A 62,902-nucleotide genomic window follows, 5' to 3' on the forward strand; every position below is an offset into this window, starting at 1 on the left:
TGACTAGATGTTATGTATATGATCCCCAATTATTTATTTTTAATTATACAGTATAACTGGAAGTTATACTAAACAATATTATAGCCAAAAGCTATGAAATAAATAAATGTTCATAACCTGAAGTTATGCACAAATCTACTCAATGAATAGTTCATAACCTGAAGCTATACACAAATTTATATAAAAAATAGTTCATAGCCTGAATCTATGTACAAATTTAAATATTTTCTTGTTCTAATAAAATAATCATAGCCTGAAGCTATGAAATATATTAACTTTTAATTTCTTTGATTTCTTTTAATTATATTGTGTAACTAGAAGTTATACATAAATAGTTCATAGCCTGAAGTTATATATAAATTTGAATATTTTATTGTTTTGACAAAATTATCATAATTCAAAGTTATGAAAAATATTGACTTTTAATTTTTATTTTGTACTCACTTATTTTTCACAATAGAAATTATGGAAAACAATTTTTATTAACAATAATTTCATAGCTAGAAGCTATGCATACAATTAATATTGTTCACAATGGGGAAGAATTCATTAATGAAATGAGAGAAATGAACAAAGTTCACCATATTAATATTGTTTGCTTAGTTGGTTTTAGTGCTGATGGGTTTTGCCGTGCCCTTGTTTATGAGTTCTTACCTAATGGATCTTTAGAGAATTTTATATTTTTAACAACTATTAAAAAATGCTCACTTGGTTGGGAGAAACTTTAAGATATTGCTCTAGGCATGACCAAAGGTATTGAGTATTTCCACCAAGGTTGTGATCAAAGAAGCATCCATTTTGATATCAAGTCTCATCATATTTTAGTGGATTATAACTTCAATCCAAAGATATCCAATTTTGGCCTAGCAAAATTATATTCTAAGGGGGAAATTGCAGTTTTTATGAATGCAGCTAGAGGGATTGTGGGTTATATTGCACTGGAAGTATCATCTAGAAATTTGGAGAATGTTTCCTACAAGTTAGATGTTTATAGTTTTGGAATGTTGTTGCTTGAAATTGTAGGAGGAAAAAAAAATGTTGATGTGACAATGAAAAACACTAGCCAAAGTATACTTTCTAGAATGGATCTAAAATCGTTTGAATAGAGGAGAAGAGTTGTAGATTTGGGTTGAGGAAGATGAAGATGCTAAAATAGCAAAGAAATTAACAATTGTGGGACTTTGGTGTATTCAATGGTATCTAGTGAATCTTCCTACTATTAAACTTGTGGTTCAAATGTTAGAATAGGAAGGTAGGAGACAATTTAGCCATGTTGCCTAATCTTTTCACCTACATGAATCCAATGAGAACAAATGCAAGCTAGCCTAGAAAATCTCTTCAACAAGAACTAACAATGATCTTAGAACTAGAGTGAAAAAAACCTAGTATTTTTTATTTTGTATAGTGTAGGATACGATGGAACAACACAATCTTTTAAGTTTCTTCATTTCTTTTTTATATTTTCTAGCCCATTTCTCCATTTTGTGCTAATTTATATTCTCCTTGTTTCTTTTTTGGACTACTTCCTATTCTAGATTTTTTCCCCTTTCATTTTCTATTTCCCAAATTTGGATGGCAAAAACAATGTCATTTTGTATCTCAAATTTTCACCACTTTCTGGTTTTACCTTTGAGAAGGTCCCTTCATTAAAGACAAGAGTGCCAGATTGAAATACTTTGTGTCTTGTCTCTTTGAAAAAAATGATTAAGGAGTCTTGACATACATACAATATGAAATAATATTGAGATATGTGTTAGGACAAGGAGTCTACATTGTAAGTTAATAATTTTGTTTCATTTGGCTTATGAAATTTTTTTAGTAGTGACTTACTCTTTATTGAAGATTCAAGATTGTTATTCGCTTAATTGAAAAGTCACATGCAAGTTTAAAAAGATAGGTGTTTAAAGATTTAAATTTGATTGATATATTTTTTGTGAATTAAAATGCTTAATTATTATTTTGGAAAAATAGGAGACACTCGAGTGCTGGAAACAACACTCAAGCATTGAAACTACTTAAGCGCTTATCCAACACTCAAGTGCCCAAGTCACTTGAGCGGCGGGTAAGTACACTAGCTCGATCATCCCGAATTTTCCAGAATATGATAAAATATTTTTTTGGAAATTCACAAATATTGCATTTGAAAAACTTGGGATATTGATCTCCTAAGGCCTAGAGGCCTATATAAACCCTTTTAGGGTTGGACACTTACAAAAGAATTAAACCTAACTTGCCTAACCATTTCCAATCTCTCATGGAAGATTCAAAGTATTGAATTTAGAGTTGTTAGAAGACCTGCATCATTTCAATGAGGTTGAGAAGAATTCACAAGAGCAATTGGAAATTGTTGCGTCGCAGACGTGGATAAAGTTGTAGGTTTTGGAGAGTAAATCTTTAGAGTAAACTAGTTAGATAATTTCGTATGACTTGATCTCATATAGTGGATTTAGATTCAAGGTTTTAAACTCCGTGGTTTTTTATTTTCATAGTTAGTGTGGGGGTTTTCCATGCAAAAAATTCATACGTCCCTTACATATTGATTTGATTTTGGATATTTTGTTTATATAAAAGTTTATATTTTTTTTTTTCCCCACAAAAATTTATTACTTTCTTGGATTACATCAACAACCATATCTAGCTAAATGTAGATCTTGACAACAAAGGAATTAAGTCATTAAGGAATTGTTTAGATATGCTTGCTATTTTTTTTTTTTTTTGAAACAAAAAATGATAGTAGTTGATGATTTTAAAAAATTAAGATATTAAAAAAATTTTAATATCTCAAATTTTAAAAATTCTAAAAATAATTTTTAAAGATATAAGGTAAGTTTATACTTTTTATATAAAAGTTACTACATTTATTCCTATTTTTAAAAGTAGATTATGGAAAATGTTTCCAAATAAGCACTAAGTTATTAATTTAATCCAACATGAACTCTCATCCTTCTAAAAAATAAGGCCTTATAAATTTTATTCAAAATCTTAAATTGCTAAGTAATGAATTAGTAATATAAATTATGTAGACTGAATTGAATTTTCAACACATCCTCTAATTTGGATTCTTAACACAAATCCTTCAAATAGGACAACTTTGTTGAACCTTGTCCCGATATTTAGTCCTTGAAGAATGATAAGGTAACTAGTACTTTTCATGAACTTTGCCATTAGTCAAGAACCCATTTTCCTTCACAATGGTTACATTATTTTCATTGTTTTCTCTTGAAAATTTTATCTATTTATGAGTGCAAGTCATATCATGACAAATCCTCATTAGCTAAAGGAAATGGACAAAGAAATAGAGGCATTGAACAACAGTTAAACATATGAGGGATCTTTCCATGTTACCTCCTAGAAAATTTATAGTGGGTTGTAAATGAGATTACAAAGGACGAACTCAATTAGATGGGTCCATTGAGAGGTATAAGGCCAACCTAGTGATAAAGGGATTTACATAGAAATATGGAGTGGATTACGATGAAACTGTTGGAATCTCTAGGTTGCTCCATACCAAACCCTAGACTATTGAAGTGCACGCAAAACTAATCCTTCGACTCAACTGATGTTTCTTTGATATGTCTCAAGAGGACCCCAAGACTATCCTTATTTATAAAAGTAGTTTTAAACATAAAAAAAACTAGAAGAAAAAGTGAGAAAGCCGAGCATATACAAGGTAGCATATAATTGACTAGTTGGGGAGCACTTTTAATGCTAATATCAAGTTTAAGATTTGTGATATTTACATTTATTATCATGCAATATATAACCAATGTTTTCAGAACCAGATTGGTCATTGAATCGGAAAAGTTACCGGTTCACAGTTCACTGGTTGGACCGACGGTCGAGCCGATGACGTCATAAATAATTAAATATATAACTTATAAATTATTAAAATTTAAAATAATTATAAAAATAAAAATAATAATTTATATATTATTTAAAAATAAAAATTTTATTTGAAAATCAGAAAATTGGTTTCAAATTAGAAATAAATCAAATTATAATAAAAAAAACACATTAAATATAAAACATAAAAAATTTCACCTTCCAGCTACTACCACTGCTCGGAGTGGGTATTACACGGGGGAAATTTATGGTGGGTTGGGAGAAGGGGAGGATGGGTGTTTTTGACAGTTGGGGGAGGGTGGGCGAGGGGGCCTTACACAGGGGGTGGTCATGGCGGGAGGAAGGAGATTTACAGCTACCGACCGAAGGAGGAGCTTCCAACCGGTATTGCCGGGGGGAGCTAGTGTCGCAGCGGGGGAGGCTCACAATTGGTGTCGAGGCACGAGGGGCGTGACGGTGGCTTCACACTGAAAGAGGGATGGATTGAAGGTTGAAGATGGGAGAAGCATCAAAAAGACGTCGTTTTAACATTGAAAAAAAATAAAAATTGAACCGTCCGATTTGTCTGGTTAGCTGGTTGAACCACCGGTTTAACCAGTCCGATTCTGGTTTAACATCTTTTCGAGCCAATTGACCAAATTGGACTGGAATCATGACTGGCCGACGGTCGGACCAGTAGGCTCGGTCTGGTTTTTAAAACCATGTATATAACATTAATCATCAACTGAAACAGTAGATGAGTTTAATTATTACATATTTTACTTACAATGAAAGTATATATGTTTTGTGATAAAAAATGACTTTCATCATTAAAAAAAAGAAGATATTTTCCATGATAATAATTTCTTAGCACAGAAGATTAATGTTGTGATCAAATTATTTCATCATTAAATTATCACAAAAATATCAGAATAGGAAAAAAAATTTTGAACATCATGCCTAACAAGCAAAGCAATGAAGAAAAATCAAACATTATCAAGTAGTTGATGTATTTAGACATCCATATGTTTTAGTACAAATTATAGCAACATTGTTTGGATGTGTCAAGAAAACTCTCCAAAAAGTAATGAGTTGCATGCATAATACTTGGAATTAAATGATTTTGATTTTGATTTTTATTGGCTTCTCCATAAAGCATGATTGCTTTTTCTTGTTGAGTTTATTTAAGCACAAGGAATTAATAAGCTTCTTTCAGCAGCTTATTACTAACAATTAAGGAAAGTACTTGTGTAAGAATAAAGAAAGTTGGTGATGTGAACCTCAGCAACCCTTCAAACATAATTAATGTAAATTTAGCCTCAAAGTACCTTATTGTACAAATATGAGAATGAAGGACAATAGTAAATAAAAGTATACATTAATGAAATATTGATTATGACATGATTGACAACCAAAATACAATAATAGCAATAAAGGAAGTAGACAATTTTTTTTTTATTTTACTCTAACTCCGAAATAACTATCAACTCTTGTTGGAGAGATGTTCTTCGTCGTCTAACATTTGTTCTAGTTGGACCTGAAGAGGCAAAAGGATTGGGAGGCAGGGTTATATTGTCTTCTCCTTCCAACATTTTTAGCACAATTTTCATGGAAGGGCGATCTATTGGGTGCCATTGAATGCACCAAAGACCCACAATGCTTAGCCTTTTTGCTATTTTAGTGTCTTCCTCTTTCTCAATTCGGATATGTATCTCTCCATTCTGTTCTAAATGATTATAGAGCCATTCTGGAAAATACATTTGGCTAGTGTTCTCCATTATAGCATCACTATTCTTCCTTCCTCCTACCATTTCAAGTAACAACATTCCAAAACTATAAACATCTGATTTATAGGATACATTTCCAAAATTCCTAGACAACACTTCTGGTGCAATATAGCCCATGGTCCCCCTTGCTGCTGTCATAGAAACAACACTTTGTTCCTTAGAACATAATTTTGCTAAACCAAAATCAGAGATTTTGGGGTTAAAATTTTGATCTAGCAAAATATTATGAGGTTTAATATCAAAATGAAGGATTCGTTGATCACAACCTTGGTGAAGATATTCAATTCCTTTAGCTATACCTAGAGCGATATCATGAAGCTTTTGCCAACCAAGTGATTGGTTCTTAAATATAAACTTCTCGAGAGACTCATTTGGTAAGAATTCATAAATCAAAGCTCGTTTATAACCATCAGCACAAAATCCAACTAAGCGAACCACATTAATGTGATGGATTCTACCCATTGTTCTTACTTCATTAATAAACTCTTCACCATTTTCTTTGGAATCATTAAGGATTTTTACTGCAACAAAAACTTCATTTGAAAGTTTTCCTTTATAAATGGTTCCATAACCTCCTTCACCCAATTTATCCTTGAACAGATTTGTTATCTTCTTAATATCGGCATAGGAGTACCTTGATGGGTTGAGAGCTCTATAATCTTCCAAAAACTTTTGAAGCTTTTTGCTGTGCTCTTTTTTTGATTTATCAGTGGTATAGACATTATAGCAAATAATGACTACTAGCAAGAGAAGAAAGAAACCAAGAATTACTCCTGCGTAGAGGGGAAAAAAAGGGTTTTTGAGTAAATATATTAAAAAAATATAAAGGTAGAAATCCAGAAAAGGTTTTAGAGCAAATGAAGAAATTAAAAAAAGGAATTTGAGAATCCTCATGTCTTCCTCATAGTTGATTAAAAAAAAGTATGCGGTAATAGAAAATTACCTGTAATCGTCCACTCTTTTGATACATCTGAAAGAGATATATAATAAATTTATTAGCTTCTTGTACTTTTGAAATTAATAAAATCATAATATGTTATAAGAAGATTTTGATGTTGGCTTAATTTTAGTTAGTGCTATTGGTTTTCAAATGAACTTAGGCCTATTGTTCCTTCAGTTTCCATAGGTTAATATTTTTTTAGCTAAACCTAAGTGTGTGGGTAAGTCCACTTGTAGCCAGCTTTTAGTAAAGAAATAACATTGCCCTTCTCATTCCTATCATGTGGAAATACTATAGTAGTTTTGGTTAAGAGATAACTTATGAATTAAGTTACATTCACCATAGAGTCATCGTAGTGATTCAATCCAATTTGGTGATAAAGAATACAAAAATATAAGTTTGAGTGGAAAAATATTCTTGCTAGCTTGATTTAATTTTTCCTCAATTTTGAACACTTTTGAAACATAAAAAAAAAAGAATTTAAAGATGTATAATTTTCATTAGTTTCTAATTATATGTTGTTTCCATTTTCTTTTATTTGTTTTTTTTTTCTCTTGCCTTGATATTTCTAATGTACAAAGAGAGGATGCCTCAATCTATTACTTGCATATGATATACTTATAAGAGACATATATATAAAACCCTAAAACAAATAATTTGATCAGGGTCTGGGTTATTAGAAAGGAATATCCTTTGCAGTATATCGAGTTATATATTCTTTTCAAAATAAAACAACCAGTTATAAAGATCATGTTTGGTTCCTAAAAAGTATTAAGGAAAGAAAAAACTGTTAAGAAAAATGATTTTTTTTTTTTTTTTTTTTTTGTGTTTGATTATACAATGGAATATATTAAAGAAAATCAAATATGATTAAAATTATTCAAAGTCTTATATACTTTTAAATTATTTAATTTTTTGAGAGTTAAAATAAGTGAAGTTTTGAGTAATATATATAAAACTAATTTATTAACTCTAAATTTATTTTTTATTTTCCTTTTATTTTTTTCCTAATATTTTCCCACAAATTTTTGGGCAATCAAATATAGCCTAAAATTAAATAACCATAGTAGAAGTTATGTAAACCCCTAGAATAAATAATTTGATCAAGATCTAGGTTAGCAAAAAGGAATATCCCTAATAGTATACCAAGTTATATATTCTTTTCAAAATAAAATAACTAGTTATTGAGGTCATCTTTGGTTCATAAAAAGTATTAAAGAAAGAAAAAAAGTTAAAAAAAAATGATTTTTTTTTCATATTTGGTTATACCATAAAAAAATATTTTTTTTAAATCAAATATGATTAAAATTATTCAAAGTATTATGTGTTTTTGAATTATTTAATCTTTATATCTAAGAGATAGAATAAGTGAAATGAGTTTAAAAAATAATGTATAAAAATAATTTATTAACTTTAAATTTAATTTTTATTTTTTTTATTTTGGGTGTCTTTATATTTTTTCTCATTTTTTTTATATATATTTTCCCTCAACTTTTTTGATAACCAAACATAGCTTAAAATTAAGTAACCATAATAGAAGTTATGTAACGAGTGTTGCACAGAAGTACGTACCTTTTGGTGGTTGATCCACACATTCGATTTCAGGTTCCTTGATATTACTCTCCTGCAATCTGCATCTCTTTCCTTTTGCTTCGCAGTCTCCACACGATGGTCTTGACCAATTCATGACAACATTATATTCACTATAGTCCCCAAGGTCTACAGACCAAGATGGGATTGAAAAATAGTAGATCATGGAGCACGAGGATAAGTCCAAGTGACTGAGACTAGCCTCGGGACTCACACTGTAAACTAGGTTATTGGGGAGAAAACTGCAATGGGTAGGATTAAGATTTTTATATGGATCTGCTTTGCTCTCTGAACAACTGAAGATTATGTAGTCAGATCGGTACGCACTCATGAACTGGAATGGAGAGGCAGATAAATTAAAGTTTTTGCAAAAATCCCGTCCAGAGACCCAAATTTCCTGGGAAGTGTAATTTATTTTCTGCACCGAGAGTTTTACTGAATAGGGCAGCTCTAGCATGGTCCGCTTCTCTTCTGAGCAAGAGATCTCGAACCCAGGATATCCACACTGGTTTGGCTGGTGTTTTAGCCGGAAAGGAAATCGGATGACTGGGCCATGGGCACTGCACCTCGACTCCTTGCACCCATCTTGCCTCCCTCCAATTTCTGCAAACAATCTCATAAAAAAGAAGAGGAATAAAGTCACGACCATTTTTAACCAACTGCTCGTGGATCGATCTCTATAGTTTTTGCAATCAAGTCAGAAACAGCTTTGTTGGTTTCAAAGCAGCTGCGTTTGACAAAAAAAATGGACTGGCTGCTATCAAAATCAAGTAGTAAGTTTCTTCTAAGGCGACTATGAGAAGGATTGACAAGAAAGCTATGGATGTAGACAAATCAAGCCTAAGAATCTCATCTTCAATGGGGATAAGTAGTAAAATTTTTCAACAACATTTATTGAAAGGATTATCTAGCTCTTTTTTCAAGAAAAAAGGTCAAGTAGTGGGTTTTTCCAAATTTGTGAGACGGAATCTAAAAAGAAGACTAGATTTTTCTATGCCTAAAAGTTGAAAATGGTTGCAATGTGACTAATGAAAACTCTATGAATGACTCCAAATATTTATATGCAATTCCTTAACCCTATCATCTATTAGATTAGATTAGCTAAATTTTCTAATAGGTGAATGACCAGCTGCTTTATTTGACTCTAATAAATTAAGGTACCATTGACCAGCCACTTTAATCAAGGGATCATGTTCCATGAAAAATATAATACTAAATTTTTCCAAGACTTTTATGGGAAGGATTATGGAGTAATTAATTAATTAATTTATTCAAGTATTAATGTTCGACCTATATATCCATACAAGTTATAAAATAAAAATGATGATTTTTGGTATGAAAGAAGACTAGACTTTTCTTCCAACCCAAAAACATCCATACAAGTTATAAAATAAAAATGATGACTTTTCATCGGAGGGAAGACTAGACTTTTCTAGCAACCCAAAAACATTCATACAAGTTATAAAATAAAAATGATGATTTTTCATCGAAAGAAAGACTAGACTTTTCTAGCAACCCAAAAACATTCATACAAGTTATAAAATAAAAATGATGATTTTCATCGGAAGGAAGACTAAACTTGTCTAGCAACCCAAAAACATTCATACAAGTTATAAAATAAAAATGATGATTTTTCATTGGAAGGAAGACTAGACTTTTCTAGCAACCCAAAAACATCCATACAAGTTATAAAATAAAAATGATGATTTTTGGTTTGAAAGAAGACTTGACTTTTCTAGCAACCCAAAAACATTCATACAAGTTATAAAATAAAAATGATGATTTTTGGTATGAAAGAAGACTAGACTTTTCTAGCAACCCAAAAACATCCATACAAGTTATAAAATAAAAATGACAATTTTTCATCGAAAGGAAGACTAGACTTTTCTAGTAACCCAAAAACATCCATACAAGTTATAAAATAAAAATGATGATTTTTCATCGGAAGGAAGACTAGACTTTTCTAGCAACCCAAAAACATCCATACAAGTTATACAAGTTATAAAATAAAAATGATGATTTTTGGTATGAAAGAAGACTAGACTTTTCTAGCAACCCAAAAACATCCATACAAGTTATAAAATAAAAATGATAATTTTTCATCGAAAGGAAGACTAGACTTTTCTAGCAACCCAAAAACATTCATACAAGTTATAAAATAAAAATGATGATTTTTCATCTGAAGGAAGACTAGACTTTTCTAGCAACCCAAAAACATCCATACAAGTTATACAAGTTATAAAATAAAAATGATGATTTTTCATCGGAAGGAAGACTAGACTTTTCTAGAAACCCAAAAACATTCATACAAGTTATAAAATAAAAATGATGATTTTCATCGGAAGGAAGACTAAACTTGTCTAGCAACCCAAAAACATTCATACAAGTTATAAAATAAAAATGATGATTTTTCATTGGAAGGAAGACTAGACTTTTCTAGCAACCCAAAAACATCCATACAAGTTATAAAATAAAAATGATGATTTTTGGTTTGAAAGAAGACTTGACTTTTCTAGCAACCCAAAAACATCCATACAAGTTATAAAATAAAAATGATGATTTTTCATCGGAAGGAAGACTAGACTTTTCTAGTAACCCAAAAACATTCATACAGTTATAAAATAAACATGATGATTTTTCATCGGAAGGAAGACTAGACTTTTCTAGCAACCCTAAAACATTCATACAAGTTATAAAATAAACATGATAATTTTTCATCGGAAGGAAGACTAGACTTTTCAAGAAACCCAAAAACATTCATACAAGTTATAAAATAAAAATGATGATTTTTCATCGAAAGAAAGACTAGACTTTTCTAACAACCCAAAAACATCCATACAAGTTATAAAATAAAATGATGATTTTTGGTCTGAAAGAAGATTAGACTTTTCTTGCAACCCAACAACATCTATAAATAAAAATGATGATTTTTGGTCAGAAAGAAGACTGGACTTTTCTTGCAACCCAAAAACACAGAAACTTACAACCCCAAACACAGAATCCCTCGTAATTTTAATAACTCTCTACGAAACTAACAACCCCAAAATACAGCATCTCTCTTTCAAAGTCGATGATGTTGAGGGAGGCGCAAGTTTTGGAAATAGGCCTGCTAACACTACTCTGCGCCTGCTTCCTTTCTATTTGTGTTGCTAATGATCAACAGCAGCACCAGACATGCAAGCCATCTTCATGCGGAGGTATTCGGAACATCACCTACCCTTTCCGATTGCAAGGTGACCCTTCAGGCTGTGGTGACCCAAAGTATGAATTGATTTGTGAGAACAATCTGACCGTGTTCAAGCAGGGCGGTAAGAAATACTTTGTGGCTGAGATCAACTACCACAACTATACCATTCGGATGCTGGATCCTGGCCAAAAGAAGGGAGACTGTTTCTCCACTCCTCTCTATTCCTCCTTCTCCATGCCGTCCTGTTGGTCCTTCTCGAATATGCTACATAATTTCGATCCATATCCAGATTATAAAGATCCATATTATTGCCCTGATGAATGGGAACGCAATACAATAGTTTTGTTGAGCTGTGAAAGGCCAATCAGTGATCAAAACTACATTCCCATTATTCTTTGCAACAGATCCGAAGACAACATTTCCTCTTCCTCACGGACATATGCTTATGTGCTAGCAGGAAAGTCTCTGGAGGCGGGACTTATTCGGGAATCATGCACCATCGCCTTGACTTTTGTTGCTCAATCAGAGCTCAGCAGTTATTCAATCTCAGATTTGCAAGAAAAGCTACTTATAGGGATTGAGCTTTCATTTTTGCATCGCCTCTGCATTTCAGAATGCAGTGTGAAAGGGCTAGCCTGCGATGTAGACTTCAATAATAATTCCATACGATGCTACAGATCAGGGAAATGCCTCTACTGGGGCACTTGGTGCTCGGACACAAACTGTGAGTATGAATTTATACGATGAGAGCTTTAATTCCAATTTGAGTTCTCTATTAAGAGTCCTTTTAACAATTTTAGAAAACCTCTTCAACTTTTCTAACACTGAAAATTTTATTTTCAAGTAAAAAACTTCTTAAAATCATTGTCAAATACACTCTAACTCTTTCTTTCATCATCGAATAGATATTTTTAGAAAAAATTACTTGAAAATCCAATTATGTTGTACTTCATTTCATAGGTCCTCAACTCAATTAATTTTACTCTTTTGGTTTATTCATGCAGGGTTTAAGAAGTATTTGTATCCTTTTTTTGGTAGGACTTCGGGAATTTCTGTTATCATATATATTTTTTTATGTGGTGTTTGTTTTTTTCTGACTTAATTCAAAATAAAATTTAAGATTAAATAATATTTAATAGTGTTAAGTATTAAATTATTTATTTTTAAATATTTTATTTTTATTAAGTATTAAAAAATAAAAAAAATAAATGACATTTGTTTTATGAGTACATATTATTTTTAACATTCATAAAATGTTAAATATTTTGATATTTTTTTATTTAGTAAAAAAATTTAAGAAATAAGTAATAAGTTAATATAAAATAAAAAACAAATCGTCTGAAATATGAAAAGAAGTCACAATTAAAACCACCATTTTGTTTAATTTTTTTAATATAAATTACAAAAACTGCTACTTTCACTTTTATTTTTTGGGGAGTATGAACCCTATGCCATGCACAAATGTTTAATAACCTCTTCTACTAGGATTTTTCTTAAAAAATGGATGGGGAAGACCACATGAAGCCTTGTAAGATGATTTTTATTGGTTAATTTTCTAGAATACCTGCATGTAATGTCCAAGTGCTTGCTTATCATTTCATTTACTTTTAAGAAATACTATTCATGTCCTTTCCTGTTAACAGGTTTTCTACTCGATCCGACTACCCTTCCATTTAAAGGTAATTAAAATTACAAATTTCAACTGTTAATTTCTTATAAGAATAAATACATACTCCAAATCCTAGTTCAGTTAATAACTAGGATAGAGTAAACTCTTCAAATTTTCTTCCTTCCAAGATTTATGATGACTAAAATTTCTTTAATACATGTACAGCATTGAAAGAAGGACTTGGCAATTATTGCGCTTACAATTATTATTGCAACATCAGCATGATTGGTAAGGCTCTCTTCACTCAAATCTGTCTGTTTTTTAGTTGTGTTTATGTCGCTCACTTATGTCGGACCACATTTTTTTGATCCAATTTATATTCCTTTCTTATTAGGAGCATGGATATTGCGAATTATCAGTAAGGCTTTCAAATTCCTACTATTAATTTTGTGGAAGAATAATATAATGAGAATTTCATATGAAAATTCATGAAAAGTATTTACAATGATCGTATTCCTTTTTCTAAAACCTTTATTCATTTCACTTTTGATTTATATTCAGTCATAGGAAGATTTGTGCCGGGGATATTGTGCCTATTTGCCTATTTAGTCTACAAGTTTCGACGAAGACATTTATCGTTCGATGATGATGTTGAAGAATTTTTACAGAGCCATAAAAATCTTCAGCTAGTCAAGTACTCATATTCAGATATAAAGAAGATGACTAACAAATTTAGTAATAAATTAGGACAAGGAGGCTTTGGCTTTGTATATAAAGGAAAACTTCAAAGCGGTCAAATTGTAGCGGTAAAAGTTTTGGTTATGCATAAAGCTAATGGACAAGATTTTATCAATGAAGTAGTCACCATTGGAAGGATTCACCATGTTAATATAGTGCGACTTGTTGGATTTTGTGCAGAGGGATTAAAATGGGCTTTGGTATATGAATATATGCCTAATGGGTCCCTTGATAAGTTTCTTTTTTCTAAACTTGAAAACAACATTCTTTTGAGTTGGGAAAGATTATATAAGATTGCACTTGGTGTGGGTCGTGGGATTGAATACTTACATCAAGGTTGTGACATGCAAATTCTGCATTTTGATATCAAGCCACACAACATTCTTCTTGATGCAAACTTTATCCCAAAAGTTTCTGATTTTGGCCTTACAAAATTACATTCAATAGAAGAAAGCATTGTGTCTCTAACTGCTGCTCGAGGAACATTAGGATATATTGCTCCAGAATTATTCTACAAGAACATTGGAGGTGTCTCATATAAAGCTGATGTGTATAGTTTTGGAATGTTATTAATGGAAATGGTGGGCAAAAGGAAGCATGCAAATACATGTCTAGAGCAAAGCCAAACATACTTCCCGTCATGGATTTATGATCGAATAGATCAAGGAGAAGACATGGAAATTGGAGATGCCACTGAGGACGAACACAAGTATATAAGGAAGATAGTCATAGTTGCATTATGGTGTGTACAGATGAATCCCACGGATCGTCCTTCAATGAGCAAGGCATTGGAGATGCTAGAAGGTGAAGTTGAACTCCTGCAAATGCCCCCCAGGCCTACTCTATACTCCAGGGAGATGTCAGTTGAGGATCATATGAACAATCCAGTCGGGGTACCAATTTCTTCACGACATGCGACAATGACGATCAGCTTGGAGGGAAGGTAGTGCCTCGCAATAGCTATTCTCATTCTCTGTCCTGTAATACTTTGTGGTTGATTGGTTTAGATGCAAGGGTTAGTGCTTCTGTAAGATCCATATATGTACCAAGGTAATGTTTCAGCCAGAGGCAGTTCCTTGGCACCCTTGGACCGAGGGTAGTCTTCTGTATTCACCTTGAATTATCTAATAAATTTCTCCATTTCCCTTAAAGCATGTTTATAAGGATCAGAAAGGTTTCCACATGCCTTGAGAACACTTGAAAATGAGAAATGATTAGGCTGTACACGGCCAGATATCATCTTGCAGAAAAGTTCAATAGCTTCCTTATCACACTCTCCAATTTGCACATATGCTGTGATAATTGCGGTCCAAGACATAACATTATGCTCAGGCATCCGATCAAATACCTTCCTCAAATCATCCACGGACCCATCTGCTGTACACTTTGCATACATGTCCACCAAGCTACAACCAACACAAACATCTGAAGCCAATCCCAAAAGTATAACTTGGGAATGCAATTGCTTCCCTAGTGCTAACAATCCTGACTCTGTACTAGCAGAAAGGACACTACAATATGTAAACCGATCCAGTGCATGACCACTCAATTCCATATCCAAAAACAATTCAATTGCATTGCGCAAATCTAGTTATCATCAAAGTCCAAGTACCCAAATTTCTCTCTGTCATTTTCTCGAACACCTTATAACCTGAGCCCAAGTCACCACTACCCTTCACGAACATATCAATCAATTCACACCCAACACACACATCAGACTCAAAATACCCGGTTTTCACCACAAACCCATAAATTATCTCCCCAACTCATTGAACAAGCCCGAATCACGGCCACAAAGCAATACTCATTTGGGTAAAAACCCAATTCGAGAAAATAAAAAAATGTCCAAATTGCTTGCAACTCCATACTGTTACTCGCAAAACATAAGACCATCGCACTCCATGAAACCAAATCTCTCTTATTTTCCATTCCCTCAAAAATCAACCTAGCGGTTGCGGTGTCGCCACATTTGGAGTACAAGCTGATCAGAGTGTTCAACACAACCGAGTCGAGCTCAAGTCCAGACCGAATTAGCTTCCGGTGGACGAGTTTCCGGAGTTGGAAGTTGCGGAATCGGATGCAGGACTTGAGGAGGATGGAGTAGGTGTGAGGTCTGGTGGGACGTTTTGCAGGGTCATGAGATCAAGGGAGGAGAGTGCATGGTTGAGGTGGCCCACGTCGAGTTGGCGGATCCGACGGTTCTTGAGGGGCTCGAAGTTGGGGTTTTTGTGAGAGTGCGGGTTGGGGATAATGTTTTGGCGGGGAGGGCTTAGGGTTTTGAAAGAAGATGGGAGGAGGGGTTTTTGGGCTGGAGAGGGAAGATAGACAGTTATCACGGTCTTCCCCAACGGCTAGTTTGAGAGAAATGATGTTGTGGAAGGCTTCAAGCTCATAAAAGCGGGAGAGCTGCCCAAAAATGATTTTTGAGTATTGTTGGATTACTATTTTAGGAGGGGTTGCAAATTTAATTTTGGTTGGCTTCTTCTAGTTACCATGGTAAGCCCCAAAATTTCAAATTTATGGTAATTTATAAGAAAATAAGAGCGCATTTGATGTGTGATTTAAAAATAGAAATAATTTTTAAAAATTCATAACTGTTATAAAATATGAGATTTTGTACCATTATGGTAACTTGTGGATGATCATCCATAAATATCTTTTGCAACTCCTTATAAAAGGGAGAGACTCCTAATGAAAATTTAATAGAGTTTTTCTATGCATTCTATTATCTTCTTACATTCTAATTTTTCTTTCTTGTTTTCTTCTCCTTTCACTTTATAATTTTACAACACGTTATCAGCACGACTAGTCTCTACAAAAGAAATAGAAATATTTTTCTCTATTTAGAGAAATAGAAAGGTGTTCTCATTTTCAGAGAAATAGAAAGACTCTTTTATTTTCTTTCTTACAAAAAGGTATGTGATAAACTTATATTATGATTTTCTACTTTATTACCTTTGATTCTCTATTTTTACTTATTTTATTCGAATGCATAAATAAGTACAATCCCTATAACCAGAAGTTATGGGATAAATTATAAATTATAGAGTAAATTCATAACCAGAAGTTATGAAAATATGTATAATCCCTATAACTAGAAGTTATGGGATAAATTATAAATTATAAGGTAAATTCATAACTAGAAGTTATGAAAAATATGTGCAATCCCTATAATCAGAAGTTATGAAAAATATGTACAATCCCTATAACCAGAAGTTATAGGATAAATTATAAATTATGAGATAAATTCATAACTAGAAGTTATGAAAAAAATATGTGCAATTCATATAATCAGAAGTTATGGGGAAAAATTACAGAATTACAAATACATGACCAGATGTTATGTATATGATCCCCAATTATTTATTTTTAATTATACAGTATAATTGGAAGTTATACTAAACAATATTATAGCCAAAAGCTATGAAATAAATAAATGTTCATAACCTGAAGTTATGTACAAATCTACTCAATGAATAGTTCATAGCCTGAAGCTATACACAAATTTATATAAAAAATAGTTCATAGCCTGAAGCTATGTACAAATTTAAATATTTTCTTGTTCTAATAAAATAATCATAGCCTGAAGCTATGAAAGATATTAAATTTTAATTTCTTTGATTTCTTTTAATTATATTGTGTAACTAGAAGTTATACATAAATAGTTCATAGCTTGAAGCTATATATAAATTTGAATATTTTATTGTTTTGACAAAATTATCATAATTCAAAGTTATGAAAAATATTGACTTTTAATTTTTATTTTGTACTCACTTATTTTTCACAATAGAAATTATGGAAAACAATTTTTATTAACAATAATTTCATAGCTAGAAGTTATGCATACAATTTATAATTCTCTTGTATAACTAATTGTTATTAAAAAAAAAATTGTCAATGAATCTTGGAGCTATGATCAAAGAAGGAAATCAAGCATCCCTGTAGGATCGCACAAAAACTCTGATTTTCCTTTGTTATCATCTCCATGAAGGTTTAACAAAAAATGAGTTTTTGATGAGAAATCACCAGTCTCGTCCAACTAGATCTGAATCATTCCCTGAAGTGAATGCAATATTGTCCCAAACTCATGGACGATGACGAGGACATGGTTGTGGAAGAAATCCCCAATACCATGGTTCTTATATAAATAATTTACCAAATTCTTAGAAAATGAAAGCCTTATTGCACACCAGAAGTGGAATAATATTGAGGTAAAACAAGAAAATGAGAAGTGTTTACAAGACAAACCTCCTAAGAACCATGAGAATAAGTGTTATAGATGTGGTATGAAGGGGAATTGGTCATGTACCTGTTGTACGCCCAAACATTTGGTTGACTTTTACCAAACATCAATAAAAGAAAAGGAAGTTGAAATGAACAACTATGTACCTAAAAGATACATAATTTTTTTTTAATTTTGTCATATAACCAGAAGTTATATAAATATTATTATTCATAACCCGAAGTTATGAAAGTAAGAAAATTAATATTTTTTGTGCTAATCAAAGGTTATGCCAAAGTTGTTAATATGTACTTTTTTATAGCTAGAAGCTATAGAGAACGAAATTGTTAACTAACAATTTTGTACAACTTTATGAAATTTATATAACCAAAAGTTATAATGAAATATATTATAACCTGAAGCTATGATAACAAGCATATAGATAATATTTACATATCATCAAAGGATTAATATTTTTGTATATCAAGTTATACAAATAGGTAAGTATTTGATAATTTTTATAAATTTATATTATTAGAAGTTATACTGTCATTAGTAGAAAAATTTACATATATTATTGCATGTTGCCACATATGGTATTTTTATTAATGCAATAATTTCATTATCCAAAATAATTTTGAAATTACAATAGGTTCAACTATTGTTCTCAATATATTATGTTATATCTTTACATATATGTTTAGATGGATTTGTAGTATTTCAATTAAGGTTTTGAGACAATAAGATGCTTTAAATCATGATATGTTCTTTTGAAATTTTGATTTATGAATTAATTTTTGTACATTGATTTAGATCATAATAATATTTTGAATAAAATTATTGATCTATCACTACAATTAGTTTGGTTATTGAAATACTTCCTTATTATTTCATGTATAAATTGCTCCACACTTACAAAACCAAATGTGTGAGATTATTTAAGAGATATATAACTTTAAATTATCTTTTCATATTTGTTTTATTGTGTTATATATGCTCTCATTGCTTTTACGCAAGTTATTAAGTTAAGTCACCATTAATGACTAATATTTTCCCATTGATTTTAACTCTTTCTCTATGATAATATTTATTCAATTCTATAAAGACAAAGTCTTTATGACAATGTTTTATAACTTGTTACTTTGATGAAACTCTTGTCTCATTAATTGCACAACATTGATGACAAACAATGTCAATACTATATTAGGTGATAGAAACCAAATTAAAGGCTCCAGAAGAGTTTATACTATGTCACTAGTAGTATTTGATTTCATGTGAATGACACTTTATATAATGATAGATCCAGAAGAATCTTTTAAGACCAACTTGGTCCCCCGGGGTAAAAAGTCATATGGATGTACATTACAAAACCAGAAGTTTTTAATTAGTGACTAGTATACCTATACACTTAAAAGGTAGAATGACATGTTGTGTAGATTATCATTTTAATGAGACAATTTTCTCGCCGTTAGGGGGAGGAGCCAGTTCCAGAAGAACGGCGTGAAATTATTTGGAATGGATTGACTTTGACTCATCTTGATCCTCATACAAATCAATGTGAACTAGAAGTTCAAAGAATCATTCATTTGCAAAATCTTGCAAATCAACTACAAGATGCATTCATACAAGGAAAGTGACAAAGTCATATATCCCGATTGCAAATACTCCAGTATGGATTGATGTCCCTATAGGACAGTTAACAAATGAATCTAAGATACGCTTGAAGCGTGGTAGACCTGTCAGCTCAAAGGATGTAACTCCCCAGAAGAGGAGAACCCAAGAAAAACTTAGCACTTTAAAAAAGGCCATCAAAATGACTGATCAGTTTAAAGTTGATAAATCTATAGTCGTAGAAGAGGCACAAATAATGCAGAAGGCCCTGAAGAGGCACATATTAAACAAAAAGCCCCTGAAGAGGCATAGGTACTTGAAAATTGTGAGATCTCAATAAGTTATGTATACACGAGAGAAAAATGGGATCAAAATAATATTATTTTCACTTCCCAAGTGGCCTCCATAAGGAATGATGAAGATCCTGAACCACGAAATGTGGAAGAATGCCGACATATAAATGATTGGCCAAAATGGAAAGAAGTTATACAGGCAAAGTTAAACTCATTAACAAAATGAGAAGTTTTTGGACCTGTAGTCTAAACACCTAAAGATGTAAAGCCTGTTGAGTACAAATGGGTATTTGTACGAAAATGCAATGAGAATAATGAGATCATAAGATATAAAGTGCGATTAGTAGCACAAGGTTTCTTGCAGAAACCTGGTATTGACTATGAGAAAACATTCTCTCCTGTCATGGGTGCAATCACATATAATTTCTTAATTAGTTTGGCAGTCCTAGAATGACTAGATATGTGTCTCATAAATGTTATTACAACATATTTATATGGATCCATGGATAATGATATATACATGAAAATCCCTGAAGGATTTAAATTTTCTGAAGCAAATAGTATAAAGCCTCATAGCATGTACTTAATCAAGTTACAACGATCCTTGTATGGATACAAGCAATTTGGACGCATGTGGTACAATCGCCTTAGCGAATACTTGCTAAAAGAAGGGTATATGAATAGCCCTATAAACCCATGCATCTTCATTAAGAAATCAGAAACCGAATTTGCAATTATTGCAGTGTATGTTGGTGACTTAAATCTTGTTGGAACTCCTGAAGAGCTCACAAGAACAACAAATTACTTTAAGAAGGAATTTGAGATGAAAGATCTTGGAAAAACAAAATTTTGTATCGGCCTACAGATCGAGTATTTTCCAAATAAAGTTTTAGTACATCAATCAACATATATTAAGAAAGTTTTGAAGAGTTTTTATATGGATAAAGCGCATCCTTTAAGTTCTTCAATGGTTGTTCAATCACTTAATGTGAAAAATGACCCATTTTGTCATTGTGAAAAATAATGAAGAATTACTTGGTCATGAAGTACCATATCTTATTGCTATTGGTGCACTTATATATCTTGCCAATTATACATGTCCAAACATTGCTTTTTCTATCAATTTATTAGCAAGATATAGTTTTGCTCCAACTCGAAGACATTGAAATGATATCAAACATATATTGCGTTATTTTCGCGGAACTACTGATATGAGTTTATTTTACTCAAGGGAATCAAAACAACAATTGCTTGGATATGCAAATGTAGGATATCTTTCAAATCCTCATAAAACTTGATCTCAAACGGGATATGTCTTTACTTATGGTGGAACGACAATATCTTGGAGATCAGTCAAGCAAACAATGGTAGTCATATCTTCAAATCATTCAGAAATTCTTGCAATTCACGAAGCAAGCTGTGAATGTGTATGGCTAAGGTCAATGATCCAACATATATAAGAAACATGTGGACTACCTTCCATCAGAGACAATGCAACCGTGTTACATGAAGATAATGTTGCTTGTATTGCACAAATTAAAGGAGGATTCATAAAAGGTGATAGAACTAAGCATATCTCCCTAATTTCTTCTATACTCATAAGCTCCAAAAGAAAGGTGGGATCGATGTTCAACAGATTCGATCATGCAATAATCTAGCAGATTTATTCACTAAGGCGTTACCTTCGACCACATTGAAAAAGTTATGGTATGACTTTGGAATACGATGATTGAGAGATCTACCATTTGAAATGTTGAAGAAATCATAATCATGTTTACATGAGGGGGAGAATGATAATATGGATATATTGCACTCTTTTTTCTTTTGTCCAGGTTTTGTCCCATTGGGTTTTACTGACAAGGTTTTTAACGAGATAGTTATAGTAATCCAAAAGAATATTGTACTATTTTTCCTTCACTAGGGTTTTTTCCCATAGGGTTTTTCCTAGTAAGGTTTTAATGAGGCATATTCTTATGATCATCCAAGGGGGAGTGTTATAAAATATGAGATTCTGTACCACTATGGTAACTTGTGGATGATAATCCATAAATATCTTTTATAACTCCCTATAAAATGGAACGACCCTTAATGAAATTTAATAGAGTTTTTCTATGCATTCTATTCTCTTCCTACATTCTAATTTGTCTTTCTTATTTTCTTCTCCTTTCACTTTATAATTTTACAACAATAACATTGTTATTATTTTTTTATTTTTTATTTTTAAAAATAAAGTGAAATAAATAGTAACTATATATAATAACTTAAAACTTAAATACTGATCCAATTAATACAAAAAAATTTATGAATAAAAATTAGTTTAAAATTACTATTATTTCTCTTTTATATAGAATTATTATTTTTGATTTTTTTTTCATTAGATAAATGATTTCCAAATTAAACAACACTAATGTGTTAAATTCATTAATAAATTTAGAAAATTTTAAAAATAATTTAAGTGACCCAATTAATATCAGAAAGTTATGAATAAAAATTAATTTATAACAACTCTAATATTTCTCTTCTATTATGAATAAAAATTAATTTAGAACAACTCTAATGTTTCTCTTCTATATAGAATCATTATGTTATGATTTTTTTTCACTACGTAAATGAATTTCAAATTAAATAAAATTTAATAGGTTGGATTTATTAACAATACTTTAAAACTCAAACAATATTCTTATTAATACCATAATTTCATGGATAAAAATTGGTTTATAATGACTCTATTATTTATTTTCTACACATAACTATATTTTTATAATTTTTTCCACTAGAAAAATAAACTTCAAATCAAGTAATACTTTTTATTGAATTTATTAGTGAATTTAATTTTTTTTAAAATAATTTGGAACTCAAAAATAGATCATTTAGTCATCAAAAAAAAAAAAAGAAAAAAAAAAAGAGTAAAACTGTTATATAATGAGTCATGACTTTAATATTTCTTCTATACATACAACTATTTAAAAAAAAATTTACTAGTTAAATAAATTATAAATTAAGTAAAACATAATTAATAATTTAAATTTTTTAACAAATCCTTTAACTTTTAAGAATAATTTGTAATAAAAAAACTAATCCAATTAATTGTAGAAATTGAGTACTAAATGTATGCGTGTAATAAAAGTTGACTCATTTACATGTTAAAAAATTAAACTTTATTCATTAATCATTTTAAATAAAATACTATTGACAATTATTATTTTTAAATTATTATTATTATTTATTTTTACACAATTTTTTTTTGCAAAAATATATTAATATTCTTATGTTTCTAACATATAATAAAATAGTATATTTTTTTATTAAAAATATAATTGATGATTTTATTATAATATTACTATTAATGTTTTACTAAAAAATATTTCTTTTGAATTTATCTGTAATACAAAATTATTTTCATTTTCAATAAGACTTCAATTACATTTAATTAATGTTATATAAACTGAATTTATAATATTTTTATAAAATCAAAATAGAAAATTTATTTTTAAAAACAACTTATCCAAACAAGTTGGTTTTATTTTTATTTTTAAAGTATTTTTTTATAAACAACTTGACAAATACCTTATTTTTATAAAACATTAAAAAACTGTTCTCTATTCTTTAACTTAAAAAACAATTTTTAAAAATCATGGCCAAATGGGAAAAAAAAGTACTTATTTGATTTGTATTAAAAATAAATACTAAAATAGTAATTTTTGTTTCACTAGAATAAAAAAATTGTTTCATAATTAAAAAATTATTTATCTTTAACTCATATATAGTTGTAAATTTATTTTTAATGAGACTTAACTTGAATTTGATTTTATATTAATATAAACTAAATTTTATAAAATTCTCATACAATAAAAATAAGACATTGTCTTTAAAAACAATACAAATTCTTTCATTCAAACAAGTTTTTTTATGAAATGCATTTGCCAAATGCTCTTGTTTTTTTAAAATTCAACAAAACTGTTTTTGTTTGCTATTTTAAAACCAATTTTAAAAAACAAGTTTTAAAAAACATAGCCAAATGGACCCTGAGAATTTGCTTGAGGGTTGTTTTTGAAAATAACTTTTCAAACTTAGAACCATATTTGGCAATTGTTTTTGCGAAAAGACAATTGTTGATAACTTATAACAAAATTAAATCTATTTTTGAAAATTATGGACAACTTTTATCTTAACAACAAATTAAATTAACTATATTTTAAGCAATTTAAATGAGAAATAAAGTTATTGTAAATTAGTAAATATGTTATTAAGAAAAAATAATATGAATCATATGATTCAAATAGGTTATCTTTTCGTCATTTTTTTATTTTTATTTTTATTTTCAATTTCTTTGAAAATTTAGATATTTATTTATTTTTGATGAATTATTACTTAAGAATAAAACAAGACAATATAAAAATCATTTAATTTGAATAAGAAATTAATCTAAAATAAATCCACAAAATTTCAAAATTGAAACTGTAATTCTTTTATTGCATACCTCATTATTTTTGCCTCATAATCTATCGGATTCTTAACAAAATAAAATTCCATAAATTATATTGATTCGATCCTTCATTGAAAATGGAAAATAACAATGTTTAAACTCTTGTTGTAAAGTAAAGTCAAGATAAAATATTATCAATTCTAATGATTTTTTTAATTAATTAAAGAGAATTTTGGAAATTATTGCCTTACATTCTCATTGATAATGTGGAATATTTATATATAAATACATTTCAGTTTTATTATAATTCAAATTATGTCTTCTACTCTAATTCAAACTTTATATTTTACTCTAATTCAAACTAATAATAAATAAATAAATATTAATAGTTAAATTAAGGATAAACTAATATTTAAATTATTTAGTTTCTCTATTATGCCTCCACAAGATGGGACTCTAGGAGGAGAGTTCAATCTTGGCTTGAAGAGTGAGAAATCATGCATGTGGAAGAGGCTTGGTGAGCACATCAACTAACTGATCTTTAGAGTAAACATGAGCCATATGTAAAGCATCACTTTGAACTTGTTCATGAATAAAGTGATAATCCAATTCAATATGTTTCATGTAGGAATGAAAGATTGTATTGGGGTTGAGATGAGTAGCACCAACATTATTGCAATAGATCACAAATACTTGTAGAACATAAGCACTAAGTTGAATAAGAAGTGAACATACCCAACGTAATTTTGTAGATGTATATGCAACAGAACAATATTCCGCTTTAATAGAAGAGTGTGCAACAATTCTTTACTTCTTAACCATGAGATAGGATTACGACCAATATAAACTATGTAAGCGCTTATAGAAGTAAAATTATCTTTATTATCGACCCAATTGATATCAGAAAAGGCATGAAAAGAGAAAGGGAGTTGCGATAAAGAACTAAACCATGATCATATGTGCCACAAAAGTACCAAAGAAGGTGTTTGACAGTAGTTTAATAAGCACTAGTAGGGGGATGCATAAATTGTGAGGGTTTACTCATTGTAAAAGCGATTTCAGGTCAAGTGAGAGAAAGATACTGAATATTGCCAATAATAGTCCGATACTCTGTTGGATTAGAGAGGATGGTACCAATATAGAGTTCAAGAGTTGGAGATGTAGTAAGTGGTGTGGTGCTTGGTTTAACATTTGACATGTGAGTGTGAGCTAAGAGATCGCCAATATATTGATGTTGAGAGAGAAATAATCCATGACGATGGTGTGTGACTTTAATGGTAAGAAAATAAGAGAGGGACTCAAGATCCTTAAGGGAGAATTATTGGGCAAGATTAAGATGAACTTATACACAGCACCATCATTGTCACTTGTTATGATAACATTATCAACTTAAACAAGGAGATAAACCATGACACCACTAGTGTTGAGGACAAATAGTCAAGTGTAAGTATGAGAGTTAGTGAAGCTAGAGGTGAGAAGAAACTAAAGGAGCTCATAATGCTAAGCACGTAGTGCTTGCTTTAGACCAGAGATAGCTTTGTAAAGTTTGCACACATAATTAGGATGATCACAGTCAATGAATCCTAATGGTTAAGCCATGAAAACATCTTCAAACAAGTGGCCTTAAAGAAAAGCATTATTAACATCAAGTTAGTGGAGAAACCAAGCATGGTTGATTGTAATACTAAGAACAAGATGTATAATGGTGGGTTTGACAATAGGACTTAAAATATCATGATAATCAATGCCTGGTCATTGCTGAAATATTTTGGTGACAAGATGGGTGTGGACCCGCATTGTTCACATGCATCCTCACTTAATCGGCAAGACTCGCTTTTATATTTGGTGAAAAATTTGTTTTTGAAAAAGTCGGAGTCACCATTTATTTTATTTTATTTTTTAAAAGGGAAAATAAAACAAGAAAGAAAATCCTAAAAAGTGACTCCATAATTTTTTGGAAAAGCATGTCTTTTAAAAACCCGAGTCTAGGTTTGAGGATCAGGTTACCTATTAGGAAGGTACCTTAAAAGGTAGCACCCCTCTAAGCCCTATGAAGGTTTCTACTGACTAAGTTGAGGGAAATGTGACAATTAATTGTTTGATCATGGACACCTAGGTAGGCTAAGGTGATTTAAAAAAATAGCATGCCAAACAAGATCAAATCACAATAAAGGAGAGTTAGGACGTGTACCCGAACTGCTTCTCAAGCGCAATCATAAAACATCAAAGTTAGTATAGAAATATAGCACACAACATGTATTTAATCATAGTGAATCAAGCATACATCTAAGCATCAAAGGATTACATCAAACATAAGTATAGTCTTCAATAGTATACATGTTCATAGAATTCCAAAAAGTGAGTGATAAAGAGCGTACTTGGATAGCATGCATAATTTATAAGATTCCTAAAAAATGTTAGAATGGTTAGGACAAGTATAAATTATATAACACCTTTATTATGTCTAATATATAGTGCCAAAGCCAAAATTGAGCTAAGATGAATCAAATGACTCAAAAAATAATAACAATTCAAGCAAGTACTGAGTCATCAACATGCATATAGTAAAGGGAGCATCACAAAAATAACTTCTAAAACAAATGTCTTGGAGTGGAATTTAATCACAAAAAATTGCTGGAAACAACTCCTACACATCTAGAACAAGATACCAAAATCCAAATGCTCATTCAAATGTCAAATTGCAGCAAAGAGGCTCAAAAGTTCCAAAAGGTCTAGATTAGGTAAAAAAAATAGTGGCATGCACAAACAATTTTTTTTTTTTTTAAATAAGACATCACATGAAATCGTAAAAAAAATCACATACATTGTTCAAGGTGCCTATATCAAAAAATAAAAAATAAAAAATTCAGGGTCAGGTAGTACTCAAAAATATTTTTAAAACGCTTCAACTAATCAGATATCTATATTCCATCATGCACAGTAGGTACACATTTGAAAAATCATATCTTCCTCAAAAAGGCACATTTTTCAATATTTTATGTGTCTAATATCAATTTCAAGAAGCCTAGATTTGAGGAAAAATATTTAACCAAATTTAAAAAGTCTTATGGTATTTTATTTTTGCAAAAGGGTCTTGTGTGTCCAGAACTGGGTGAAAACGGAGCCCCTTAAAGACTTGTTTATATCTTCTATTCTCGAATGACTTTCTAACTCAAACGAAACTTTAAATTCAAGTTCAAGAAGTGAGGAAAGTCATACAAGTTTTGGAAAATTTTTAAAAACATTCCAAAGTTGCTAAAACGAAATTTTAAATCTAAAGGGTTAGTGACTGAGTGAAAACTGGTAGCAATGAGGAGTTTTGAAAAGTTTCTTATGTAGGGGTTTCACCAAATCCCCAATTGGTATACACAAATCTAGCCTAGAATTATCCCATTTATTTGGGACCACAAGCTTTGATTCGTGTTTTATTTAAAACCAAAATTTTCATTGAAAACCGAGAAAGATGTGAACTGACCAAAATAAGGTTACATGTTATTTAAGAAGACGAGATTTTGATTTTAAGGACTCTAGATGAATTTTTTTAAAATAGATTTTTAAAGGGATCTTTTAAGAAAAGTGTTTTATTTTAAAATAAAAGAAATTAATTTGAAAACAACAAGACATAAGGAATAAAATATCAAGCAAAAACAAAAGAGAACAAAATCACAAAGTAGAGTTTTTGACAATCGAGAAAATTGAAGTGGTGGGAATGGAGGCCAATCTTCACTATTTTCCAATGGCCTCCGAAAATCAAATTAAAGATAAAATTATTATAGCAACCAACCAGAGATGTTTAGATCAAGTAAACTAACATTTTAACAAATGCAACTTTCAATTTACCACCAAAAATTACATGCTAACCTTTTTTTTTTAAAAAAATCTAACTTTGATTCTATTACTAAGAACTATGGAAAACAAGTGTCTAAAAAAAATTCTATCTTTTAAATGATCACCAAGAATAATAAAAAAAATAAAGACTTCAAGAAAATCTTAAACTAGCATAGATAATCAAGAACTAATTGTTGGAATTTTAAATACATCTAAACTTAAGATAAATCAATCAAGCACTTAGAAGTGAGTTTTAAAATGAAACTAATAATATGGGATTATCACAATTATCAACTTAGTTTCAAAGAAATAATAAACGTCATCGGGATCACCAAAACAACATCTAATAATCTAAAGAACCACATATAATGGCATAGATCATCAAAAAGCAGTAACTTACGGCTTAAAATCGAATATAAATTAACATGGGTTTTTAAAATTAACTACTAAGGATTCAAGGAATAAAAAAACATCATGGATCAATATAGAAAAGATTCTTAAGTATGCACTAAGGGGACCGAAAGATTTCATGAGTGTTGATTTATAAAAAAAAACAGTTGATTTCCAATTTGATAGTTTTAATGTATTTTATTTACAAAAGAAAGTTTTGATTTAAAAAAAAAATGTTCTAACTTCATTTAAAGAAAATGCTTTTTTAAAAAAAAATATTTACAAGAAAATAAATGTTATTACTTTTGTAAAAGAAATATTTTCATGAGTATATAAAAAAAATAGTTGATTTCTAATTCAATAGTTTTAAAGTGTTTTATTTATAGAAGAAGGTTTTGATTAATTTAAATAAAAAAATGCTTTAATTTTATTAAAAAAAAAACCATGATTCTATTTCATTTACAAAGGAAAGAATTTCCTAGGAAAGAAAATGCCCAAAATAATAATAATGACAACAAATTTTATTTATAATAATAATAATAATAATAATAATAATAATAAAACCTCATAAAAAAAATCCACATTTTTAAAAGTATTTTATAAATATGAAAATATCTTTTATAATTTTATTTAAATTTTTCTTGAATTATTTTTTTTTAGACTTTATTTTATTTACAAAAGGATGATTTCCATAACTTTTTATTTAGAAAGCAAAGAAATTATTATTATTATTATTATTATTAAACATAATCAATTTTATAAATAGGATAAACAATTATTTTATATTTTAATCCAAGAAAAGAAAAAAAAATGTTTAAAATAATTTAAATATTATGATTTTTTTTTTTATTTGAACAAAGCTATCATAAAAAATTATCCAAACACTTAAAAATTCTAACTTTTCCATTATCATCAAGAATTATCCAAGACTAAAAATTAAGCACAATATAACTTTTCATTAATATCCAAATTATTGAAAACTAAAAACTTACAAAATATTCTAACTTTTCATTAACATCACAAAATTATCCAAAACGAATAAAAAATCTAACTTTTAAACTATCATCCTGAATTATCCAAGACAAATTCTCACAAAAATTAATATGAGATTAGCAATAATAATAATGATAACTAAGATAAAAAATATTCAAAAACTAACAACTAAAAATCCTAACTTGATTTATATTTTATTTAAACAATCATTAATATATCTCATATAAATCCATTAGATATTTTTTAATAAAACAAAAAAAAAACATGCCACTCACATATCCTACACACATTCATAGGAATTTTTTTTTTTAACAATCTCATGCCACTAACATATTCTGTAACTAGCTACATTCTCAAATGGAATTTTCAAATCAACTTTTCAATTTCTTGTTATTGTTTCTTTCAAAGCCAACACGTCACCAACATACCTTCATGGATTCATTTTTTTTTTTTCACAAATCAACATCCCACAAACATCCTGCAATCTGCCACATTTCACACCTTTTAAAATTCATACCATTAACATCCATCTATGTTAGACACATTCATTTCATTCATACATAAATAAATAAACAAATCAATTAAAGCCATTACCTTGTTACAGGCTGATCATGCATTTATTCCACTCATTCAGTTTTTTTGAATTGCAGAAAAACATCACCCATTGATGCCTCTCACTGTCGACCATATTGTTTTAAATTCATTTGATTATATATATATATATATTTTAGTTCAAGAAAAGCCATTAACTCCATCATAGCCTGCCATAATCTTTAAAGTTCAACAAACAAAAATAAATAAATAAAAATAACAAGATTACTAACTTGTGAGTTGTAAAAAATTGATGACCCGACTTAGAGCGTGTTCGGAAGCCACAATTGATGGTGCGTGGATGTATCCTTTTTCCTTTTCTCTACGGTGTAGCTGTACCTCTCTACTTGCCGGAATCGTGTGGCTGTTTCAAAAATTTTCCAATGGTGCTCTCTCACTCCCGGAATCGTGCGGCTGCTCCGAAAATTCTCCAATGGTGCTCTCTCACTCTTGGAAAAATGTGGCTGCTCCGAAAATTTTCCAATGGTGCTCTCTCACTTTCGGAATCATGTGGCTGCTCCGAAAATTTTTCACTGGTGCTCTCTCACTCCCGGAATCGTGTGGTTGCTCCGAAAATTTTCCAATGGTGCTCTCTCACTCCCACAATCGTGTGGTTGCTCCCGTGCTCCAAACTGTTCCTCTTTTCCCTCGGTGCGGCTGCCTCAACTTTCTTTCTCTTTCTAATGGTGCCTCTTTTGTTTCAGATGAATAGCGTGCTTATTCTAATAGCAAAAAACGTCCAACATAGAGGATCTCTCGCTCTTCCTCCATAATGGTGCAACCGACCTTTTCCCTAAGATGTGGGTAAATCTATCTTCAAGCTCTCGCTAAAAAAATATCCTCCACCAACCTGCTCAGAATCGTTTTGCTCCTCTTTTCCTTCTAGAATGGTAAGTCTTCTTTTCATGTAACGCTCACTATTTCCTTCATCCATGTGCGTGATGTTCTCCCAACTGTCCCTTGTATTTTTCCAAAAAAACTGGCTTCATTCATTCACCAGAACACTGGAGATCCTTCTTTCACGTGCTGCTGAATCACCCTTTACCCTCATGGTGAATACGTGAGGTCCATTTTTAAGTTCCCCGCATCACTTTCCAATGGTGGTTGCGTGTGGACCTTACTTGCAGATTTCCTCTAGCTCTCCCAAATCCATAGATGCCTTTAAAAGACACTCTTCTTCCCATCCTGATTTTTCATTCCAAAAAATATATAGCCCATTGACCTTCTTTTTCCTTAAAAAAATCTGACCTTGATTCCCCATTCCCAAATATGTAATCGTTTCCTCATGCAAAACAAAATAAAATAAACTTAAAAAAGTAAAAAAAAAAAACTAATGAAAATCGTGAGATTGATAAATAAAATAAAAGTAAAGAAAAGAAAAATAAAAAAATGAAAGACTAAATTACGTAATTCTATGATTTAATAATACAATCACATGTATATTTAAAGTTAAAGCAATTCAAGCAATTTTCTATTAAATAAAAAATTAAACAAAATAAATATAATTATTAAATGCATGCAATAATAATCAAAAGATTAAAAAATAAAAATAAAAATAAAATAATAAAAATAAATTAATTAATAAATAAGATAAAAAAAATAAAAATATAAAAATATAAATAAAGCACGTGCTATTTATACAAGCCGTGCAACCCTACTTGAGAGGTGACCGAGGCAAGACTAAGTAAACCTAAGTGGGCCAAGGCGAGCCAAAATGGGCCAAGTGCACCTAAATGGGCCTAGGGTGGTGCCTAATGGGCTAAGTGTACCTAAGTGGGCCTAAGGTGGTGCCTAATGGGCCAAGTGTATCTAAATGGGCCTAGGGTGCCTAAGTGGGTTTGGGGTGGTGCCTAATGGGCCATGTGTATCTAAATGGGTCTAGGGTGCCTAAGTGGGCTTAGGGTGGTGCCTAATGGGCCAAGTGTATCTAAATGGGCATAGGGTGCCTAAGTGGGCCTAAAGTGGTATCTAATGGGCTAAGTGTGCCTAAATGGGCCTATGGTGCCTAAGTGGGCCTAAGGTGCCTAAATAGGCCTAAGGTGCCTAAATGAGCCTAAGGTGCTTAAGTGGACTTAGGGTGGTGCTTAATGGGCCAAGTGTATCTAAATGGGCCTACAGTGGTGCCTAATGGGCCAAGTGCCTAAGTGGGCCAAAAGTGGTGCCTAATAGGCCAAGTGTACCTAAGGTACCTAAGTGAGCCCCTAAAGTGGTGCCTAATGGGCCGTGTGTATCTAAATGGGCCTAGGGGGTGCCTAATGGGCCAAGTGTATCTAAATGGGCCTATAGTGGTGCCTAATGGGCCAAGTGCCTAAGTGGGCCAAAGGTGGTGCCTAATAGGCCAAGTGTACCTAAGGTACCTAAGTGAGCCCCTAAAGTGGTGCCTAATGGGCCGTGTGTATCTAAATGGGCCTAGGGGGTGCCTAATGGGCCAAGTGTATCTAAATGGGCTTAGGGTGCCTAAGTAGGCCTAAAGTGGCTACTAATGGGCCAAGTGTGCCTAAATGGGCCTAGGGTGCCTAAGCGGGCCTAAGGTGCCTAAATGGGCCTAAAGTGATGCATAATGGGCCAAGTGTGCCTAAGTAGGCCTAAAGTGCCTAAGTGAGCCTAGGGTGCCTAAGTGAGCCTAGGGTGCTTAAGTGAGCCTAAGTTTAAATTAAGGCTGCCAAGAGTCATAACGGGGTTAGATAAATCTCTCAACCAAAGTCCCCAAGGTGGCTTAGAAAAGATAGACTACACGAGTAGTAATGGGCCACCAAGGAATTGTTGTAAAGTACCAGACAAATACCTAATCAGACATGTGCTAGGAGAACAAAATGGAGGGTCTACAATGGGCTTTGTACTTGTCAACAGAACTATCGAGTAAATGCTTAATGTGAAAAATCCACTTACACCTAAGAAGTTTGTGCTTTGGTTTTGGGGAAACAAGTTCCCGTGTACCATTTTGAACAAGAACATCATACTCTTTTGACATAGCTTAATGCCATGTGGGATCTTTAAGGGCTTGGGTGGGTGTGGTAGGTTTAAGATCATTAACTTAAGGAGGAAATTTGAGTGAATATGTTGAGTTTTTGAATGAGTTTGTGAATGTTGTTTTTGGAGTAGGTTATAATAACTCAAAGTGAAAAAGGATGCGAGGGTAAATGAGGTGGAGATGAGGATGTAGATGACTTAATAGGCATTAGATTTGCACATGGATGGGAGTCAAATATTGGAACTGCATGGGTTAATGGTGGAGACAACATGTCAGGCATCGAGGAAGGCAAAATTAAGATAGTAAACATAGAAGCGAGCCAATTAGATAAGGTTTCTAATTGCGGATGACTAAGATGACTCTAAAGAGAATTGAAATGAAAGATGTTTTCAACAAATTTTACATGACAAAAGGAGTAAATTTTGAAGGTAGAAGGATTTAGGCAAAAGTAGACACTTTGGGTGAGAGAATATTCGAGGAAGACACATGGTATGGAGTGAGGTGTTAGTTAGTGTGGAGACTATGGATGAAGCCAAGGATAAAACAAACAACCAAAAGCACAAAGCTTAGAATAGTTTGATTGAGATCCAAAGAGTTTTGCATATGGAGAGAAAGGTGAAGAGTGGGAGTTAACATGTGATTAATGAAATAGGCAACAATGACAAATGCATATGGACAATATGAAAGAGGTATAAAAGCATGAGAGAGAAGAGATAAACCCATTTCAACAATATGACAATGATGATGACGATGTCTAGAATACCCATTATGTTCTGGTGTATGTGAAGGAGTGATGAGATGAAAAATACCATTAGTTGCCAAGAATGTGGCAAGCATTTGATATCCCCACCATTGTTGGAGTAGAGTGTGATGATTTTTTGATTAATTTTTTTTTCATCAAGTACTTTCTATCGAATAAAAACTTCAGAGATATGAGATTTTCACTTGAGAAGGTAAAACCAAATGTATTTTGTAAAGTAATTGACAAAGATAATATAGTATTTGAAATCATCAAATGAATGAACAAAAAGGTTTACACATTAGAAAATAATATTTCAAGAGGTTAAAAAGAAACAGTTAAAGAAGTAGAGAATGATAATTTGTGACTTTTATTGCATTGATAAGCATTGCAATTAAAGGATAAAGATAGATGACTTGACAAGTCTAAATTAAAGCTAGAAACAATGTGCCCAAGAATAGAAGATGATAGATGTCCTAATTTATGATGCCATTTAGACGAAGTGGTCTTGATATTTAAGAAAACAATTAAAGGGGAAGACCTGACAGAGGAATTTGACTACTCATACACACCATTTTTAGTTCAATCCTACAAAAGGATTGCCCTTGTGTGTAGATCCTTCACATGAAAAGTAGAAGGTGAGAATGTAATTGATGCATTATTAGATTTATAGAATTTGGAGATAGAAATAAGATTCTTTTTCATGATAAGAACACAAAAGACATTATTTAAATAAAAGATATGAAAGAGTGTAGAAAGAAATGTAGAACTAGTATAGGTGATGGGACGACCTATGCCATCATCGATCACAATATCATCAGAGCCGTCATAAGGAGTATGAATGGAAAGATAACTCAAGTCAAAGGTGGCATGGTGTGATGCTCCATTATCAAGAAGCTAATTTGGAGTATAGGAGTTGTTTGTAGAAGCAAAGTTGGTATGACGTTGCCATTGTGGTGACGGTTGTGTGGCCGAAGTTGGAGTTGTTCGACATCGTCCAATAGGTGGGACTTGCCAATATGACCTTGTACACTACGAGCTTGATAGTAGCCATGATAAGGCTTAGTAGGTGGTTGATCACTACGTAAGGCAGATGATTGTAGCCCGATGTTAAAAAATACAAGGAATGAGGAGTTTGTTGGAGGTGAAGGATGCCAAGATCCATTACAAGGGTTCTTAGAATTGGGTTGTAGGTTCATCGGATTGATAGTGTTTATTACAGCCATTGAAGCTTGACCATATGAGACTGATTGGCTTATGAACATGGGAGGTAGAGAGAGGTAGTCTTAAGAGGATACTGCTCTGATATCATAATTAATTAATTAAAGAGAATTTTGGAAATCATGGCCTTATATTTTCATTGATGATGGGGAATATTCATATACAAATACACTTGAGTACTATTATAAGTCAAACTTTATTTTCTACTCTAATTAAAACTAATAGACTTTTACTCTAATTCAAACTTTATATTCTACTCTAATTCAAACTAATAATAAATAAATAAATATTAATAGTTAAATTGTGGATAAATGTTTGAATTATTTAGTATCTCTATTACTTTTCTTAATTATATCTCCAAAACATTCATACTCATTTAAATATTCACTAGAACCAATGATTTCAATTACTTTTGAAAAATAAAAAGTTAAGATTTGATACTCTTTCTTAAATTAGAAATCCAAAAATCTCAATTACAAGAAATGTTTTAATCACAAATCCATAAATTTGAAAATATATCACATAGAAATAAGTGTTAATTTAATTTTTTTTTCTAAAATTTTCTTAATAACCTAGTAATTAAAAACTTCAATTATTATCCAATCACCAATTTCTTAACTAATTACATAATTAATCATTATAAATCTTTTTATGGTAATACATTATCATATTTTGATAAGATATTTGGAAATATGTTAAACTACTACTTCTTAAAATTAAAATATCAACAATTAATTTAACAATAAATAGTGTTTGAACAAACAACTTAAATATTTAATGGCATTCATTTATATTCAATTAGTAAAACTGATCTTATGATACATTAAAGGTTTGTAAAGTAATGATATATGTTCTTTTTGCAAATACTAACAAAATTGTGTTTACTGGATACATAAATAGTGATTAGGTATGTGTACAAATAAATGAAAAAGTACATCGGGTGATGGATTTAATCTTGATTTGTCTTGGTCATCAAGGAAACAATAGATGATTGTTTTGTCAATAGCAAAAACGAAATGTATTATAGTTACTAGTGATACTAATTAAGTAGTATGGTTGCATTGTATGCTCTATGATTTAAAACATACTCAAGAAGTTTCTACAAAAATGGATCACAAATTAGCAACTATATTGACCAAAATATCCAGTTTTTAATGGAAGAAGTAAATACATTGACATCATATTTCACTATATTCATGAATTGATGAAAGATAGTTTGAGGTTTGTTCTTTTGAAAATTAAATTATAGATGTCTTTAAAAAATCAATTAAAGTGAAAGTAATGTAAGAGTCCAAGAGAAATCAATGTTTATTTTATTAATATTTGATTGTTTGTTGTTTAGGAATTTGAATCTATTAGAATTATATATATATATATATATATATATATGTGTGTGTGTGTGTGTGTGTGTGTGTGTGTGTGTGGACTGAGCACCCTTTCCCTTGTGCTAGGAGTGTATTTTGTTTTTTTTTTAGGTTATAATTTATAGTGACATAATTTATATGACTTTTCAAGTGAGGACCCTCAGGGTCAAGTAAGTAAGACAAATGGAGGTTTGTCCTTGTATATGGAAGACACGATTCTTCTGTCTTTAGAAATGTGCTATAGTCTAGATGTGACAGAGGAATGAAGGTGTGAACTTCATATGGTGGATTTTTGTGGAAAAGCTATATATAAGAGGGAGAGCAAATTGATTTTCTTTTTTTTTTTTTTAATGTTTTACTTGATTGACTATAAAAGGTGGCCAATGTTGAAAAATGAAGCATTATGGAAGAAAAATAGGTGACGTATAAGAGGACATGGATAGGTCAGGTTTTTTTTTTCTTCATTTACTTACTATAAAGGTAACCAATTTTGAAAAATGAAGCATAGTGGGACAATTTATGTATCTAGACAGGTCAGGTGCCATTATTAATGGACATTTCAGGATGTTTGAAAGATCAATGAACATTGGAATCTACCAAGCAATGTAGAACAAAAAATTGACTTGGCCTCTTCCTCTTGTACATAATACACTTTTCCACAAAAATCCACAGTTGAGAAGTCCACACCTTTCCTCTATCACATCAAGCATATTGCACATTTATAAGGAAAGAGGAATGAAGTCCAAACTTCCATTTAGTGCTAAGGAAATTAACTCAATGGGTTCTTATTTTAAAATTCAGTCAACGGAAATTAACATTGGACTACATATGAATTATTAGAGTATGATCCTTGCAACATACCATTTGAAAATTCTGAATTTTTATGTACTTCTAAATTTTTTTTCACTAAGAATGAATTATTGAGAGATGCTGGAGGTGTATTATCCAAGGCAAAAAGAGCTCAATGATATATTTTGTAAATCTATTTACAGAGATTTAGAAGCCATACTAATGAGTTGTACCATCTAGAATATCCCATTTGTCAATAGGAGAGGAGCAAAATCCACTGAATTATCCAAAAGTCAAGGCAATATCTTCATATCTTCATAGTAATATGGTGTTGTTCATTATTTCTCTATTCCTTAGAAAGAATATTATGACATTTTTTTTTATTATTATGTTTTCATTTACCAAAACTTCTTCATGTGGATAGATAAAGATCACAATAAATTTAAAATAAAATATATAAATTATACTAGAGGAGACCAGAAGAGACTAGGGATATAGATTAAAAGCAAGATTAACATAGCTTCAATTCAAATTGGAAGCTTTGTATTTTTACATATGAAAAATAAACTTTATATATTGATCTCAACTTGGTAATTTTTTCTTTATTTTTCAAGATAACTTATTTTTTTTACAAGAAAATACCAATATAAGAAATTTTGTGCAATATCTTTACCTAAACAAATAGAAATTAAATAAAATAATAATCTTATTCTTTTCAAGAATATAAACTATAGAATGAATATCTTAATTAAATGATACTTGTCAAGTTATCGAGAGTTCATAGAACAAATTAACTAGTTAAGGATTTCCAGTTGGTTTTATTAGATGTAATTGAATAAATGTAATGGCCGGACTTAAGAGTTTCTTTCATGCGTTGTTTTATCAACTTAATAAGATTATAAAAAACAAAAAAGGAATTTTGATTTTGATGAAAGGTGTTATAGCAAATTCTAATTAACCAACAACAAATTTGTAGCATCATGAACCCTCAATAATTCCAATGACTTTTTGTTTACATGTGGTCCATTATATACATGTGAAGTCATTGTAATGTGTGGTCCATTGTTCTTACATATGGCCCATCGTTAATTTATAGTGATGGAATCTATATATATGACTTTTCAAATGAAGACCCGTCAATCTTGGCATTGAATTGAGGTTTGTCCTTACATTCGGAGGATTTGATTCCTTTGCCTTTAGATTTGTGCAATGAGCTAGATGTGATAGATGGAAGGAGGTGAGAACTTCTTAGTGATGGATTTTTTTTGTGGAAAAGTAAATAAATACATATAGGAGGAAAGGAGCAAGTCTGTTTTTGTTGGGTCTTGCTTCACTTTTCAACATTGGCAACCCTTATAGTCTACCAAGTAGGTGGAATAATTAATTAGCTTGACCCTAAAAATCCACGGATGAGAAATTCACACCTTCCTTCTATCACATTAAGCTCATTGTATATTTCTAAAGAGAAAGAAATGAAGTCCTCCAAATGTAAGGACAAATTTCCACTTATTACCAAGGAAATTGATTCAATTGGATTCTTATTTTCAAAGTCAATTTAATCAATAGAAATTAACGTTGTACCATTCTTATATATTGATCTCAACTTGATAATTTTTTCTTTATTTTTCAAGATAACTTATTTTATTTTTTTTACAAGAAAATACCAATATAAGGTATTTTGTGCAATATCTTTACCTAAACAAATAGAAATTAAATAAAATAAGAATTTGATTCTTTTCAAGAATATAAACTATAGAATGAATATCTTAATTAAATGATACTTGTCAAGTTATCGAGAGTCCATAGAACAAATTAACTAGTTAAGGATTTCAAGTTGGTTTTATTAGATGTAATTGAATAAATGTAATGGTTAGACTTAAGAGTTTCTTTCATGCGTTGTTTTATCAACTTAATAAGATTATAAACAAAAATGGAATTTTGTTTTTGATAAAAGGTGTTATAGCAAATGCTAATTAACCAACAACAAATTCGTAGCATTGTGAACCTTCAATAATTCCAATGACTCTTTGTTTACATATGGTCCATTATATACATGTGAAGTCATTGCAATGGGTGTGGTCCATTGTTCTTACCTATGGCCCATTGTTAATTTATAGTGACGGAATCTATATATATGACTTTTCAAATGAAGACCCCTTAGTCAGTCTTGGCATTGAATTGAGGTTTGTCCTTACATTTGGAGGATTTGATACCTTTGCCTTTAGAGTTGTGCAATGAGCTAGATGTGATAGATGGAAGGAGGTAAGAACTTCTTAATGGTGGATTTTTTGTGGAAAAGTAGATAAATACATATAGGAGGAAAGGAGCAAGTTGGTTTTTGTTATGTCTTGCTTCACTTTTCAACATTGGCAACTCTTAATTAAATGATACTTGTCAAGTTATCAAGAGTCCATAGAACAAATTAACTAGTTAAAGATTACAAGTTGGTTTTATTAGATGTAACTGAATAAATGTAATGGTTAGACTTAAGAGTTTCTTTCATGCGTTGTTTTATCAACTTAATAAGATTATAAACAAAAATGGAATTTTGCTTTTGATAAAAGGTGTTATAGCAAATTCTAATTAACCAACAACAAATTTGTAGCATCATGAACCTTCAATAATTCCAATGACTCTTTGTTTACATATGGCCCATTATATACATGTGAAGTCATTGTAATGGGTGTGGTCCATTGTTCTTACATATGGCACATTGTTAAGTTATAATGATGGAATCTATATATATGACTTTTCAAATGAAAAACCCCCTAGTCAATCTTGGCATTGAATTGAGGTTTGTCCTTACATTTGGAGGATTTGATTCCTTTGCCTTTAGATTTGTGCAATGAGCTAGATGTGATAGATGGAAGGAGGTGAGAACTTCTTAATGGTGGATTTTTTGTGGAAAAGTAGTACATATAGGAGGAAAGGAGCAAGTCGGTTTTTGTTGTGTCTTGCTTCACTTTTCAACATTGGCAACCCTTATAGTCTACCAAGTAGGTGGAATAATTAATTAGCTTGACCCTAAAAATCCATGGATGAGAAATTCACACCTTCCTTCTATCACATTAAGCTCATTGTATATTTCTAAAGAGAAAGAAATGAAGTCCTCCAAATGTAAGGACAAATTTCCACTTATTACCAAGGAAATTGAGTCAATTGGATTCTTATTTTCAAAGTCAATTTAATCAATAGAAATTAACGTTGGACCATTCTTATATATTGATCTCAACTTGATAATTTTTTCTTTATTTTTCAAGATAACTTTTTTTTTTTTTTTTTTTACAAGAAAATACCAATATAAGGTATTTTGTGCAATATCTTTACCTAAACAAATCGAAATTAAATAAAAGAAGAATTTGATTCTTTTCAAGAATATAAACTATAGAATGAATATCTTAATTAAATGATACTTGTCAAGTTATCGAGAGTCCATAGAACAAATTAACTAGTTAAGGATTTCAAGTTGGTTTTATTAGATGTAATTGAATAAATGTAATGGTTAGACTTAAGAGTTTCTTTCATGTGTTGTTTTATCAACTTAATAAGATTATAAACAAAAATGGAATTTTGTTTTTGATAAAAGGTGTTATAGCAAATGCTAATTAACCAACAACAAATTTGTAGCATCATGAACCTTCAATAATTCCAATGACTCTTTGTTTACATATGGTCCATTATATACATGTGAAGTCATTGCAATGGGTGTGGTCCATTGTTCTTACCTATGGCCCATTGTTAATATATAGTGACGGAATCTATATATATGACTTTTCAAATGAAAAACCCCCTAGTCAATCTTGGCATTGAATTGAGGTTTGTCCTTACATTTGGAGGATTTGATTCCTTTGCCTTTAGATTTGTGCAATGAGCTAGATGTGATAGATGGAAGGAGGTGAGAACTTCTTAATGGTGGATTTTTTGTGGAAAAGTAGTACATATAGGAGGAAAGGAGCAAGTCGGTTTTTGTTGTGTCTTGCTTCACTTTTCAACATTGGCAACCCTTATAGTCTACCAAGTAGGTGGAATAATTAATTAGCTTGACCCTAAAAATCCATGGATGAGAAATTCACACCTTCCTTCTATCACATTAAGCTCATTGTATATTTCTAAAGAGAAAGAAATGAAGTCCTCCAAATGTAAGGACAAATTTCCACTTATTACCAAGGAAATTGAGTCAATTGGATTCTTATTTTCAAAGTCAATTTAATCAATAGAAATTAACGTTGGACCATTCTTATATATTGATCTCAACTTGATAATTTTTTCTTTATTTTTCAAGATAACTTTTTTTTTTTTTTTTTTTTACAAGAAAATACCAATATAAGGTATTTTGTGCAATATCTTTACCTAAACAAATCGAAATTAAATAAAATAAGAATTTGATTCTTTTCAAGAATATAAACTATAGAATGAATATCTTAATTAAATGATACTTTTCAAGTTATCGAGAGTCCATAGAACAAATTAACTAGTTAAGGATTTCAAGTTGGTTTTATTAGATGTAATTGAATAAATGTAATGGTTAGACTTAAGAGTTTCTTTCATGTGTTGTTTTATCAACTTAATAAGATTATAAACAAAAATGGAATTTTGTTTTTGATAAAAGGTGTTATAGCAAATGCTAATTAACCAACAACAAATTTGTAGCATCATGAACCTTCAATAATTCCAATGACTCTTTGTTTACATATGGTCCATTATATACATGTGAAGTCATTGCAATGGGTGTGGTCCATTGTTCTTACCTATGGCCCATTGTTAATATATAGTGACGGAATCTATATATATGACTTTTCAAATGAAAAACCCCCTAGTCAATCTTGGCATTGAATTGAGGTTTGTCCTTACATTTGGAGGATTTGATTCCTTTGCCTTTAGATTTGTGCAATGAGCTAGATGTGATAGATGGAAGGAGGTGAGAACTTCTTAATGGTGGATTTTTTGTGGAAAAGTAGTACATATAGGAGGAAAGGAGCAAGTCGGTTTTTGTTGTGTCTTGCTTCACTTTTCAACATTGGCAACCCTTATAGTCTACCAAGTAGGTGGAATAATTAATTAGCTTGACCCTAAAAATCCATGGATGAGAAATTCACACCTTCCTTCTATCACATTAAGCTCATTGTATATTTCTAAAGAGAAAGAAATGAAGTCCTCCAAATGTAAGGACAAATTTCCACTTATTACCAAGGAAATTGAGTCAATTGGATTCTTATTTTCAAAGTCAATTTAATCAATAGAAATTAACGTTGGACCATTCTTATATATTGATCTCAACTTGATAATTTTTTCTTTATTTTTCAAGATAACTTTTTTTTTTTTTTTTTTTACAAGAAAATACCAATATAAGGTATTTTGTGCAATATCTTTACCTAAACAAATCGAAATTAAATAAAATAAGAATTTGATTCTTTTCAAGAATATAAACTATAGAATGAATATCTTAATTAAATGATACTTGTCAAGTTATCGAGAGTCCATAGAACAAATTAACTAGTTAAGGATTTCAAGTTGGTTTTATTAGATGTAATTGAATAAATGTAATGGTTAGACTTAAGAGTTTCTTTCATGTGTTGTTTTATCAACTTAATAAGATTATAAACAAAAATGGAATTTTGTTTTTGATAAAAGGTGTTATAGCAAATGCTAATTAACCAACAACAAATTTGTAGCATCATGAACCTTCAATAATTCCAATGACTCTTTGTTTACATATGGTCCATTATATACATGTGAAGTCATTGCAATGGGTGTGGTACATTGTTCTTACCTATGGCCCATTGTTAATTTATAGTGATGGAATCTATATATATGACTTTTCAAATGAAGACCCCTTAGTCAATCTTGGCATTGAATTGAGGTTTGTCCTTACATTTGGAGGATTTGATACCTTTGCCTTTAGATTTTTGCAATGAGCTGGATGTGATAGATGGAAGGAGGTAAGAACTTCTTAATGGTGGATTTTTTGTGGAAAAGTAGATAAATACATATAGGAGGAAAGGAGCAAGTCGGTTTTTGTTATGTCTTGCTTCACTTTTCAACATTGGCAACTCTTAATTAAATGATACTTGTCAAGTTATTAAGAGTCCATAGAACAAATTAACTAGTTAAAGATTTCAAGTTGGTTTTATTAGATGTAATTGAATAAATGTAATGGTTAGACTTAAGAGTTTCTTTCATGCGTTGTTTTATCAACTTAATAAGATTATAAATAAAAATGGAATTTTGCTTTTGATAAAAGGTGTTATAGCAAATTCTAATTAACCAACAACAAATTTGTAGCATCATGAACCTTCAATAATTCCAATGACTCTTTGTTTACATATGGTCCATTATATACATGTGAAGTCATTGTAATGGGTGTGGTCCATTGTTCTTACATATGGCCCATTGTTAAGTTATAGTGATGGAATCTATATATATGACTTTTCAAATGAAGAACCCCCTAGTCAATCTTGGCATTGAATTGAGGTTTGTCCTTACATTTGGAGGATTTGATTCCTTTGCCTTTAGATTTGTGCAATGAGCTAGATGTGATAGATGGAAGGAGGTGAGAACTTCTTGATGGTGGATTTTTTGTGGAAAAGTAGTACATATAGGAGGAAAGGAGCAAGTCGGTTTTTGTTGTGTCTTGCTTCACTTTTCAACATTGGCAACCCTTATAGTCAACCAAGTAGGTGGAATAAGAAATTAACTTGACCCTAAAAATCCACAGATGATAAATTCACACCCTCCTTCTATCGCGTTAAGCTCATTGCATATTTCTGAAGAGAAAGAAATGAAGTCCTCCAAATGTAAGGACAAATTTCCACTTATTACCAAGGAAATTGATTCAATTGGGTTCTTATTTTCAAAGTCAATTTAATCAATAGAAATTAACATTGGACCATTCTTATATGAAGTGGAAAACTAAGATTTAAGAAAGCAAAGCATCCATTAATCTCAAGACCATGGAATGATGCAATCAAACTGCCCATGGATGTTATTGCAACCATTGAAGAAACTTAAGCTACACCAACATACTTCTCTAAAAGAAAGTATCTTTATTTCTCTTAAAAAGAACACAAATAAAGTAAAGACAAATCAAAATTTTCTTCTTTAGTTTATCATGTAAAGTACAAAGGAAATCATATATAATAATAGTAATAATAATACAATTTATACAATTTTCAAAATTTTTAATCTTTATGTAAAAGAGAAAAAGAAAAGAAAAGAAAAGAAATATATTTATATTATTTTTCACTTTTTTTTTCTTTCATATTTTCACATTATTTTTTTGGTCACATTTTCTCTTAAACTTCTATAATATAAGTAATTAAAAGCCTTAAGGCTTATATATCCTATTGTCAATAATTAAAAGCCTCAATTCTTAAGCAACACTACTCATCTCAGTGTTTTTCCACTGTTTCCTAGCCACTTTATATACACTAGATTTGAAATTTTGAAATTTATCCAATAAATTATGACATGATATTGAATCTAAAATGGAAAATCTTGTTAAAAACAGAACAATTTTTTTTTTCCCCAAAGATAGACTGTTAGACTTCTTGCTGAAATTTGGTAAAATAAGCTACCCTTTTGCTAGTCAAAGCTTTGGGGAGCTGAACTGAACTAGGTTGAGACTAATCATATATTTTTGCTTGTAATACAGAAAACATTATGAAGAAGAAATCAATTATGTGGGAGAGAACTTTTGAAACATATTGTAAGTTGAGCCTCAAAATGAATATTGTAGTAAAAATACTGGTACATGATAACAATAAAATTGTGAACCTACATTGATGGAGGATTACTACATCATATTTAAATTACACACTTCTAAAAATTGAAAAAGACAGGATGACATCTTTCATTCAATTTCTGAGATAACTGTTAACTCTTGTTGAAGGTATCTTTTAGATGTGCTTGCATTCGTTTTTGTTGGACCAGTGCAAGTGAAAGGATTGGGAGGTGTGGATAAATTATGTTCTCCTTCTAACATTTGAACCACAAGCTTCATAGAAGGATGATCTGCTGGGAACCATTGAATACACCAAAGTCCAATAATTGCCAATTTTTTTTTTACTATTTGAGTATCTCCTTCTTCATCAATTCGAATTTGTAGCTCTTCACCTTGATCTAGATGATTATAAATCCATCCTGGGAAGTAAACTGGACTAGTATTATCCGCAGTAACATCAATATTCTTCCTTCCTCCTACCATTTCAAGTAATAGCATTCCATAGCTAAAAACATCTGACTTGTAAGACACATTCTCTAAATTCCTGGATAACATCTCTGGAGCAATATCGCCCATGGTCCCCCTAGCTGTAGTCATAGAAACTACACTTTGTTCCTTGGAACATAATTTGGCGAGGCCAAAATAAGCTATTTTTGGATTAAAATTGTGATCAAGTAAAATATTATGAGGTTTGATATCAAAATGGAGGATTCGTTGATCACAACCTTGGTGAAGATATTCAATTCCTTTGGCAATACCTAAAGCAATATCTTGAAGCTTTTTTCAACCTAGGGAATGGTTTTTAATTGTTCTTGAAAATATGAACTTCTCTAGCAACTCATTTGGCAAGATCTCATAAATAAGAGCTCGTCTAAATCCATCAGCACAAAAGCCAGCTAAGCGAACAACATTGACATGGTGGATTCTACCCATGGTTCCCACTTCATTAAGAAACTCCTCCCCATTTCCATTGGTGTTGTTTAGGATCTTGATTGCAACATGAACTTCATCAGACAACTTTCCCTTATACATTGTTCCATAACCTCCTTCACCCAATTTATCTTGGAATTGATTTGTGATCTTCTTAATATCACCATAAGAGTATCTTGTAGGCTTGAGAGCTATGTAATCTTCCAAAAATGACTACTCTTGAACTTGAATTCCATTCTTTCTCATTTTAGCAAAATAAATAAATAAAATCCCTTTTATAGATGATAATTACTGTAAATTGTTAAATTGTTGGAAGAGGCATATTATAGGGTTTTGCTTTGATATTTTGCTTTGATATGTTATTTAATGGGGATTGAGGATGGAAATTTCACTTCAAGGCATGATGAAAGTTTTTTTTTCTTCAAAGAACTGACACAACTAAAGTTGATCTCAAATGCAAATCCATATATATATATATGTGAATAGAAAATCACCTGTAATCGTTAGTTTTTCTTTTATGCTCCTGTAAGAGATAATAATAAACTTAGTAGCTTGTTATGCTTTTGAAATTAATAAATCATAATCTATCATGTGATGATGCCATACAGATTAATTTTAGGTGTTCTTGGACTGAAGCCTAGGACTTTGTGTTTCTTCCCATGGTTCCCAGAGGGCTTTTTTTTTTTTGGGGGGGGGGGGGGGGTTTCCATATCAGGGTGCAAAGGAATATGGCATGGGCTAATATCCTCTGTCGTAATTTCTCCTTGCAAAATGATATAGAATATTGTGTAGAACGTACCTTTTTCTGGCTTCTTTATGCACTCAATTTCATATTACATGCCATTACTCATCTTCAACCTGCATTTCTCACCTTCTGCTTCACAATTTCCACACACAAGTTTTGACCAATTCATGGAAAATCTAGATTCCCCATATTCTATATTTAATGGGAGTGAAGCTTCGGGAATCTAGCAAGCAAAATATATTCATAAATAAATTAAAATAGACATTGCTCATAGATACTTACTGGAATACAATGTATGGTATTATCATCATAATTCATGTAGTATTATGGTCCTATCACATCTAGCACATTTCACATTTCTAAAGATAAAAGAAATAGAGTCCTATAAATATAAGGACCAACTTACTTTTAGTGTCAAGAAAATTGACTTGATGGTTTTATTTGAAAAGTCATATTCAATAAATAAAGCATCAAAATTAACCACATGTACAATGGTCCACAGAAATTATTGAAGGAGTGTGATGGTTGTAGGAGACCATTTTAAAATTTTGAATATTTATTTACTCCTACAATTTTATGCTCATAATATGAATTATAGTAATAGACATATACCAAGGAAAGGTTTGAGCTCTCAAATTGTTGCTTCTTTGTTAATTCTTTCTCTATTAAAATGCAACTTTTGATTTGAGAGCCTGATTTAAAGTGCAAAGGGTAAGATCAAAGTCCTAATTAAATTTCAGCAAGGAGTAGAAATCTATGAATGGAGAAATCAAAGTGTCCACTAATTTGAAGAACCATATATGGAATGGTGCAATCCAATGTCCAAGAATGTAATTGTAACCTTTAGAGGCCCCAATGACACTTCTCTTACAAAAACTATATAGAATTGCTTACAAAAGAAATGTTGTAATTGGCACTATTGATCCTTGAAAGCCCAAATTACTACTAGCAACAAGTTATAACAAAATAACTTACTTGAACATCTACAACCCAAATAATTATTTTTGTAGAATAGTTGAAAAAAAAAATAGAACTTCAAAGGAAATGGGGGATTTTCTTTAATAATTTTAAAGGCAAGCAAGAACACTATTCAAATATCTAAAATGATATTTTATTACTTGTACATAACCTTTCTTACAAGGAACCAAACTATTGTTTGAAGAAGAAACTTTATTTTATTACATACACTGATCTCATAGAAACCTTACACATAAGACACAATCACACATTATTATTGGATTACAAAATAAGCAACTAGATGGAGTAGGACTACCTTCCATTTAAGCTGATTGTACCCATGGAATTGGATGATGAAATTGGTACCTCTACCATGGATTGCTCATGATTCTCGATAGACCATAGAGTTGGCTTAGGAGGCATTTTCAATAGTTCAATCTCTTCTTCAAGCATCTCCAATGTTTTGCTCATTGAAGGACGATCCACAGGCTTCATTTGTACACACCATAGTGCAACTATCACCATTTTCCTTGCATACTTTTTTTCATTCTCAGTGGCATCTCCCATTTCCATGTCCTCTGCTTGATCATATCTATCATAAATCCATGATGGGAAATATATTTGACTTGAATGCTCTGCAAATGCATTCACATTCTTCCTTTTTCCCACCATTTCCAATAACAACATTCCAAAACTATAAACATCAGCCTTAAATGATACACCTCCAATGTTTTTGTAGAACAATTCAGGAGCAATGTAGCCCAAGGTTCCTCTAGCAGCAGTGACTGATACAATACTTTCATCTGTTGAGTATAATTTTGCAAGACCGAAATCTGAAACTTTTGGTGTGAAGTCTTTATCAAGAAGAATGTTGTGTGGCTTGATATCAAAATGAAGAATTTGCATATCACACCCTTGATGTAAGTATTCGATCCCACGTCCTACTCCAAGTGCAATCTTGTATAATCTTTCCCAACTCAAAGGAATGTTGTTTCCTTGATCAAGAAAAACAAACTTATCAAGAGATCCATTGGGCATGTAGTCATATATAAGGGCCCATTTTGATCTTTGTATGCAAAATCCAACAAGTCTCACCACATTAACATGATGAATTCTTCCAATTGTAGCAACTTCATTGATAAAATCTTGCCCATTAGCCTTTGACATAACCAACATTTTTATAGCTACAATGCGGCCACTTCGGAGTTTTCCTTTGTACACAGAACCAAAACCTCCTTGACCTACTTTATGCTTAAAATTATAAGTCATCTTCTTTATGTCTGAATATGTGTATTTGATTGGTCGAAGATTTTGGTAGTTATGTAGGAATTCTTCAATATCATCATCTAATGATAAGTGTCTCCGTCGAAACTTGTAGATTAAATAGGCAAAGAGACACAAAATACCAATCACAGCTCGTCCGATGATGATCATGGCTACATATAAATCACATGTTAAAGATATGAAAAACGTCAGAGGAAGATTTATAATCATATAACCACATTCAATCATCAAATCCAACAAATTCAATTAGTTTTGAAAAGGTCATTTCACCTATATCTTAGGTTTTGGATTTCCACTCAAACATAGTCATGTGACTCTTTTTCTTTTGGGTGACAGCATGATATACATAAAGGATGGAATAATCGAAAATTTGTTTTGTTGTACAAAATTAAGGAATGAAATTAGATGCCAAATTCCAACTCTATTCTTCAATTTCCTTGTACTCTAACAAATCTGGGAATAATTTGAAAGCAAATACATCAAAAATTTAAATAATAATAATAATAATTTTATTTGAAAGAAAAATTATGAATTTCACAAATTGGAATTTCAATTTATGATTCATTTTGGACAACCAAATGCATTGCAAAACTTGTTTGTCGGCTCTTATCTTGAATGAAAGGATTCCAAAAGTGCCAAGCAAAAAGAGGTATAAGACGTGTGCAATGATATACTTATTGAGATTTGGAAGCCTTACCCATGAGTTGAAATATCAAGTTTACCCCAGCTGCAAATATGAGAGGAACAAAAATTATTAAGTTAAAAGAAAAGAAAGATTCACACATATGATAGATTTAAAATGGGCAAGAAACAAATATAAGAGAAATATTATTACTACTATTGGTTTTGATTAAAAATTAGGAAGAGATGGATAGGATAGAAGAGAAAGGGTAATATTAATAATAATAATAATCATCATTGTTATTATCATCATCATAGTTATTATTAGTTAAGTGGACGAAAAATCCAATCATTTATTATATTATTGATTAATTTAAATATATTTTCTTTATTTAGGTATGACCTCAGTCTCAAATGCCTTATAATATTTTTAAAATTTTTAAAAATTTATTATATATATTTAAATTTAAAATAAAATTAATCACATACAACATATTGGCTATTGTAGGATTGAATGTGTAATTTAAAATAATGGTTCTTTATTTATTTTTTTATAGTGAACTCCAAAAATAAATTATCATTTCATTTTATCATCAAATTAATAATTTTATTATTATTATTATAAAGAACTTCTCAAAGCCTTACCGGCTAAAGCTGTTATGCCTCCATCTGAAAGATATCCGAAGTCTGCACGTTTAAATTAGTAAATATGGTCAATGGTAAAAGTAGAAGAAGCTTTTGCATTTTGGTCCATGTGACTGCCAACTAGACAATGATATTAAGCAGCCCATAGGTACCATCTTGAAATTAATGGAATGAAAGTAAAAAACTAAAAAAAAAAATTCACTATCTTTCTTCTGCAACAAATGGAACTACTAGGCCTTACTTTGGATAAAGTAGTCCACACCTAATAGATATCCTGTTAACAGAAAAACAACATAAATTGAATTTAACATGAGAAAGATAATAGAAGTAAAAATGAACATGAAAGATAATAAAAGTAAACCCCCAAAGTCTCACTGATTGTATATAGCAGATAGTAAAAGAACAATTTCAGAGATCTCCAACCTGCAAGATCAAACCAATTAAGCAAATATTATTAGTTATAAGGGACTTATGCTTGCAAGCAAAATATAAAAATAAACATTGCTCATACTTTTATAGCACTGTACGGTATGACTGCCATAATTCACATGGCATTGTAGCCGTTTCACCTTGCATTCGCTTTTGCAGCGGAAGCTCAAGAATGAAAGTTCAAGCCCCAGAAGCAGCATTTCTTGCAAATCTGACATTGAAAGATTGCCAGGCTTCAAGAATTGAGTAATAAAATTCCTGCTGATGGTGCATGGATTCTTAATATCTCCCACTTCCATGGACTCGCCTCCGACTAGTGCATAAACATATGCTTGTGAGGAAGATGAAGTCGCATTGCAAGGAGTGATAGGAATGTAGCTGCCGTCACTTATTGGCTGGTCGCAATTCATTAAAACTGCTGTACTGGTCGTTCCCTTCCACTCCAAATAATATGGACCGTAATCGGAGATTTTTCTTGTCAAGAAATAGAGAGGAGTTGAGAGACAGTTGCCCTTTTCGACCCCAGGATCCACTACCCGAATGGTATAGTGATCGTAGTTGATATCAGCAACATAGTATTTCTCACCCTCCCGGCCGTTTACCATAGTACGATTGTTTTCGCAGACCAATTCATAGTCAGGATCACCACACCCAGATGGATCACCTTTCAATCGGAAAGGGTTGCTGATGTTTTGAATCTCTCCACAAGAAGAGGGTCTGCAAGTCTGGTTTCCATTAACAGCACAAATTGCAAGCAAGAAAGTGTGGAAGAGCGCTAACGCCACAAGTTTTGCTTCTCTAAACATCATAACATTTGAGAGAGATACGGAGTTGGAATTCTTCAGTTTTATGTTTAATTTAAGAGAGAGATATCAAATTATCCCCCAACAGGCTTGCGGTCCCAATTTTCCTGCAACGTGAAAAGAGTGTGAAATGAGCCTTATTGACTGTTATAGTCAACTACTTTGATTTTTCCATGTATGGATAACTTCACATTGAAGAAACGCATACCCACCCTCTGTTCATGATCAGGTTCAATCATTAGAGGCTTCTGAATTAGCATAATGAAAATGAAAATCAAGAATCACTATATTTGAAATTAATTTTTTTTTTTTAAAAAAAGGATCTTACTACTGAATTAGCAACTTTCCTCGACATGGGCCATAATGTATACCAAATTAACCTTGTACAAATAATGGATTATGTACGGTATCATGCTAAGTTACCATTTTCCCAATAATTTAAACTTCTATATGTTTTATATAGTTTTTTATTATTTGTATTTTAAGTTTTATTTCTTTTAATCAAATGCCTACTTTAAATCAAAATTTGATTTTTAAAAAACATACAAAATAAATTAAGGAGGACGGTCCATTTAGATTTAAATTATAATAAATGAAGTATTATTAAATTTTAGAGTAGGTAATGTGACTTACATAAAAATGTTTATATGTATAAATTAAATGGAATACTTACATTTTGAAAGAGACAAAATAAACATATACATGTGATACAGGGTGAAAGGACATTGTTATAAAGTGAAAATCTATTAGTAAAATGTACCACCGCAGTAATCCTCCTTCCTACAATTCTTCTCTATAAATTTTCAGGCTAATCTCCTCTCGATATTTGTATCTCCCTTTCCACTTTCTTTCCTATCCCAGAGACTTCTGTCCTTGGCAAAAATCACAAATTCCTTCCATAAAAATGGATCGATATCTCTGTTCGTTTTTGTTCTTGTTTCTGACCTTGTTTGTGGAGATGAGAGGGGGCCGAGATGAGTGCATGACATCGAATGGTTGTGGCGACCAGGGTCCACTCATCCAGTTCCCTTTCCGTCTAAAACACCAGCCACACCACTGTGGATATCCGGGATTTGAGTTATCTTGCACTGAGAATAATCAGACCATGCTAGACCTGCGAGGTTCGGTAAAGCTCTTGGTGAAGAATATAACTTACAAATCCCGGGAAATCTTTGTCCAGGACCCGGATAATTGCCTTGCGAGACAGCTTCGAAACCTCAATTTAGCTGCCTCCCCCTTCCTCTTCAAATTTGAACAGGACTTCACCTTGTTCAATTGTTCCTCAAATAAAACAGATTCAGATAATTTTGATCAGTCCATCCCTTGCCTTTCTATCCCTGGTAACCCAGTTTATGCTGTTTATTCCAACGGACTTGTCCAAGATACGGATCTATCCTCTTGCCGCAGGCTTTACAACGCTTCAGTTCCATTTGATGGGGATTATACATTCGATGGAAGTGCGTTTTCTTTAAAGTGGTCAAATTCAAAAATATGCAGATTGAAGAAGAGTAATAGCACAGAAACTGAATGTATTAAAGGTAAAGGGACTCTATGCATCTTAATTCCCCTTTCATCTTCTATTCATCTTTCATGCACACCTCATATCCTCTACTATGATTTAATATACAAATGCTCCATTTTGGAATTAAAAAAAACCTTTGTAAAGGATATGAGCTGATAAATTCTGCTGATTGAATTTGCGTTTTATTGGGATTTTGAAAATCTGAAAAACAAAAAAAAAAAAAAAAAGGAGAATAATTTGATTACAAGGGATAAAATAATCTCTAAATCTGAAAAAATAATTTGAAATAATTAGTGAAAATAATTTTTTACATTTTAAAACTCTTGTTAGATAAAATTTTGGGTAAAGTAATATATTGTTTTTCTTACATTTCACCTCAAAACATCGAGCTAAACTAATGGATCCAAACTAAGGCCTTTTCTTTTCTTTCTTCGAATTTTTAGCTTTGGATTTAGTTTTTTGAAAAATTAAAGAAATAAAAGAAAATTGTTAAAAGTTCTTTTATAATGGATTCTTTCCTACCTACTTACAATTAATATTTTTCTTTATTTTCTTCTTATTTTTCCAAGGACGTGAACCTAAAAATACAAAGTAATACAATTGATATTCAAGTATTCCTTTTGGATAACGAAATATTTAATAACAAAAAATTACTAAGATTGTTGAATATTGTTGATTTTCTTAATTTCTTTTTCATATCCAAGTGGACCATACTAACCCTTAATTTTCCAAGTAATTCATCTTTATTTCAACTCTCAATAATTACAATTGTGTAAAAAACTCCATAAACATCATTTTTCTTGTTTTAATGGTTATTCACATAGATGACTTTTCCCTTATACCTAACATGAGAAGTTCGATGTTAATGGTCAATCGAATCGCCAAGTGTCATCGTACCTACCAATTGGATCACTGTATATAATGGTATAGAATAAGGATAGAGATTTCTTCACATTCCTTTTACATGGAGTTTCATTTTTATTTTCATTTTTATTTTTGTCATAAAATTGGATGAATTTGTGTTTAGGGAGTCATGAAGACAATACGGTATTATGAAACATAAAACTATGATACATAATAGGGATTAGAAGGGTATGTTTTAATTTCCACTACAAGTTAGGATAGAGTTAGTAGCAGAATTGGTACTGCCTCAAAAATGAACCATAGAATACAAGAAAGGGACCCAAAAAGATAAGGTTGAAGCCTAGAATAAAATTAATTAGATTAAAATCATATCACATGAACATGTAATTTAGCATGTTTTTATTAATTCCAAGAGCATAACAAGCTAATTACTTTTTGTTTTCTTAATTTTTTATAGGTGTATCGAAGAAAATAATTGTGACAGGTAATATTCTATTTATACATATTTTATTATAGAGATAAAGATTCTTAATTTGGTTATTTTACCTATTTATTTAAATAAAAAGTTTAAGTTTTCTTCTTTTTATTTATGCAGGTGCAATCTTTGGTTTCTTTCTTCTCGTGTTAGTAATTGTTATGCCTTATCGTGTCTATAGCTCAAATAAAGTAGAAAGAGATAATAGAGTAAAGGTTAAAAAGTTTCTAGAAGACTATGAAGCTCTCAAGCCCTCAAGATACTCCTATGCTGATATTAAAAGGATTACGAGTCAATTCAAAGATAAATTAGGGGAAGGAGGATATGGAACCGTGTACAAAGGAAAGCTTTCAGATGAAGTTTTTGTTGCAGTAAAAATCCTTAACAATTCTCAAGGAAATGGGGAAGAGTTCATTAATGAAGTAGCAACAATGGGTACAATCCACCATGTTAATATAGTTCGTTTAGTTGGATTTTGTGCTGATAGATTGAATCGAGCTCTAATTTATGAGTACTTACCAAATGAGTCATTGGAGAAGTTCATATTTTCAAAAGTTGTCAAGAACTATTCACTTAGTTGGAAGAAACTTCAAGAAATTGCTATAGGTATAGCAAAAGGAATTGAGTATCTTCATCAAGGTTGTGATCAAAGAATCCTTCATTTTGATATCAAACCTCATAATATTTTACTTGACCACAACTTTAATCCAAAGATTTCTGACTTTGGTTTAGCCAAATTGTGCTCCAAGGAACAAAGTGCAATCTCTATGACAATTGTAAGGGGAACAATGGGCTATATCGCTCCAGAAGTGTTATCTAGGAATTTTGGGAATGTGTCTTATAAGTCAGATGTTTATAGTTTTGGAATGTTGTTACTTGAAATGGTTGGAGGAAGGAAGAACATTGATGTTACTGTGGAGAGTACTAGCCAAGTATATTTCCCAGAATGGATTTATAATCATTTGGATATAGGGGAAGAATTGCATATTCGAATTGAAGAAGAAGGAGATGTTGAGATTGCAAAGAAATTAGCAATTGTGGGACTTTCATGTATTCAGTGGTGTCCAGTGGATCGTCCTTCCATGAAAATTGTGGTTCAAATGTTGGAAGGAGAAGGAGACAAGTTAACCATGCCTCCTAACCCTTTTGCTTCAACAGTTCCAACAAACTTGAGCAAGCCAGGTAGAGTTTTTCAACAAGAGTTGACAATAATTTCAGAACTAGAGTAAAAATAATTTTCTATATGTTCAACTTATTATGAATGTATAGTTTAATAAAAATTCATATTGTAGTTGTTCATCACCATAGCATCTTTATTTATATTTCTGTTAATTGAACAAATGATTGTATAAAATGATTATACCAGTGGCTCAATTGATGTTAGATTCTAGAAGTTCTTATTCCCATATAATGTATTTCTTGTGTATTAAATTTTAATGAATATGTCCAAGAATATTCTCGCAACCCAATTTATAGTTTAGCTACACACAACTCTATAGATTACCTTTCAATCAAGTAAGAGTAACTAACGTCCATCACATTCAAGATAGAAAGTATTGCACGAAATAGTAATAGAATTAGATCTAGGAAACTTGAAAATAAGAGTCCCATCCACTACACCCATATAGGATTTCCTTTGTTTATTTTTTCTTTTTCTTTTTTGCCTTTACCACTTTTTTATTGGACTGAAAAGTAAGCCTAATTAGTTATGTAATGACTAAATTATACTGAATGGTGATGGCTTGTTGGAGAACTTTGCATCGAATAAAATGGAGATTGATTTCGATGTATTTACTCCTTGCATGAAACACTGGATTTGCTGCTAGCTAAGTAGCACTTTGGTTATGACACCATATCAATGGTGAAGATAGGGCAGGTATCCTAACAATAAAGGAGTTAGAGAGTCAGGTGAAGGCTTGATCTTGAACTTTATTGATACAAATTACCAATGGACCATATGTACTAGACCACGAAAAATAATAGCTTGTGGGAGAAATGAACCATATGCTATGTGACCATGTAGTAATCATTGAGAAAGGAAAAAAACATGGACTCAATAGATTATGTAATAATAATAATAATAATAATAATAATAATAATAATAATAATAATAATAATAATAATAGACTCAAACTCTCTCAATATATGGTATTATGGACCCCGCATTTCGGCTCATGCGCTTCCACTCGATGACGAGCTCGATTTTTAATTTGAAAAATGATTTATTTGTTAGAAAATGACTTGCAGTCATCACTTGTTTTTGTTTTATTTTTAAAGGGTAAACAAAATAAGAAAGAAAACCCTAAGTGTGACTCCTTATTTTGGAAAATGTGGTCTGTGAAAAAGCAGATCGGACTCAGGGGTTAAGTTACTTATCGGGAAGGTATGGTAAAGACCGTAGCACCCCTCTAAGTCCCTAAAGTCGGGTCTCTACTAATAAAATGCAGAAATCATGGCAATTGGTAAGGAAACGATGGATACCTGGAACAAACATGCACATGCGAGAATCAAAACACTCAATAAAGAATGGCCAGAGTGAGAACGGGTGCGTACCTTGGCAACGAGTCACCATGCGCTATCAAGAAATGAGGTTAGTGTACAATAAATGAACATAAAACATGACTCACATGCCACTAAACCATATACGAAATCATCAATGACACACATGACACTTCACTCAACTTTATTTTTAGAGGAATCATCACCCATGTTGGGCCCCCACCAAAGCTCATTTATTTTTGCATGAATTAATTCCAAAAATTCCATTATTTGGAATTATGAGATTAAATTCATGTTTATTTTAAAACATTTTTAAAAATCAAAGATGATGTGAAAGTGGCTTGCCAGAAAGAAAATGACAGCCAAATTTTATTGAAAAGCGGGTTTTTGGAACCTAAGAAAAATATTAAGGATGAAAAAAAAATTTGGAGATTTGAAATTAATTAAAAACCAGAATTGAAGAATTTATTCACAAAATGGGGTTTAGGAAAATTATTTTCAAAATAAAAAATGATGAAATGAGATATGGCACGTGGCATAAGGGTGGCCATGCTAAAGGTATCCATGCAACTGGACACACAAATGCGTGGGCCCAGGGATGTCGCTGGAGTTGCTCTGTTGGCGCGCCATTCTTGGGCAATTGTGTCATAATACCAACCAGGGTATTGAGGATCAAAAATCATATGTTCTGGGTACTTGTCATTCCCTTGTGCAACCTGATCCCGATTAGAAATGCTCTTTGTCAATCCACTCTCAGTTGCAGTTCCCACAACCTCATTTTCCTTCTGCTGACCCTGAGCTTGAATAGTAGGCTGAACAGATGAAGTATATGACTCCAGTGAGCACCATTCTTAGGCAATTGTGTCATAATACCAACCTGGGTATTGAGGATAAAAAAACCACATGTTCTGGGTACTTGTCATTCCCTTGTGAGAGATTGTTCCAATTAGAAACGTTCTCAGTGATCCCAATCTCAGTTACAGTTCCCAGAACAGAGTAGTGGTTCTGCAATATGACGCCTTCATTCAGGTGCTTTCATGTCATTCAATGATTTGGTGCCTGATTCAGTTTTGCAAGCAAGCATTCCTCCAAAACCATAAATCCGTGGGTAATCCTCATGAAGAAAATGACTGCAACTAGCAACTCTGCTTGCAGCAGCATGGTTTGAAAGACCAGATTTCATAAGTTTTCCAAAAGACAAAACCTATGCAGCATCGTATCTCACACCGAGTAGTGGCCATGATTATTTGGTTTAACTATCTGGAATACAAAAAGCACGCTAAGTGACATTTATCAAACAAAAGATCCTTTCCGACCACCCAATGTGTTGAGAAAAGTATCCAGGATGTTATAAGCCTCTCAATTGCAAGCCAAACTTGCCAATATATTCGACCTTGGGCAACGAAAATTTTCAAATCCACGAAGCTTGCATTCAACCGCGTGGTAGTGTCGGAGAGAGAAGGGGGATTCAGTCCAGCATTATCGGTATCTGGATACCTAGAAAACATCAGGACAGAGGCCTGCTTTCCTCATTATCTGCATGATTCTCTTCATCTGCTCTGCATTTCCTAGCATGTCATACAAATGGCCTTGGCAAGTGGGTGTTTAGGTACGTGGGAGATAAAACCAAGCGGGTTTTATGAAGGTTTGATGGAATGGTTTGGCTCGATGGGTAGTGAGAGGAGTGTCTCGGTGGGTATCTATGAAAAATGGGTATGAATATGGATAGGAAGATGCAGGCATGAAATGGGTATGAGCGAGAATGGAAGAGAGTTCAAGTGGAGGAAGTGGTGAGGAAAAATGGTGTGGTGGTGGAGCGAGTGTGCATGAGGGGTGGAAAGATTGGTGGAATATATAGGTATGGAAGTGGGTGTATTCATGCATGGAAAGTGGAAAGGTGATGAGATGGGCGAGTATGAAGGTTAGAAAGGATGGGTATGGGCTGTTGACAAATGGGTGTGAAGGATGGTAAGAGAGAAGGGGAATTATTGATGATGGGTGGTATGGTGGAATGTGAGGTGATTAGTGGGGGTACGCCAATAATAGGGTGTGAAGAAAGAGGAACCATTTGGAAGGATTTGAGATGACAGATATGTGGGATAGAGGAGTGAGGAAAGTGGTGAGCATGGACGGTGATGGGCAGTGGATTTGGGATGATGAGAATATCAAGGAAACTAATAATTTTAAACAAGTGCCAACTCAAGTCTAGTTGTCACCATGAACATTACTAGATTTTGTGTCTTCCTATCTTTGTAAATATTGCTTTTAATTGTGATTGTAAATTTACTTTTCCGTTACATATTCTTGAATGCTTAAAATTAGGCCTCTCGGGTTGTGTAAAGATATAGAACATGAATAGAAAAAAAGTACAGTGAATTCTCTTTTATGGTATCAGAGCAGAGCCAAACCTCTAACAAGCATCTTTCCTTTTTTGCTTCTTGAGACATGGCTGCTATCTCTGCATCTACCACTGATTCACCTATCATCACCATCAATGCTTCCACTACCATCAACGAAAAACTCACCCCCTCTACCTTCCCCCAGTGGAGGGCTCAATTTGAAGCCTTGCTCATTGGCTATGATCTCATCGACTTTGTCACAGGTGTAAAAAAATGCCCTGCCATTGATGCAACAAATTCCGCTACCTCCAAAGCCCGAACTCCCACTGGGTTCGCCAAGATAAACTTATCCTCCACGCCATCCTTGCTTCCACCTCCACCACTATTACCCCTCTTCTTGCTGCCTACAAAACATCCCATGAGGCTTGGACAGCACTTAACCGTTTATACGTGGGAAAATCACGGATGCTTGCGATGCAGCTCAAGGAAGATTTGACCTTGAGCACTCGTGGAACTCGTACTGTCACTGAGTTCCTTCACGGAATCAAAGTGATTGCCGATGAACTCGCAATCATCAATCATCCGATTTCGGATGATGATTTAACCCTTTACATTCTCAATGGATTGGGTCCTGAATTTAGAGAAATTGCGGCACCCATTTGTGCTCGTGAGACCTCTTTGAAATTTAAGGAAATTCATGATCTTCTTGTAGGTCATGAGAGTTACCTCCTACGGCTGGAAAATCAATCGGCAGCAACATTTGTTCCCACCGCTCATTACTCTCATCAACAAGAAGGTGCTTCTGGACAACATAAACCGAGCCCTACGTCTTCCTCCAACAAGACTCGCAACAACAATTGGCATCACAAAAATGGGCCCTCCAATTTAGGCCACAGGAAATTTAAACCGAAATGCCAATGGTGTGATCAAATGGGACATATGGACAAAAATTGCCCAAAAATGTCTTCCCCTGACTTCACTGCAAATTGTGCAGTATCCTCCCAAGGAAAAAATCACAAGTGGCTAGTTGACTTGGCGACATCTTACAATATGATAACCGACCTCTCTAATCTGTCGATTAATTCTGAATATGATGGTACTGATGAGGTGGTAATTGGTGATGGATTAGGTCTGTCTGTGTCTCATATTGGTTCATTATCTTTTGCATCGTCTAATTGTGTCTTTCATTTACATGATACCCTTTGTGTTCCCACAATTCAAAAAAATCTTATTTCTGTTCACCACTTTACCAAGCATAATAATGTTTACCTTGAATTTTATCCTACTTATTTTTTGGTGAAGGATCGGATCACGGGGGCGATACTACTTAAAGGCGAATGTGAAGATGGAGTGTACCCATTTTCGGAGCATCTACCACCAAACTCCAAAAATGTCGTTGCCTATGTTCATGAACGTACTACACCCGATGGATGGCACAACCGACTTGGTCATCCATCGTCAAAATTGGTCAACCATTTAATTCATGTTTTTCTTTACCCACCAATAAAAATGGCCATTTATCTCTTTGTACTTCATGTTCTCGAAATAAAGCTCATCGCCAAACTTTTAATACTCATGGTCTTACTAGCACTGCTCCCATGGAATTGATTTACATGGATGTTTGGGGTCCATCTCATGATATTGGTATTGATAGTTCAAAATATTATGTTATTTTTGTTTACCACTATACCAAGTACATTTGGCTCTATCCCATGACTCATAAATCAAATGTTCAAACAATTTTTCCCTAATTCTGAAATCTTGTGGAAAATAAGTTTAACACAAAAATAAAAAGTCTCTACTCCGATAATGGTGGGGAATATATTGGCCTCAAATCCTATCTTTCCGTTCATGGGATTAGTCATTACACAACCGCTCCACACACTCCACAACAAAATGGTATGTCTGAAAAATGACATCGCCATCTAGTCGAGACTGGTCTGACCTTACTCACGGATGCTCACATGTTTCTCTCATTTTGGCCATATGCGTTTCAAACTGCTGTCTATCTTATAAATCGAATGCCCACCTCGACTTTGAACAATCAATCTCCGTTTGAGAAATTGTTCAAACAAGTGCCAAATTATCTCAAGCTCAAACAGTTTGGTTGCCTATGTTATCCATTAACTAGGCCTTATAATAAACACAAACTTGAGCCCAAGGCCCAACCATGCACATTCATGGGTTATAGCCTCTCCCAAAACGCATATCTATGTTTTGAGCCCACTACTCGAAAGCTTTTCACTTCTCGGCATGTCATATTTCACGAAAGGACTTTCCCTTTTTCAAACCCTAAAAATCTTGGCTCTCTTTCATCTGCTGCCGAAGACCCGTCTGTCACGATCTCATTGCCACAACTCCTCTTGGTTCCATGTGGCACTACTGAATCTTCGGACATGGGTATTGAAGTCTCGCCATTGCTTGAGAATGGGTCATCCCCTACATCGACTCCTCTCCAGGTAAGTACTCTCTCTTCTTCTCCCTTGATTTCGAGCCCACTCCCTTCAGTAGAAGTGCATGACCCTGTTGTCTCTAATAATGAAGTGCGCACCCACTGAATGACTACCCCGATCCATGAATGATATCTATAAGCCAAAAAAATTGTTTTTTGTCACTAAACACCTTTTTTCCATCCTCCTTGGAACGCACTAGTGTTATTGAAGCACTCACCGATTCCCGATGGCATGACGCTATGTCTTCTAAATTGACTGTGTTAATGCATCACAATACATGGCAACTCGTACCACCTCCGAATGATTGTAATATTGTTGGCTGTAAGTGGGTGTTTCGGATTAAGAGACATGATGATGGATTTGTTGACCGGTTCAAGCCAGACTTGTGGCCAAAGGATTCAATCAGAGACCAGGACTAGATTTCAAAGAAACATTCAGTCCTATCGTCAAACCGGTCACAATACGCACTGTCTTAACTCTTGTTGTTATGCAAGGTTGATCTCTAAGGCAATTAGACGTCAATAACGCCTTTCTTCATGGGCATCTCACAAAAAAAGTGTATATGAAGCAACCACCTGGCTTCAGGAGTCCGGAAAAACCAGATCATGTTTGCTGCCTTACAAAGGCAATCTATGGACTAAAACAAGCACCCCGTGCTTGGTACTCTGCTCTTAAACGGGCACCGTTGGAATTTGGTTTCATCAATGCTAAATTCGACTCTTCTCTATTTGTGTTTCATGATGGTTCCATACTTGTCTATTGCTTAGTTTATGTCGATGATTTGATTCTCACTGGCAACAATTCAACTTTTGTTGCAAGTATTATTGATCAACTTGGACAAAAATTCTCCATCAAAGACTTGGGTCCCTACATTTTTTCCTTGGTGTTGAGGTCATTCCTACCAAAGACGGCCTGTTTCTAACTCAGCATAAGTATATCCGAGATATCCTTGCCAAGACAAGTATGGATGGAGCTAAGGATGTCACAACTCCTCTCTCTACATCGGTTTCTCTACAATTGGCAAATGGTTTGCCATCCGTTGATTCAACTGAATATCATAGAGTGATTGGAGCACTGCAATACTTGTCCTTAACTCAACCTGATATAAGCTTTGCTGTCAACAAACTCTCACAGTTTATGCATTGCCCCACACAAACTCACTAGACCGCAACTAAAAGGTTGTTGCGATACTTGAAGAACACCATTTTTCATGGCATTAATATAAGAAAAACCTCAAGCCCAACACTCACATGCTTCTCAGATGCTGATTGGGCTGGCAGCTTGGATGATAGAAAATCAACTTCAGCTTATGTCCTCTTCCTTGGTCACACACCCATTTCATGGAGCTCTAAAAAGCAAAGTGCAATTGCACGGTCATCAACTGAAGTTGAGTATAGGGCTTTAGCAATGGCTGCAGCAAAGTCCATGTGGCTGCTATCTCTATTCCAAGAAATGAAGTTTACATTACCACAACCACCTCTACTCTTGTGTGATAATTTGGGTAC

The 62,902-nt window shown here is 32.1% G+C and overlaps 5 protein-coding genes and 1 pseudogene across 6 annotated transcripts; 2 read left to right on the forward strand and 4 right to left on the reverse strand.

The window, feature by feature from the left end:
• Positions 1–5,134: 5,134 nt before the first annotated feature.
• LOC100854842 (rust resistance kinase Lr10) lies at positions 5,135–9,190 on the reverse strand. Its single transcript, XM_010664529.3, has 3 exons — positions 8,122–9,190; positions 6,553–6,579; positions 5,135–6,382 (listed from the first exon to the last, which is right to left on the reverse strand). The coding sequence occupies exons 1-3, from the start codon at positions 8,786–8,788 to the stop codon at positions 5,283–5,285; spliced, it is 1,794 nt and encodes a 597-aa protein (XP_010662831.1). The 5' UTR covers positions 8,789–9,190; the 3' UTR covers positions 5,135–5,282.
• Positions 9,191–11,084: 1,894 nt separating this feature from the next.
• LOC100247971 (LEAF RUST 10 DISEASE-RESISTANCE LOCUS RECEPTOR-LIKE PROTEIN KINASE-like 2.4) lies at positions 11,085–14,824 on the forward strand. 2 transcript variants are annotated; one of them, XM_010664524.3, is made up of 6 exons: positions 11,085–12,050; positions 12,331–12,360; positions 12,970–13,005; positions 13,161–13,223; positions 13,330–13,353; positions 13,497–14,824. In XM_010664524.3, exons 1-6 carry the CDS (start codon positions 11,210–11,212, stop codon positions 14,618–14,620), a joined length of 2,118 nt encoding a protein of 705 aa, XP_010662826.1. In that variant the 5' UTR covers positions 11,085–11,209; the 3' UTR covers positions 14,621–14,824. The 2 variants fall into 2 exon arrangements, with proteins under 2 accessions (XP_010662826.1, XP_019081640.1); XM_019226095.2 differs by lacking the exon at positions 12,331–12,360 and having other exon boundaries at positions 11,088–12,050.
• LOC132255325 (pentatricopeptide repeat-containing protein At3g49170, chloroplastic-like) lies at positions 14,284–30,961 on the reverse strand (annotated as a pseudogene).
• A 13,928-nt stretch (positions 30,962–44,889) lies between these two features.
• LOC132255326 (rust resistance kinase Lr10-like) lies at positions 44,890–45,863 on the reverse strand. The gene is made up of 2 exons (XM_059743424.1): positions 45,738–45,863; positions 44,890–45,608 (listed from the first exon to the last, which is right to left on the reverse strand). The coding sequence occupies exons 1-2, from the start codon at positions 45,861–45,863 to the stop codon at positions 44,961–44,963; spliced, it is 774 nt and encodes a 257-aa protein (XP_059599407.1). The 3' UTR covers positions 44,890–44,960.
• A 1,738-nt stretch (positions 45,864–47,601) lies between these two features.
• Positions 47,602–51,374, reverse strand: LOC100854759 (rust resistance kinase Lr10). Its single transcript, XM_059733800.1, has 6 exons — positions 50,525–51,374; positions 50,389–50,436; positions 50,255–50,287; positions 50,014–50,055; positions 49,445–49,474; positions 47,602–48,899 (listed from the first exon to the last, which is right to left on the reverse strand). Exons 1-6 carry the CDS (start codon positions 51,249–51,251, stop codon positions 47,776–47,778), a joined length of 2,004 nt encoding a protein of 667 aa, XP_059589783.1. The 5' UTR covers positions 51,252–51,374; the 3' UTR covers positions 47,602–47,775.
• A 692-nt stretch (positions 51,375–52,066) lies between these two features.
• Positions 52,067–55,408, forward strand: LOC100245376 (rust resistance kinase Lr10). The gene is made up of 3 exons (XM_010664525.3): positions 52,067–52,783; positions 54,089–54,115; positions 54,227–55,408. The coding sequence occupies exons 1-3, from the start codon at positions 52,150–52,152 to the stop codon at positions 55,333–55,335; spliced, it is 1,770 nt and encodes a 589-aa protein (XP_010662827.1). The 5' UTR covers positions 52,067–52,149; the 3' UTR covers positions 55,336–55,408.
• Positions 55,409–62,902: the final 7,494 nt, after the last annotated feature.

This window comes from Vitis vinifera, chromosome 16 (assembly GCF_030704535.1).
Source record: "Vitis vinifera cultivar Pinot Noir 40024 chromosome 16, ASM3070453v1".
In the NCBI taxonomy this organism is placed as follows: domain Eukaryota; kingdom Viridiplantae; phylum Streptophyta; class Magnoliopsida; order Vitales; family Vitaceae; genus Vitis; species Vitis vinifera.

Bases quoted from the DNA above. Each gene is read 5' to 3' on its own strand.
- LOC100245376 (XM_010664525.3), top strand. From the start codon at position 52,150: ATGGATCGATATCTCTGTTCGTTTTTGTTCTTGTTTCTGACCTTGTTT. The intron at 52,784-54,088 runs GTAAAGGGACTC...AATTTTTTATAG, and splicing joins AGAAACTGAATGTATTAAAG to GTGTATCGAAGAAAATAATT. The intron at 54,116-54,226 runs GTAATATTCTAT...TTATTTATGCAG, and splicing joins GAAGAAAATAATTGTGACAG to GTGCAATCTTTGGTTTCTTT.
- LOC100247971 (XM_010664524.3), top strand. From the start codon at position 11,210: ATGATGTTGAGGGAGGCGCAAGTTTTGGAAATAGGCCTGCTAACACTA. The intron at 12,051-12,330 runs GTGAGTATGAAT...TTATTCATGCAG, and splicing joins TTGGTGCTCGGACACAAACT to GGTTTAAGAAGTATTTGTAT. The intron at 13,354-13,496 runs GTAAGGCTTTCA...ATTTATATTCAG, and splicing joins ATGGATATTGCGAATTATCA to TCATAGGAAGATTTGTGCCG.
- LOC132255326 (XM_059743424.1), bottom strand. From the start codon at position 45,863: ATGTATAAGGGAAAGTTGTCTGATGAAGTTCATGTTGCAATCAAGATC. The intron at 45,609-45,737 runs GTTCGCTTAGCT...GGTTGAAAAAAG, and splicing joins GAATCCACCATGTCAATGTT to CTTCAAGATATTGCTTTAGG.
- LOC100854759 (XM_059733800.1), bottom strand. From the start codon at position 51,251: ATGATGTTTAGAGAAGCAAAACTTGTGGCGTTAGCGCTCTTCCACACT. The intron at 50,288-50,388 runs GTGAGACTTTGG...TTCTGTTAACAG, and splicing joins CTATCTGCTATATACAATCA to GATATCTATTAGGTGTGGAC. The intron at 50,056-50,254 runs GTAAGGCCTAGT...TTAAACGTGCAG, and splicing joins TGTGGACTACTTTATCCAAA to ACTTCGGATATCTTTCAGAT.
- LOC100854842 (XM_010664529.3), bottom strand. From the start codon at position 8,788: ATGGTCGTGACTTTATTCCTCTTCTTTTTTATGAGATTGTTTGCAGAA. The intron at 6,580-8,121 runs GTACGTACTTCT...TATCTCTTTCAG, and splicing joins TGTGGATCAACCACCAAAAG to ATGTATCAAAAGAGTGGACG. The intron at 6,383-6,552 runs GTAATTTTCTAT...CCCTCTACGCAG, and splicing joins AAAAGAGTGGACGATTACAG to GAGTAATTCTTGGTTTCTTT.